This window comes from Perissodus microlepis, chromosome 5 (genome assembly GCF_051167445.1).
Source record: "Perissodus microlepis isolate ML-2025 ecotype Zambia chromosome 5, ASM5116744v1, whole genome shotgun sequence".
Taxonomy (NCBI): Eukaryota; Metazoa; Chordata; class Actinopteri; order Cichliformes; family Cichlidae; genus Perissodus; species Perissodus microlepis.
This window is the reverse complement of record NC_140465.1, coordinates 24,352,740-24,424,828: the sequence shown is the minus strand read 5'-3', so window position 1 is coordinate 24,424,828 and position 72,089 is coordinate 24,352,740.

The following is a 72,089-nucleotide window of genomic DNA, read 5'->3' as shown; positions in this document are numbered from 1 at the left end:
AACAGTATATGTAATAAAAAGCACATTAATCAAAGGTTAGACAAGAAAAAGAGTAATAGAATGTAGAACCACTGTATTTCTTTGATTAACTGAAGATTAAAACTTTCTTATTACTCCACACAGATAAAACCTTTTGGTCTCTTCGGTGGAAACTTGATGGAATTTTATGCTCTTTTTTCTCATTGTTCTTCTGTCATCCTCAAACCAGTCGCTACAGATGGTCGGCTGCCCCTCAGCTTGGTTCCTCTGGAGGTCTCTTCCTGTTAAAAAGGAGTTCTTCCTCCCCACTGTCAAGAAGTGTTGGTCGTAGTGCCCTGTCTCTCTACTACTGTAGGATCTTTACATTAGATATAAAGTGCTTTCAGCTGAATGGATGTCATGTTTCATGTACATCATTAAGACTGTTTATACAATGCATCAACTGTAATGCTATTCTTTAAAATGTATTTTTTTAAGGTTTCTACCAAGTTTTGCTTCAAATTCAAGAAAATATTTGACTGGTGATGTAGCACCAGAGGAAACAACCAGGTTTTTCATTAGTTACAAAATGTAGTTCTCTTGTTACCATACAAAGAAGACACTGCGCCTACCTTCTACATACTTCCTGCTCGTCTTCTGTCTGTACCCTCAGGCAACACAAGCACACAAATGTTTTTCCTTGTTTTATTTAACTGAAAACCCCCGTAGACTCCCTGGAGATGCCACATCAGTCACCTACAGTGGCCCTTAGGGGACAGCAGAAGTCAAAGCTCAAATAAAACAATAAAATGGGAAAAGGGATGAAATGCAACAGATTGTTGCTACAAATGTCAAAGCACATTGGGATTTTACTACTTTTACCTAACATAATAAATACATAAAATATCCTCTTTGCCATTTTTCCCAAGACTAACAATTTTATACTAGATTATCTTTGTTGTTCTTAGTTTTTCACTTCTACTATGCTGCACTGGACACACTTTTATTAAAGACGTAAGATTTCTCCTTCCTGATTTCCTTATTGATCAAAGTGTAATGATTAAGCTAGAAGAGAAAACAGGAAAAAGAAATATCTGCAAAAATCTTAGGATAAGTCAACCAGTAATAGTCCAAAATCGTTAAGCTTTTCGTTCTTTATGGAGTTAATTTCATGGCTGTCAGATACAGCTGCTCCTACTGAGTGACAGGACCTGTTGGTGCACGCCTGCTTCTGATTGGTCTGACTAGTGCCTGACGTTAAAACATATTCTCTATTAGTTTGACTAGATCGAGAACTTCCAAATGTAGTCTCAGTGCATGGCAAGTGTTGCTTGTTTTGCAAAGTAAGACATTAAATCAGAAGAAACGTGGAGGTAATTTGATGGGTTTTTCTCTCCTACCCTCTCCCCTTGTTCTGAGCTGTGGATATTTTTTAAACAGAGATGTCTGTTTAAAAAAACACTGACAACTGAAATGATCAGCACCTATAGTCCCACAAAAACGATTTACTTTAAAATATCCATTCAGAAAAATATACTTAAAGTGAAATAAAGGTTTGAACTGAAAGAAAGAACAAACCTCTTACAGTCATTCTAACCTCCAAAAACGATACAGACTCAGGTAATAATCAGAGATAACAAGATGATTGCAGTGGCCTCCTACTGCCTCCCTTCCTTCCTGTCTATAATGACCTTTCTTTTACTGAGGCTGCAACAAATCTTGAAACTTTTATGTAAGCCTGTCAAAAGGCTTTTGCCCTCATTTTTGTCATTCTCTACATGTCTGCATGCTTTCAGCAGCATCTGAATCAGCTGATGTGAGAACAATTTCGAAATTGCAGCTGTTCTAATTTCAACAATATTTACTTGCCATGCTAAGTAATTAATTTCATTTATAATGTTATCCCTGAACATTTGACTACATTTTGTGCAACACATGTGCAAACATGCATTTTAACTTCATTTCACTAGCTGGGCCCACGTCCTCATTTTAGGTTTGACAGCGTTTTAGTAGGTAAAAGTGAATGCTTTGACATGAATTGAGCTGCGGTTTGGGGTAGGCCTCGAAGGGGACTGGCGATGGCTCCCGGGCCTGGCAGATCCCCATGTACTAAATAGAAGTGAAGAAGTTAAAGAATTGAGAACAAGGAGGGAGGGAGGGTGGGGCACGTAAACGAGAATGATCAGCTTGCAGAACTGAGGGAACCTATATTGATGACAGCCGGAAGGAGCGTGTTTGGAGGCGTGGTCCTGCTCCTGAAATTCCGATACATAATCTCCAATATAAAAAAAGAAGTGCACATTGAGATGAACCATTAAATATGGCGTAAATAACCAGGAAGATGTCCATCCATCCATCCATCCATCCATCAACCCATCGATCCACTACAGCTTACTGATACAGGTCACTGAGGGAGCAAAGAAGAGAGGCAAAACTTCCCTCTCCCAAGCTCTTCTGGGATGATACAGATGTGTTCCCAAGGGGTCCAAGAGACAAGATTGTTTGATATAGGCAGCTTACCCTGGTATGTTCTCCTAAAGTAAATTGGTCCTGGGTGATTCAAAAAAGCCCATGAAAACAACATCTAGCCACCAAGGAACCCTGCTTAGAGCAGAAATACAGGCTTGGGGGGAAGAGGTCATTGGGAGGCATCAGGTGGCTGCATGAGTCACACTAATGGACCAGTTTTTGAAAACTCTGAATCCTGTCTAACCTGTTACAGACTGTCTTTATTAGCATTACTTTAAATGTATATTTTGTAAACATATCACTCTCTAATAGACCTAAACTTGTAGAACAAGTTTACTTAAGGGAAGCACATGAAAAGGAATGGAATTCTGAGAGAATTGTGGATACATTCTGTAACAAATTGTTTTCTTTTCCTTGGACCAGTGTTGATACTGCATCGCGGAAATAGCCTGTTTGCCAGACTTCTGCCCGATAGCAAAAAAAAAGCCTGTGTAACATATGGAGCCATTTTTCACAAAGAATCATAATCTCCCAAGAGATTCATTTAAGTAGAGTAAGAATAAAAGCCTGACAAACAGGTCTTCTTCTTTTAGATGCATCCATTCGGGGTTGCCTCAGCGGATCATCTACCTCCCTCTCACCCTATCCCTAACATCCTCTTCTGTCACACCAACCATCTGCATATCCTCCTTCGCCACATCCATGAATCTTCTCTGTGGCCATTCACTTTCCCCCCTGCTCAGCAGCTCAATATTCAATATCCTTTGCACAACATCTCTACTTTTCTTCTTCTGCACATGTCTAAACCCTGCACCTCTAACTTTAAGTTGAACTTCTTCAGGCCATTTCAACCTGAGCTCTCCCCCTGATGCACTCATTTCTAATCTTGTCCATTGTGGTCACTCCCTGTAAAAACCCTTTTTGCAGCTCTGCCACCTCCAGCTTGGTCTTCTGTCTCCTTGTCAGTGCAACTGTCACCATACCTTACATCACAGAAGGTCTCACTACCTTATTTCATCTCCACCCACTCCACCCCACCTGGACTTTCTTCTTCAATTCTCTTGTGCACTGTCCATTGCTTTGGATGGTTGATCTCAGGTATTTAAACTCATGTGGATGTGGATTGCACAACACTGGATATTATATTTCTTCATTTCCATTTAATACTTGTACAGCTGCTGTTATTGTGTATATATATATTTATATTTCTTCATACATTCTTATATATTTCTATACTGTATATTGTGTATTTTGTTGTATAGTTATTTTATTTTCAACTTTAATTTATATATTTTATCTTATTCTTTCCCAGTTAAATTTACCCTTCATTCTAATTTGTGTTGTACAGTTATTTCATTTTTAACTTTAATTTTTATATTTTATTTTATTTTATTTTATTCCTTCCTAGTTAAATTTACCCTTTTTAATTTTCATATTTATTTCCTATCTTATTCATAGCCTTTTCTTTTTTCTTTAGGTCACGAGCAGTTGTGTAAGCATTTCACTGCATATCGTACTGTGTATGACTGTGTATGTGACAAATAAAATTTGAATTTGAATTTGAATTCATGTACTCTCTACTTTTTGAATCTACACATTTCCCCTTGCCTCCCTCTCATTCACACACATCTATTATGTCGTGCTTCTACTGGCTTTTATTCCTTTTCTCTCCAAAGCATACCTCCACATTTCTAGGCTTTCTTCTACCTTCTACCTCAGCTCTACTCTCACTGCAGATTATGACATCATCTGCAAACATAATAATCCACAAAGACTCCTGCTTGACCTCATCTGTCAACCCAGTCATTACCACTGCAAGAAAGAAAGGGCTCAGAGCAGATCCCTGATGTTGTCCCACGCCTACCTTGAACCCATCTGTTACTCCTAACTCACCTCTGTCATGGTGTCCTCATTCATGTCCTGCACCACCACTGTTCTTCTCCTTCCATGTCTTTCTGCAGATCCACAAAAACACAGTCAAACTCCTTCTGACCTTTGCTATACTTCTCCACCAATTGCTTTTCCAGCATGATACCATTTTGCACCTCTTCTTGACTCAGCTTCAGCAAGTTTTTCCAAAGCTTCATAGTATGTCTCATTAACTTTATCCCTCTGTAGTTTCTACAGCTCTGCAAATTGCCTTTGTTCTTTAAAAGCATGTATCTCATGTAAAAAGTTCATTATTGTTCAAAACATTTCCAAAACAGGCGTAACACGAGTAATTCAAAATGCAGGAGACAGCTGTGCACGCATGTCCACTGATATGACAGAATGCATTCAGAGTTGAATTCAACTGGTCTAAAAGTAGTATGTCAGAGTTAGCAGGTCTAAGCTACTAAGATTACCTTAAAGACTTGTACTGTAAGATGATGTCAGGTTAAAATATGGAAGTGCAATAATTACAATTTCTGTTAATATTTCTTGAAATAGTAAAAAGTACTTGTTACACATGAAAAGCGTAACAAGTACTTTAGTAAAAAGTGGCCATGAGCTACAATCAAGACTCCAAAGCCTGACTCCTCTCTCGCCTCCACATACTTGCTCAATCACAGTGTGACATCAATGTTGGACTGTTGGTTTCGGAAACTCACAGCAAATGGCGGAAACAAACACCACAACAATGGAGCGATGGAAAGGTGTGGAGGAAGGGGCTTGCGACACTATCCAACCATCTGTGATACAGTGTGGAAAGATCATAAACCCTCAGACTTTAAAGTTGTTTTGTCTCTGAACGTCTTTGCAGCTTTTGGGAGGTTTGCAATTTGAAGACATTTTTAAATTAACCATCAGCCCTTTGCTGTGAAGTGTCAGTTGTCTAATTTTGGACTGAGAGGAAAACATAGTATTATTTACAGAAAACAGGAACACATCATAGAGACCCCCAGACCACAAAACACACATAAAAATACCACCTTCACAACTTTTATTGTAAAACCTGATGTGCTGATGGGAAATCAAATACAGAACTGAAAGTGGGCTTGCAGTGTGTGCATGTGTGTGAGGAAGTTTGCAGTGGGCTGGGTGAGTAAACACTAACGGATGGGGAGGTGGAAGATGTGTGACTGCTAACGGTTCTTTCACACTTAAAGTAGCAATAGCGGTTTCTTCATTCATGTCAATGAGATCATTGTGGGGCATCACCAGATACTACAGAGAAGAAAGGGATTATCCAGACCTTTTACTGCAATACAAGCTCATTTACTGCAGACAGCAGCTAGTCACACCACAACCCTGTAAATTCAGTTTACAGTAACATGTCGTACATTGAACAACATTAAAGACTTCCTTCTTAGACAGTGTATTGCCAAAACTAGAAATATTCTGTCTCAATAATGCTGAAAAACTAGTCCATGCATTTATTTATTATCTGGTATCTTAAAAGATCACAGAGAAGCCTTCCGATGACGCTCAGTGCTGGAGAATTCTTTAAAGCACGGTCTTTAAAAACACATCCCACCAAATTCCTGGACATCCCGGATGTTAGTTTTTTTTCTGGAGGTGTTTGTGAGCCCACGCTATGATTTCCATGACAGAATCAATTCAATTCTATTTTAATTCAGTTTTTATTTATATAGCTTACTACTGTAAGGTAAAGATCCTGCAATCATGCAGAGAAAATCCTAACAATCAAAACAATCAAACAGCCCTCTTTGAGCAAACACTTGGTAACAGTGGGAAGGAAAAACCCCCTTTTAGGAATAAACCTTCAGCAGAATCAGGCTCAGGGAGGGACAGCCATCTGCAAGGACAAAAGATGCACTGTAGAAAAGAACAACAGATTAATAATAACTAATGATTAAATGCAGAGTGATGAGTAAGCACATAGTGAGTGAAAAAGGTGCATTATGGCCTCCAGCAGCCTAGACCTAACCCAGCCTAGCCTAGCGTAACTAAGGGCCCTAGCTACAAGCTTTGTTAAAAAGGAAAGTTTTAAGCCTTGAAAGTAGAGAGGGTGTCTGTTTCCTGAATCCAAACTGGAGCTGGTTTCACAAAAGAGAGGTCTGAAAGCTGAAGACTCTGTCTCCTAATCTACTTCTAAATATCATAGGAATCACAAGCAAACCAGCAGCTGTAGAGTGAAGTACTCTATTGGGGGTGCTATGAGGTCTTCAGCCCTAAATATTCTATTAGTCTATATTATACTTGTATATGTGTAAAAGGACTATTTCTAACAAATTCTGCCTCTCTAAGATGCTCTTTTTGCATCCAGTCATGTTACTGATCCATTGGCAATTAAAATACCGTTTACTTTTCCAGCCTTTATTTTGTTCCGATCCCAACTTTTTTGAGAAGTGTTCCTGCCATCGAATTTAAAATGTGCAAATGTTCCTGAAAGGGACCATTTCCTGCTGTGTGCTACATGTGAAAAATGACAGCTCTTAAAAATCCTGACCTGATTCTCACTAAACTGTCCAAAGTGCATGTGTGAAAACAGTCTGTGTGTATTTAACCCCCCTCCAAATCAGCCAGCTTTTCTTTGCTCGTCTCCACTAGAAGATGAAAGGCATTTGTTGAATATCAAACAACCTGACACTTGACCAGACTAACACAACTACCTCCTCCTCCTCCTCTTTTTCACCTCAGTCACATTCCTAGAGAGACATTTAACCCCACTCCATCTACAGATGGTGTGAATCTGTGAAATTAAGCTGTAAACCTTAGTGATGATCCAGGGAAGTGTCCTGATGAGGACAGCAGTAATACCATAATCAATTTCATTTTCTTACTGTTTGCAAATAGTAGGATCTATAGGTTTAATTTAACTTTTTAAAAAAATGTTTTATTGGAGGCGAGTGTCCCTCTGCCCGTTAAAGTCTATACTTATAAACCTATGTGCTATTTTTTTTTCCAGAGTACCTATCTGGAATGGTTTGTCTGTTGTTAGGCAACTTCACACAATGATTTTTGATTCTCTTGCACACAGAGAAAATTTTAACTCCATTTGGAAATTGACCTCACCAATTCATTACGGTTAGTAAGGTATGCCGTGATTAGATCACCATGGTAAATTATTCAGAAGACATATCCTTGGCTGGAGCAAAATATATTAATAGTTTCTACCTATTTTTTTTTTTTTTACTAATTCTTTTAATTACAATATGTAACTACAGTATATAGACCAGATTCTGTGGTCTTACCTCAGGAAAAACATTAAAGGGAGTCTAAGTTGTGCAGTCAAAGTAAAATCAGCACAGGAATTTGCACATAGTCAGCTGGAACTCAGTCTACTTTGTGCAGAAGAGTGAAATGATGCATTGAAATGCCCCTTCTTAATATGCACTCATGCAATATCTGAAGCAGTGTTATCAAAGACAACTCATAACCACTGTTATGATACCCATTATCTTTCACTGGTCTTTTAGGTTTTATCAAGCCAACTAAGGCAAAAACACCTAGCTATGATGGGGTTTTTTTATCCCTCAGATAAATTCAGCTTCCGCTTTGGCAAAAACTTGTGAAAAATGGTGACACTGCTCTTAATCTGTAGTTTCATATATAAAAATTTGGCATTAGCTGGACTATGATAGCATTTTGTTGTTAGCATCCTCCAGTTAGCATGCTTCTCTTACTGTATGTCAGATACCAAAATGGCTCCAGTTCACCTTCGGACAGCAGCAGTCCATCTTCAGCAGTCTGAAAGGTGACAGATGACCGCACAGCTGCGGCACACACACACACACACACACACACACACACACACACACACACACAGCTGCAGACATTAAATCAAATTTTCAACGCAAACGGTCTGCAGATATTAACATATGTGTAAAACTGATAGATGCAAACAAATACTGACGTGTCAGGACAGAGTCAATGGATAATTGGATGGATGTTGGTTTGGCAGAATGTGATTTGTGAAGGAGAAGCAGAGGACAGGTGAGGGATCGTGTGTGATGGCGTGTTTGCACACAGTGTGACAACAGGTGTGTGTATGTGTTGAGTCAATCATCGCACATGCACACAGTGGGATCCTTTTTGCTTGACAGCAAGACGAATGAATGCGACAGATGCAGCCATAACTTTTACTTACAAAACACTGAGTGTGGATATAAGACACAAAGAAAGAAAGAAAGAAAGTTCGGGAGAGCAGAGGAGGGAATGAATGAATGGCTGGAGACAGGAAGAGAATGAGAAAAGATAAGATCAGTTTTTTGGTGAATGGGAGGAAAGGCATAGGCTTGCTTTTCAGGCACAAAAAAAGAAAAGTGAAAGCAATTTATGGCTAGATAAAACCAAGCTTTAGCATCAGACAGATTTAACTAGAAGCAGGCTCAGAGGCATACTTGGAGGAATTCAATTAAAAAAACAACAAAAATGGACACATCAGTTCTAAATCATGATTGTACCTCTGAATACTATCACTGCATAAAAGTTACATACATTTGTGAGATTTTGAGGATTACATGAATAGCATTTGAAGCACTCCAGTTCTGCACCAGCTTTAAAATATCCTGAGACACCAGAACAATTAGACTATCTGAGAAGCACTGCATGTAATGTTTTTACATCTCCTGTCTTTCTGCTCAGATCTCAGCGTTTAAAAAGCAATTACAGAAATTATTTTTAGATCAAAATTTGTAAGTGCAGGAGGAAAACCAGCATTTGGATTACCCTGAATACTACAACTTTGTAGAAAAAAAGCTGAAAACTTAAGAGTAAGAAAGAAAAATCAAAACTTTGCCTTTAGTCTATCAAAAAACTGCAGATATAAATATGTTTATCATTTTACAGACACTTAGTTTCGACCCCAAAAGATGAAACACTGAGCTGGCGTTTCAAGATTTATAAACTCTGGAGCAAGTTTTCTAAATGCAGAGTTTTTGGATGAGAAATATGTCATTTTATTTATGACTGAGAGCTAGAGAAAAACATTTCTTTTTACAGTTAACTGACTTACTTAATTTGCTTGCTAATGAGGACCTTCTCTTGCTGTACTGTAGCAACCAGTGGCTCACGCACACACACAAATCTCAAGCCAGAGGAATACCATGCTAACTCCTTCAAGCACAAGAGCTTGCCCTCTATCATGCTGCAGGCAGAGGTGGAGGGACTCATTTACACTCATTTAAAGCTATGTTTCTGTGTGCTGATGTTTGGACTGCATCATTAACAACAACATGGAAGAAAATATAATTATTAGAATTTCAATAATCAAGCTGGATAAATATTTAATCTAGTGTGAACACAGTGTTTATCTTAAGTTACTTCACTTTTTGGACTTAGGTCAGCCTTAGGGGGTCCAGGGATGGAGAACCAAGAGATTTGGGGGTGAAAGGGTGAGTAAGGTGTTGAGGGGATGGGAGGAGGGTCACCGGCTAATGATCTTAAATCCTTGACAGGTCAAAGGTTTTCATGAGGATCCACTTCCAGGACACAATGGAGTCCTGTTCTTCCTCCGAACTGAAGCAGTCTATTCATTTACAGAGCACTGACCTTTGACCCTCCCCTCCCCCTCCCCAAAAATCTCCTGTGGAGAAGCAGTTTCTGCTTCTGACTTTAATACATGATTGTTGTGGTAATTTTCCATTTAATGTTATGCTGCTTTTGTACAGCTCATCACACCAATGTGTGGAAAACTTTACGATCATAGGAGAAAGAGGCCTTTGTGGAAAGGGAACCTCATCAGCTATTCCAACACATTTTCCTTTCAAGTCCAATGATCCAGGCTCTCCTGACTGCCTAAACTAGAGATTTTAAATCTCTCCAATAAACAGAGATGAATGTTTTATTAATGACCATAGACTGACAGCTACTACTTTATATTTCTGTTTAACGTAAAAATATCTACTGGTTTATATAAAACTTTATTAATATTTGATTTACAGTTTCCTTGTTTTCTTTTTAAGTTTGGGTTAAATGATTAATGACATCCAGTAAAAAAAAGCCACTATTAATAAGCTCATGAAATCCTCCATCCTACAACATAAATTAAAAACTGAAAAAAAAAGTTTAACATTTACAGAAATCTTTGAGCGTTGTCGCTCAGCTGATAGAGTTTTACAATCTAGATGGCAAAAATCTGTGTGTCTGGAGGCCATCTACCCCCAAGCGTCTTATTTCCATGGAGCATTTCACTTCACAGTCCGATATCTTCCCATTTTACGGTTTCCATGTATGGAAGTTAATATTCTTTTCACTAAAATGGAATTTGTTTTGCAGTCATATCTCTGCCAGCCAGTGGGCAGAGCCCAACTCAATACATCTAAGCAGCTGACAGCAGAAAGGAAGTTACCACTCATAACCAACAGTGTGGCAATAATGTAGCACAATACTGATTTTTGTCTGTGAAGGTTCTCAGTCATCCAGGTCATCGTAGTCAAAGGAGCTTGCAAAGAAAAGCGTCTGGACTTCTTTAAGTTACTTGAAGACGTTTCACCTCTCATCCGAGAAGCTTCTTCAGTTCTAAGGTCAAATGGTGGAGAGTCCCAGATATAGACCTAGTGGGAGTATCCCCCCACAGAGGGACAAAAGGACCCCCTGATGATCCTCTAATCGCCTGAGCCAAGGTGTGAAACTGGGTGTGGGTCCCAATCAGCCAGAGTTTCGGGTGTGTTCATTGTGAAACCTGGCCCCACCTTATCATGCGAATTCCTGAGGTCAGATGGCCCAGGATGTGAGTGGGCGTTGAGGCGTCTGGGAAGGGATCTCAAAACTGGATTATAGATGGCAGAGAGTTGGTGTCGTAAACCACCGCCTCTGTTCAAAGATGGTCGCTCACAGTGGACATAGATGGCTTCTTTCACTCCTCTTTCAAACCATCTGTCCTCTCTGTCCAAAATGTGAACATTGGCATCCTCGAAAGAGTGTCCTTTATCCTTAAGATGCAGATGGACTGCTGAGTCTTGTCCTGTGGAGGTGGCTCTTCTGTGTTGTGCCATGCGCTTGTGAAGTGGCTGTTTGGTCTCTCCAATGTAGAGGTCTGGGCATTCCTCGCTGCACTGTACAGCATATACCACATTGTTAAGTCTGTGTTTTGGCGTTTTGTCTTTCGGGTGAACCAGTTTTTGTCTGAGCGTGTTGCTGGGTCTGAAATGCACCGGGATGTCATGCTTGGAGAAAACTCTCCTAAGTTTTTCTGATACACCGGCTACATAGGGGATGACAATGTTGTTGCGTCTGTCCTTCTTATCCTCCCTCGCTGGTGTCTGGTCTTCTTTTCTGTGCCTCTTTGCTGACTTTAAGAACGCCCATTTAGGATAGCCGCACGTTTTGAGTGCTTCCTTTACATGTGTGTGTTCCTTCTTTTTTCCTTCAGGCTTAGAGGGAACATGTTCTGCCCGGTGGTGTAGGGTCCTAATTACTCCAAGTTTGTGTTCCAAAGGGTGATGGGAGTCAAAGAGGAGGTACTGGTCCGTGTGTGTGGGCTTCCGGTAAACTTCGATGTTGAGTTTGCCGTTCTCTTCAATGTGCACAGCGCAGTCCAGGAAAGGCAAACAGTTGTCCTTTGTGTCTTCCCTGGTGAACTTGATGTTTTTATCCACAGCGTTAATGTGCGCAGTGAAGGATTCCACTTCTTGTGTCTTGATTTTGACCCAGGTGTCGTCCACATATCTGTACCAGTGGCTGGGTACTCTTCCTTTGAAAGAGCCAAGAGCTACTACTGATTTTTATTTTTCATATAAATCAAACATGTTATTTTTCTGAAATGCACAAACACAAAACCCATGTGAGGCAGATCTTGATGCAGGTGAAAGCTGATAGACTCACTAAAAACATCTAAAATCAGTTGGAGTTTGACTCTACTTTCACTTTCTGTTTTTTTGTGTTATTATCTCTAAACGTTTACCACAGTTAATCTACTTGTTCTAGCATACAGAATGTTACCTATATATGAGAAGTTACTAGCAGTGACAAGGTAAGTTTCCCTGTTTTGGCTGCACACCAAGCTTTTATTTTCCTGGGAGATTTCCTGACCAATTATATTAAGTGCCATTAATCTATAGCCACTGCATCATGAAATCAACATTTACAGCATACTGGTGTAGTAAAGCAATTGATTTGACCGTGGCTAAATTTATATATATAGAGAGAGAAAAAAATGCTTTTCCTGCACCACCCCCACATACTTCTCTGTCACTCCTGACTTCCTTATGCAGTACCACAGTTTCTCTCTTAACACCCTATCATACGTTTTCTCAGCAAAGACAGTCAAACTCCTTCTGACCTTCACTACACGTTTCATCTTTGCTTCTTAAAGCAAAGATCGCACTTTCTTAGCATGAAGCAGTACTGCTGCTTATTGATCATTACCTCTTTTCTATAACCTAGCCTTAACAACTCTTTCCCACAGGTTCATGGTATGGCTCATCAACTTTATCCCTCTGTAGTTACTACAGCTCTGCACATCACCTTTGAAAATTAGTCCCAGTACACTTCGCCATTCCTCAGCATCCTCTCATGCTTGAAGACTGTCCAAGAAAGTCCACTGCCCTCTCTCCTCGACACGTCCACAGCTATGTCATTTGGTCCAATCCCCTTTCCATTGTCCATCCTTTCAAACAGCTGTCCTTCCTACTTCCTAATCCTCTCCACTTCCTGCACGATCGTTGCTCAAGAGTTGGCAGTTTGTCTTGTAATCGGAAGGTTGCCGGTTCGAGCCCCGGCTCCGACAGTCTCGGTCGTTGTGTCCTTGGGCAAGACACTTCACCCGTTGCCTACTGGTGGTGGTCAGAGGGCCCGGTGGTGCCAGTGTCCGGCAGCCTCGCCTCTGTCAGTGCGCCCCAGGGCGGCTGTGGTTACAATGTAGCTTGCCATCACCAGTGTGTGAATGGGTGAATGAATGTAGTGTAAAGCGCTTTGGGGTCCTTAGGGACTAAGTGAAGTGCTATACAAATGCAGGCTATTTATCATTTTACCATTACTAACCTGTCTCTCTCATTTCCTTCATTCATTAGCTCCTCAAAATACTCCCTCAATTTCTCACCACACTTCCTTTACTTGATCTCACTGTCTACTTAACTGGGCATGTGTCTCCTTCCTTAGTGTCAAACTTCACACACAACTCACTAAGTATTTTCCTTTTCTTTTGCTACCTCTCTTTGCTGTACACTTACCCTCCTACCTATACCTCGTTTTCTCTGCCAACCTCCAACTTCTCCTTGTCCTCTTTCCTCTGCCCAGAAGATATAGGAAATACCTTCTTGGCAGTTTCCCTCAGCTCTACAGCTGTACTTTCCCAGTCTTCTCTACCATAGACAGATAGATATTTTCGCCATAGCAAGCAAAAGCATGTTTGGTTGTGGTTTTATTTGCTGTGTTTCACATTTCTTTTACTGCACATATTTTAATTCAGGAAGATTTCTGTTCTAGCCATTTAAAGTCATCCATATCTGGGTGGTCTCTTGTGTTTTGTGTTTGTCCACTTCTGAGTCAAGAAAAAGGTGTATTCTTCACCCTACATGTTAACCACAGTGATATTTTCATATCCATGTGCCACCCTCTAAGGGACAGTTCATGGGTGGAGTTGAAATTTTTTCAGTGAAGAAATGGGGAAATTGTTAATCATATGAAAACCACCAGATGTCCATAAAACAAATGAACAAAAACTGAATTTCCATGCCACACTTGATCTTCAGTTTCTGTATTAATATTAATATTTCCAGAGAACTGCAGAACATTTACAAAAAGTAACGCAAAAGAGTCAAAATCTTAGGTATTAAAAAAAGCAGTCTGTGGTAGTGAAAGTAGTCTTTTTTAAAATTCAGATTATAATGAAAATGTTTTCTTTCTCTGCCCCTGAGATTACAGAAATGACTGACAGTTTAAACTCATTGTATACTGTCTTTAAATTATAAGATTTTACTCATCGGGGCAAAATAAAAATAATTTGGTCCTCAGTAGGTCTTAAAATTCAATAACTGAACTTCAGAGGAACCCACTCTAACTTAACATAAACTGAGCCAAAATCTATGACAAACTAGGCTTCCACAGAAATCAAACGGGTAAGGGTATGCTAATCAAATGCACTCAGTTAACTGATCAGCAGCTGTGAGCACTGTTATAAAAGTAGAAGTTTTGGCAGTTTTCTAATCTAGAACGGGTGTTTGTCAACACAATGCGTGAACGTCACTGCAAAGTCACTCAAGGTCAGAGCATGCAGTGCTCAGAGAGAATGCAAAAATCCAAGAGCTGCATCATGGCAGGCTCTTCAGGCCCCAGATAGCATGTTAAATGGTAAAGTTCTTAGCAAGAAGCTGGGCAATTTTCAGGCATTGAGTCAACAATGGACTCCTCTGTGTAGCAAAGTATTCGAGAGTAAAATCTGTCTGACAGCTAAAGTTTTATTCTCACAGCTATTATATCTTGGGTTGTACTTAGTTTGTCACACTGCTTCTGTATTTGACCTTCAATCTCAGGTCCCCTACCAGAGACCTGGGAGCTTGAGGTCTTCGCAATTCCTAGGACTGCACTCTTCTGGACAGAGATCTTGGATGTTGCTCCTGGGAACATCTGCTGGAGCCACTTGCCTAGCTTGGGGGTCACTGCACCAAGTGCTCCAGTTACCACTGGGACCACTGTTACATCTTCTCGAGTTCTTCTCTCAGGCCTTGGTACTTCTCCAGCTTCTCGTGTTCCTTCTTCTTGATGTTACTATCACTCAGCATAGCTACATCTATCACTACGGCCATCTTCCTCTACACATATATATATCTATAGAGTAATTATATATTAGTGCCCTGGTATTTAAAATCCTTGAGCTAACAGAGGCTGTGCTTTCTTTTAACTATGATTGTGGATCCTTATTTGAATAAACAAGATGTCCTCCCTCTGCATAATATCTTATTCACATTCTGGTGTGTGGCTTTTGCTCTGAGAGGACAACATGTACTTTGAGGATGACTGTGTTGAACAGAAACTCTTTTCTCAAAACTGTAACTCCATCCATCCATCTGTGTGTATAAATTCAACATAACACTGTAAAATTACAGGGACAGCTTTGAGGACAGAGGAGATCATGTTTGTATGTGTCCTGCTGACTACCTATAAAATTAGAGGGCCCAACTGTGGGTTTTATAGAGTTGTAGTACGTGTGTGTGTGTGTGTGTGTGTGTGTGTGTGTGTGTGTGTGTGTGTGTGTGTGTGTGTCTAAATGTTCTCTAACAGCCTGTGAAATTACAGGGAGAATGATGGAGTAAGGATACAAACACACTGCGTGTGTGTGTGTGTGTGTGTGTGTTTAAGGGAAATAGAGAACCATTTCAGCCTAGATGCTAACATCTATAAGCAGTAAACCCTGACACTAATGTTAGTGTGAGTATGCAGTTAAAATAGTTATTCTGCTAACTGTTAGCATGCAAACTCAACAAACACTGACCTCTTTTAACACACAGGGAGGGAAACATGCTAAATCTGATTTGTAATGATGTTACTGTTGTTCATTTGCTACTCAAATTAATTTTGTTAACTTAATTAAAGAGAACAGTTCATTAATGCACAACAATTAAATCATGATGCTCTCACCAAGTATCAATTGAAATTTAAAGCAATCAGTTAACTTGGTCGAAACTACATGTTGATAAAAAAATTTTTTTTTATTTATTATCCATCCATCCATCTCTTCCACTTATCCTTATCAGCATCACAGGGGGACTGGGGTGTATCCCAGCTACCTTGGGATGACAGGCAGGGTACACCCTGAACAGGTTGCCATCATGTCGCAGGGCTAACACAGAGAGACAGACAACCATTCACACCCATGAGCAATGTAGAATCACCAATTCACCTAACGCCATTAATTGCGTGTCTCTGCATTGTGGGAGGAAGCCGGAGTACTTGGGGATAACCCACGCAAACACGGGGAGAACATGTAAACTCCACACAGACACACACAGACTCCACACACAGACTCCACACAGAGATAGTGGATTCAAACCCAGGACCTTCTTGCTGTGTGGTAACGTTGCCAACCAACATACCAATGTGCCCCCCATATATATTTGGTATCCTTATTTATAAATGCACATTTGAAGCGCATTTTGATTATTGATCAAATCTGCTCACTAAAGACTTTCATGGTATTCACACCTGGCAGTCATCTTGTCTGGTCAGGCAGATTACTTACAGAATTGCATCCAATATGAATTATCATGGAGTCATTTTCCAATAATAATGGCAAATAATAATCAGTTTACTTACTTTAAGGGATACCACAGAAACTGGCAGCTGCTGGTCAGCAACAAAACCCTTGGACTAACATTATGTACTACCCCCAAGTAGAGACTTAAAGTTTTCTAGACCCCATATAAGGTTTCTGTATGGGAAGACAAAGAAAGAAAGAAAAGTTTTTGGCTGCAGCCCAATAATGGAACAGAAAAACAGCAGTAGGACACGTGTCACTATATAAAAGAGATCCCAAAAGAAAAGAAAAGAAAAGAAAAGGAAAGACAAAACAAAACAAAGAAAACCCTTCAAACAAACAACAAAACAAATCTTAATTCAGTTTGCATTTAGTGTGTAGTATGCACACTCAGTTTACACCTGGTATTACATGCTATAAGGGAAAATGACCTTTAACTTAACCACATTTGGAAGTCATTCACTCTTCACTCTGTCACTCTTCTATTGTGAGTGAATTTTAAGAGGTGCAAATGCAATTAAAACAGCGTGACCACATCATCCTTTCGAGTTGAAAGGTCATCAAACTCTGCCTGTTCCAGCTAAATGAACTGTGACTTTTCTTGACATGCCAGCCAGCCCTGTCTTACTAATCTGGGCATTTAAATACTATTAATGGTTTTAAATATTGAAAGTGTTGAAAGAATATTGGTTCACTTAAAAGGGCAAAGTGGTACTCTTTACTTCATCCATATTGGGACAAAAACAGAATTATTGCTGTGGAGGTAATTTCCCCCAACAGTGAAATGATGCCCTACAGTTTATGAGTCACAAACACTTTCAAGTTCAAAGATGTCTTGTGTAAACAGGTTTTCCCACAGACTTTAACCAGACTTGCAACTGGCATGCAAATATTTATAATATAATATGCAAAACTTTCTCCCTGCTACTTTTCATATATTGTAACAAATCAGTGCAGCATGCAAGAACATTTTTCCTTTAAAAAATATAGACTATTAAATACTGACACAAACCAAGCTTTCATTCTCCAACTGCAGCATTTAAAAATCCCCATCAAATGGCTTCACAAACATATGGTCCTGGTTTAATAGACCACTTTGTGGGAAAACTTATATCCAGCGTAGATCCCACAAAAAAGATGGCACATTGTTTCCCCCCATATAGCATGTGCCATCTTTTTTTCTTTTTCCAAGAAGCAGCCATTTTTTCCTGGAATGTCGCCCATTCCTCTTGCCCCCCCCACCACTCACAGCTATGATCCTCGGCAGCATCGCATTTCCAATGTGTTTTTGGAAAAAGGTATAGAAAGGGAAGGGGGTGTCCTTAAAGCTGTGGCCTTTACAATCTGCAGGGGCCCAAACCGTTCAGAGGAACTCCCTCTCTGTTCTGTATTGTTGGGTCTGTTTTGAGGTCTGACCTTGAAAAAGCGTCCTGACTGGTAATCAGGAGTTTTTAAGATGATCAAACAGTCTCCATTATGATGGAGGACAATGGGGCTGACAGGAGAGGCAGGGGGGCTGAGCAAAAAGAGATGACAATGGGTTTCCTCTTTCTTTAAAACTCACTTGTTCTTTCTGTTCCCCTCATATAATTCAAAGGGTTTTTTTTCCTCTTCATGTTCACTACTGAGCTGTTTACCAAAAGGTCATAAAATGTCTCCAAAATCTTACAGTGTAAAAGTTTGTTGGGTTTTTTTTTTTTAGTAGAGTTTTTCTTAAAGTTTAAGAAATAATAAATATATTAATGACTGGTATGAAAAGTTGCTAATTTTCCAGTCCTTTAAAGTTTAAAGTTCTTGTCCCAATGCCACTTTTATTCACATAACAAAGCTCCTCTTAAAGTTGACAAAAGCAGGAAAAACCATTTATTATTCGTTATGATGGTCTTATCTTTAAAAGATATTTGAACAATTTGGAAAACAGAAGCAATGAATAAAGAGAAGCGAAAACAAAAGGAAATATCACAACACCTTTTGTCTCTTTGACATCAACTCTAGGGAGTTTTGTGGATTCGTACAAAGGATCGCATTCACAAATATTTTGAAACCACTGATGGGATATTTTTCATATTTGTCCTTAAATACTGTCCGTCAGACACGTTCACATTACTGGAAGAACTCTGTGTGGTTTAGGTGCTTGGATTTCAGTCAGCACACATGATGGTCCTTTATTAGCAGCAAAGTCACCAGACTAATAGATAAAACTGCAAAATGAATAAAATAGATAGTGTGGTTAGCACTGTTGGAGTTTGACTCCACTGTCCACTGGCTGGGGCCTTTCTGTTCTCCCTGTGTTCGCGTGTGTTCTCTCTGGGTACTCTGCCTTCCTTCAACGATCCAAAGACATGCAATTTGTAGGGTTAGGTTAATTGGTGATTCTAAATTGCACACAGATCTAAATTGTCATGTGTACCTCTGTTATACCTGCGACCGACTGGCAACCTGTCCACGGTGTACCTCGGCCTTGCCCTATGGTAGCTGGCATAGGCTCTAGTGCCCCCTCCCCCAATGCCATTAGGTAGAAGAAAATGGAAAAATAAAATAAATAATACATACCAGTATTTAAAAGTTAAGCCACAAAGGAGTAGAAAATGAAACAAAGAATGGATCTACCTGCATCTACAGCCCAAGATCATATTCAAATAAAAACTAACCGCAGTGGCTCTTACATTGTTTTTAAAAACTATACATTTTTAAAATACACCAAACCACACGGAAATGGCTCTAACTGAGAATTTAAACTTCCGCAGGATGCCATGCATCGTGGGAAAGGAACCAGAAAACTGTTGCAAACTGGAGCAAATAGGTTGTACTACTAAACACACCCCAGAACAAGGATGTATGTGTGGCTTTGTCATGTGGTTGCTTCGGTTAAAAATCACATTATTGGAGTAAACATGAACAGTTAGTGAAACTGCCTGTCAGACCACCTGTTGAACTCTAAAAAGTCAAGACTTCCAAGAAGCAAACACACAAACAGTACCAAGTCTTAACTCCTGCATGTTAAGTGTGCCACTGCATGTGAGAAAAGTATAAGGGGCGAGTTCAACCATTTCCCCTACAGCCAATGGCAGAGAGAAGAGCCCGTCTTCCATCCAATAGCATTCAACGAAGTCCTCAGCCAATGGGTGGCCGAGAACTCCACGTCTCCACGTGCAGATGAACAGATCCCAAACACTGAAAAAAAGAGAGATATTTGGAGCTGAAAAGCGGGGTGGGGGGTAAAAGAGGGCTACCAAAAAGACAAAATGTAAACTGGAGGAAAAGAACAATCACTCACATACACTTAGAATCACATTTTTGTATTTATTTAAGATAAGAACTTTATTCATCCCGAGGGAAATTCTTTTGTCATACACATGCTCAATGCAGCAAGAGAGACAGAGGGACAGAGGCATATAATATATAATATATATTAAATATTATGATTTTTTTTATTTCTATTGTGCCAACAACAACAACAACAACAACAATAATAATAATAATAATAATAATAATAATAATAATATAACAACAGCTGCCTCAAGTCACCTAATAATAAGTAAGTTTACAATAAGTTTAATGTAAATGTGGTAAAGAATTCAACTAAGCCACAACTAAAAGAACAAAAGTATCAGCTTAATTTTCTGTCTGATTTTATCATACAGAGTTGAAGAAATGGAAACACTTTCAGTCACATTCTTCTATCAAATGTCTCTCTCGCTCTCTCTCTCTCTCTCACACACACACACACACACACACACACACACACACACACACACACACACACACACCCCATGGGTCTGAATCTGTAAAAATCTCTAATGTGGATCAAACTCTAATGTGTGAATCAGCAGGCTCTCAGCTGTTATTTTTCACACTGTACAGGAAGTCATTTCCCCTCAGAAGTTTTTGTTGTTTGTTTGTTAAGGCAAACACATCTGTGTCATGTTCTTTTTTCATCTAGCAGCTGCACAACTTCTAAATGTTCTGACAGCAAACTGTGACTCGATTTAGCTGCATGAAGATCTGGACCACATTTGTAATGACAGTGTTGATGCATGTGTGCACACATGGAATGAAAGAAACACTAATGAATCTGGGCTTCTATTTCTACAGAACTGGGAGGCTAAAATAAACATGGAATATGTTGCACTTCTTGATTCGTCCATAATAGACGTTAAATAGATTAAGGGTACAGTCAATTGTTATTTTTTGAGTTTATTCAAAAAGAAAAAAGAATATTGCACTCTCATAAACATGTTGCTGTTTCACCTTGAGCAGAGTGAAATGAACATTGCTGTTTCACCCAACTGTGTTTATGTGGGTAGAAACCAGTCCCATACGTAGTACAACGAAGGCTGAGGAGAAGAAAACTTTTAATTAGTGTCTGCTCTTTCAGACTCATGATCAGAAGGATCATACCTATGTCTCATCATAATAAGAAGTTCCTGGATCTGGAAACAGTGTCCTCTTTCTCCTGAACTGAAGTAAGGAGTCTAACACAGAGAAATGTGTATAAACATGCCTATTTACTCCCAGTATTGTCAAAATTACGTTTTGTCAGCAGAACATGCAACCCTCCCCCTCCCTTCTCTGGTGAGCTAAACAACAACAAAAGCTGGTTATAAGCTAACACTCTGAAAGCTAATGCTAGGTTTGAGTGTCCTAAAAAATCACACTTTCCCTATGATGAACACTTTCATTAGCTTCTCACATTGTATGAAAATGTATTCACCAAGTTTCCAAACTGAACAATGTTAGATGCACTTTTAAGAACGTTTCACTAATGCCAGCTAATAGCATCTAATAGCAAAGCTTACCCAGGGATGTCCTTGCCAACTCATGTCAGTATTGCTGACACTAGACAGAAGCAAACTTCACTGGTTCATTGATATGCAGACTCCATTGACAAAACTTTACAGTTTCTTTGAGAGTAAATAGATGTGGATACCAGCAGAGACAAACCGCAGACTAAGAGCCTATACACACTACAGCAGAGTGCAAGAGTTAGTTCTGCAGCAGCAAGCGTAGCTAAGATTATGCACTTGAGATGGGAGGAGTAAGAAAAAATAATTCAGTTGGCTGCAATCTGCAATCGAGAGACATCTAATAGTAAGATTTCACACACTGTAACTAGTATGGTTAGACATACCTGTTTGACACATGTTAGACCTACATCAACGAAATGAATGTAATATCATAGACTACATTGCACTAACAAACAGTCCGTTGCCACACAGACAAATACTATACTGAATAGTTCACTGTGTCTGTGTGTTGGGACTGGCAACCTGTCCAGGGTGTGACCCGCCTCTCGCCCTAAGACAGCTGGATTCGCTCAATGGATTGATGGATGGAAGTTAAAACAGTGCTTTACTCTAGCTTAGCTTGTTACCTAGTAAAGACTCTTCGATGATGAGGAAGAAGACAGAGAATCATTCACCTCTAGATTAATGTGTTGTGAACACATTATAATAGCACCTATGCAGAAATAAATATAGAGACCAAATGTGGTTTGTTACAGTATCACCAATCACCAATGTGGGTGTAAACTCCTTAGTGGTTGCACCTACTTCTAATACATTCTTGTCTCAAACTTTCCTCAACAAGGGGGAAGCTACGTCACACACAAGTTCCTTAAAGGGAAAGTTAACCATTTGTAAACTTAAAGGAGGGCTGTTACATGGATAAACACATTTGGGCTCTTTGATTTATGCTTTGACGAGGGGAGCCCTGATGTAGAGTTTTCTTTCAAACACAAGCTGGTCTTTTTAACTGTCTGTTTTATCTCAAATCAAATAACCTGCATGTGTGTATATTTTTATATGTCCATTTATACATTTCCTACATCAACCATCACATTTTGCAAAGTTTCTCAGTAAGAATTGCACTCCCAGTTTATCACAACTAATAATAATATTACATAGAAAAAAAAAAGAAAATAATTCACACCTGCAAGCCATTCAACCTTCCAAGGCTTTGTGAAACTGTGCTTTCTCATACTGAAACCACACATTCGCGATTAGACACACAGTTTGTGGCTTCTTGTAAGAGAATGAATGCCCATTCACTCTGAGAGTATATTTATAAGTTCTGTGCACATCATTTATACAGAAACTAAACCGTTTCTCTTGATTATTACCTGTAGACCTCAGACTTTCCAAATATTCAAACTGGACCCGAACTGGGTGGCAGATCTGTTACTGGAAGGTCTGTACACAGTGAACTGAGCAGCAACACCAACACTTTAGAAAAAACAGATGATTCGTAGTATATGATATTTTCTTGAGAACATCAAGATGTTGTCTCTTAGTTTGTTTTTATTTCCATTTGATATTTATTGGTGAGGCATGGCACAAAATTTGGTTCAGTTTTGTCCTACCTTGCAATGGTAAACAATCGTTAGAAAGTTCCTGGTTTCAGATCTGGATTCAGATCAATCCCTAACAGTTAAGCATTTATAAGAAGGGCTGAGCCACAGGTAAAACTTTAATTTAAATCCACCTATAATGTTTTGCATCATCCTGCTAACCAAAGGACAAACCAAATCAGTCAGATAATCTTGTTTGTGGAGGTAAAAGAAGGATGTTCTGCTACGCCTACTTCTGTTTCCTCTCATGCCTCTGCCCCAATTCTAGGTCTATGCACAATCTCATTTCCATGAGAAACCTTCTAACCTAAGCATCTCTATGGCGAGAAATTCAAAAATCTCAATGCATTAAAGGGGCACTACACCCATGAAAGTCCGTTTTTTAGTCATAGGGAGCCTTTGAAATGACAAAGTGTGTTCTGTAGTTCTGGAGAAGATCTGTGGAAATGACTCTTGACATCACAGTTTCGGGTTTGGAAACTACACAATATAGATGCAGAGTAAGTGCTGCAAAGCAGGTAGGTGTAGAGTTTAAAATGTGGGTGTTTACCAAGTAGGCCAGATCTAAAAAAAAAAAAAAAAAGATGCTATCAACTTGCATTATAGGAAATGAGAGTCCCCAAAAAAAAGAAAAATTCACTAATTATGAAGTTACTAGCTATATTAGTTAAAATTGTGTTTACTTCATGTTCAAGAGTTCTGATACACTCCATGAAATAACTGTTGTCAAAGTTAGAATCATTCTTCTGTTACATGTTACCCATGAACATTATATGGGTGGCTTTTGCAGGCCTCTGGCTCTTGTTCGCTTCACACATACATGTATGTTAATTTGTCCTGTAATTGGTTTTATTTTCATTATGTCAGTGTATAATGCAAGAAGGCAAAAACAGTTCATCATAGACACCAAATACATGAATAAGAATTCATATGTTTATTGTTCTTCTTTGCGAACTATATATTTATTGCATAAGACAAAGTGATCAATTACAGTGTCATTGTTTGAGGAAGACTTATTTGCAGATATGCACGAGTCCATGTCACCGTTCTGGGTGATTTGACCAAGCTTTTTGAGTTTTGTGACTTCTTTGTATTATAATGTTTTCCATTATTTAGTATGGAACGAGTCCTGTGTTTGTTCTCTTTAGTACTATTTCTGTTTCCATGGTTTCCTGTCGCTGTATCATCCTTGTGTCTCCTGTCAGAGTCTGTCGTGTTCTCTGCGTGTGTTTCTTCGGTTATGTCTCGTCTCCCCTTCCTGTTTACATTTCACTCGTGTTTCGTTCTCTCTCCCCTGTTTGTCATGTACGTTCATGTGTGTTCTCCTTAGCCTTCATGTCCTCTGTATTTGTTCCTTAGTAATGTCTGTGTTTCGTCTCCCATTTCTACTTCCCTGTCACCATTGGATTTCATTAAGTTCGTTAAGTTCGGTCGTCCCTCTTGTGCGTCTCATTTTGGGTCCACACCACTATTCACCAGCCACTCGGCAGTCCATATCGTCCATATCCTTTTACAGCTTCAGAGTAAACAGACGTGGACACCTCTCACCCAACATATTGACAGCTGAGGTAAACAGCAAACTGACAGCCTACACTCAATGCAGATGAACGAGGGTTTGCTATGGTTCAGGGGCTAAAAATGTCAAATACAACAAAACATTTAATTCACACCTACTAGTTGACACTTATCCATTTATATACATGAGCTTTCATCTCTGCTCTGTTACACCATACAAGACTGTTGTTTAGAGCATTCTGATGTCTGACCTTTTGACTCATTTACACATTGACCTCATTTATTGAAACTTTGGTCAGGTTTAATATTAGCATTCACCACTATAACATAGTTGTACATTTTAGTTAAAAAACTGTTACTTGATTTTATTTGTAATCCCCCCTCATCCTCAGACACTCATTAAAGCTCTTGGAAACCTGTGTCATGTGTGCCTGCTGATAGAATAACAGGGAAATTACTTGTGGCTGCTTGCTGGGCTTTAAATGTCATCTACCCAAAACAGAAGACTGAAAGACTCTTCAAATGGAAGCAAATGGAGCCAAACGCCTAAAGAAACCCACTTCAAAAACAATTTGACCTTAGCTGTAGAGCACCAGTCACACTCCCATAAACAGTGAGGGGTTTAACACTTTCCTCAGTGGTCTTTTGGCAGACCTAAGTTATCGATTCTTCATTTTCTCCATTTTTAGTGGCAAAGCAGGGAGCTGAAACTGAAAAAACCCAAGCCCGTCCCAGACTGACAGTGTGGTTTTCTTCACTCTGTCTGTGAGTCACTGAATGAGCCTCACAAGCTGGAAAATACAGCAGGGGAACTTTCTCTGTGCTAAGAGTGTACATATACTGTATGTAATGGTGGTTAAGCATATAGAAACAGACGTGGGGTATGTGTTTGTGTATGTGTGGTTTATGCTTCACTGAGTTTCACTTGTCTGCAATGGAAGCCCCTCCAACGTCAGAACTTAACCGGACTGTGAAGTTTCCACCATATCAAACAGAAAACTAAACACACTGACACAAATACATTCTTGATCAATAGATCAGTTTTAGATCAGCGGTTTTGCATTTTCACTTTTCAGAACACTTCTCTGAATACTTGCTGCTGTGCAGAAAGAAAAGCCATTGGTCTAGGAAGCCTTTAGTGGGCGGGGCTAAAAAAAAACAACTGAACGATTGATCATCAAAAATTCTTTGCTTGATTCCTGTCAAGGTCATGCATTTTCTAGTGAACTGTACTACAAGCAAAAATAGCATCTTGAATGTTTATGCAAATAAAGTTTAGAGGAAAAAGTCCACTCAGGGTTTCTGAATGGAGTTTTAATGTCAACATACACAGTATACATTAAAAATCATTGTTATGAACAGATGTTCTTAAATAATTTGGAATTTGACAAAGTACGTGCACATTACATTTACATGTGTCGTCCAAGGTAGCCTGGTTTCCTGCATAGTCAGTGTTTGTTGTTGAGTTTGCATTCTCCAAAATGAGTGTGTGTTTTAGAATAAGCCTTGCAGCATGGTGATCGTCTCATTTCCATGAGATATTACTGCAAAAACTCAACAATACAGAACTTGAAAAAAGCTTGAAGAGACTTTCTGGACAAACAAAACTTTGATAATTCTTTGCTTCCAGTTCTTTTACTCCTATAACAGGAGGGATGCAAAGGTTTTGTCTGAATGGCGATACCTATCATGTAGGAGAATAATGCGATGAGTACCTGCAGCCTCAGCACTGGTAATAAATGCTGATGTGATTGTGGTGACATCAGTGTTCATGAACAACACAACCAATGTGGTAACCATTATGGGTCCTTTATACAGACACTGTACTGGTCTGTTATGGAGCACAATCTGAGCAAGAGGGCAAAGCTGTTGATTTAGTGGTTAATTTCATTTCATACGCTCACTGATAGTAAGAATACAAAGGCAGATACAGGTGGTAGAAATGTGGACATGCATCCAAACAGTATCTGGCTCAGCTCTGGAGATAGGATGGGGGGGATTAATAAAATGAGCTACTGGTCCTCAGTAAGGCTTCAGGAATATCCAGATGAGAGGAGACCCTCGGGCAGACCTGGGACACACTGCAGATGTTATATTTCTCAGCTTACTTGGTAATGCCTTGGGAATCCCCCAAAAGAGCTGGAGGTTGTGGGGGGGGGGAAGTGGGGGTTCTGCCCTTTTGACCCAAAACTGTATAAATGATGGAAGACGGGTGGATTTTGTGCTTTATTTAATATTTTATAAGAAATAGAATTATAAGATGTTATTTAACACACAGAAATCCTGGGGCTTTGTAACTGTTAATCCAGTCCAGGAATATTCATATGGTATCTGGAAAATGTATACATGCTCCAACAATGAAGGTTCCTTCTGTGGTCTGCTGTGCACACTGTTCATGAAGGTGTAGGGGCACATAAACAAAGCACAGAGTGGGTGGAATTATTCCGAGCGCAACATGGAGCTCCTTATGGTCGCTCTAATCTGGGCATAAAAACCACAACTGATTACATTAACAGATCTTTGCTACAAAAAAAGTGCAAAATATTCATATAATGTGCTGATAAACCCAACTGATGACTATATGGCATTAAGGCTGACACAGAGTTGATAATACTCACCTCTGTAACTGTTGGCTGAAAAGCTGTTTTATGCTGACAGATGCACAATGAGAACAGTTCCTGAGATGGAAACATAGTTCTATTGTCACCAGATTTGATTTCAAGCAGCATTGAGGCAGATTATCCTGTTTAGCATTATTGTAAAAAAAAAAAAAAAAGAAAAAAAAAGAAAGAAAGAAAAGAAAGAAAAGAAAGAAAAGAAAGCGCTTCACTTTCTACTGTAAGCAAGCAGATGGCTTTTTTGCTCTAACAACAGAAACAGCTGGTGGTTTGAATAGAGTTTAGAGGATTTATTTATAAAACAAAACAAAACAAAAAAACAAACAAAAAAAATGCTTAAATCCACTTTAAAGACATCCTTCCTGTGTTTCTTTGTTTTACACAGATGTAGCTTTGGCTTATGTGTCGTACAACTGCTTTTGTTGTGGATTTGTTTTTTAATAGTTTTTTGACAGATGGTTCGCTGCATCAATACGACACAAATTCATGTGTAGCACGCACACACAAACACACAGAGATGTCTTCACCACACATTCAACCACATATTCTCATAGTCATATGACTCAACACACAGAGACATGCGCACACAAACTTTTTCATTTTCTTCTCAAACACCTCCTTGGCCAGTAAACACCTCCATTTCTTGGTTATTTTTGTTGTCAGATTAAACATTTTGTATTATTATTAACATCCTTCTGCGTAACCAGAAACACGTTAACAGGAAATACTTTTTAAAAGGTTTACATCAACATCCTGGGAAACTGAACTTCTTGAACACTTCCTTATTCATGGGGCACAACATTAGCAGACTATTACTGATTAAACCTGACCAGAAATGTACAGCAATGTCAAGTTAAAGTCAGCGTGTATTCATTAAAGAAACCAAAATAGACATACTATTTATTAATGAAATACACTTGTAGAATTTGCCATCCTTAGTGTTTGGACGCTCTGGACCCGAGATGATACTCCTTTCTTGTGGAACTAACTCTACAAACATTACTATAAGTGCCTCAAGCCTTTAACGTCTTTTAGAGTGTAACTTTTATATCCAGCAACAATTACTCTGGGATGCATTGTGTTTTTAATCATTTAGTGTCTGGAAAGCCTGTTCCACATAAAACATATTACTGGGCGAAAAAATCTCAACTCAGAGGTATAGTTTTGGTCGCACTGACATTCTTCTTCAGTAAATGGAGCTTTATATATTATATTTGTGCATGTCAAATTTAATATTGTTTAATTATTAGTGCATGAATGACATTTGCTAGGTGCCATCTGGTTTTTAGTTAATAAAGTGAAAAACATAAGTGAAATGTTAGTCATGTGTTTTCTGTGAGTCACCTGTCCTGCTAGTAACTTTTTGACTCTGGTAGAGTTTCTCTTTGTCACCAATTCTTAATTGAACTTATGTTAATTTTTAATGGACAGAATTTGTAAACACAGCCAAGTTATGGAGAGTGGACACATGGGTGGTTTCAGTATCTCATCTCTCCTTTTTGCAGATTATCTCATTCTGTTTGTTTCATCAACACCCTGGAGCACTGGGGGCACTGGGGCAAGCAGGGGTTTTTCAGCCAAGGGTGAAGCAGCTGGGAGGACAACATAGTTCTTAACTTGAGTTGTGTTCCAGTAGTAGGAGTGCAAGTATCTGAACTTTCAATGCAACAGACCCAAGTATGCCTGCTTGGATGTCACTTCACGTGCCAATGGTAAAATCATCACACAACCACATGTATTTATGCTCACTGTTAAGGCACCGTTAGCCGCAACTGTATTCTCCTACACAATAGGTGTGGGCACTCAGATAATACCGCTACATCAGTGCATATATAGGAAAAGATGAGTTGACAACAGGAAGCAAAAGGTGTTTTTTTTCCCCCAAAAGTTTCATCTTTTCAAACTGTTTCGGCATCATCATCTGTATAATCTGTGAATCTCTGACCTTGTGTACTGACATAGCGTTTGATTTGTCCATTTAATCATTAGTTATTATTCATCTCTGGCTCTCTTCCACAGCATGTCTTTGTATTGTCTTCCTGCCCTCATCCCCAGCTGGTCATGGCAGACGGCCGCCCTTGTCCTGCTTCTGGAGGAAGTTTCTTCCTGTTAAAAGAGTGGTTTTCCTTTCCATTGTCGTCAAAGTCCTTGCTCATAGGGAGGTCATCTGATTGTTGGAGTGTTCAGTATTTTCTCTGTTGGGTCTTTACCTATTACTATAAAAGTGCCTTGAGGCAACTGCTGTTGTGATTTGGCACTATATAAATAAAACTGATATAAATTGAATGGGGGAGGGGCTCAGAGTAAAGCATCAAATCTATCTGTGAATCCTGGCTTGAAAGAAGCCAGTTGAGGTGGTTTGTAATATGTTTGTATGTTCAGATCAAAAAGTTTAATTTTAATATAAAGGAATTTTCTTATTCCAGGATATAATATGATGCTGCCTTAGACACGAGCACCTCCCTGTTATTATATTTGGTATCCACAGCTTTACTAGCTGCAAGAGACAAAAACATTAGTAGGTTAAAGCTGTGGTGGGGACATATGTTGTAGGTTGGTTAGCCACAAGACTGGTTCACGTCAAGTATGGACCTCTGTGGTTTGTACTTTGTTTTGTTTTTCTTTTTTCCAAAAGCTGTTTTGTTTTCCCCTGACTTTTTACTTTTGGTTTCTGTCACAAAGTTGTCTTTCTGTTAAGTAAATTCTTCATTTATTCAGTCATTTATAATTTTTTTACACTGTCCGAAGTTTTGCTTCAAGTTCACCAAGTCTCTCCTGTTTTGGCTTTTACATGTGTTTGCTAACAGCCCAGTACATATACCACTTGCTTTGTACTCACCAGTTAACAAATCATCCTGTTGAATTCAAGCTTTCCAGTACTCCTTATGACCTTTTTTGTGATTTCTGTTTGCATTCATTTCTGCAGTAATTCCCTGCAGTTATGACCTTTTGCCTGGTTTTTGGACATGTCCTTTGTTGCCTGCCCTTTGCTGGATTTATGTGCCTCGCCGACTGTCTGTGTATGACCCCTATCTGGATAAATGATTTGGATTTTACTTTTCCGGACTCCCGCACATCCTGCTTTTAGGTCTTCATCCTCTGTAATTGTCAAACTTCACTGCCACCGGTTAGGTATAAGCACTTCCACTAGGTTTGGAAGAGATTGTGGTTTGAGTATAAACAGACCTTTTCAGTAACCCCTGCACACCATAAAATGCCACCCTCCAGTGGGACAAACTCTGATGATAACTTGAGCATAAATGATCAATCCCAATGGCTTTGACCAAACTGGATATTTTACTCCCTGATAATAAAATCCGCCGTAGAATTAGCACCTTGAAGAATGAGGCCAGTGGCTTAAAAATGCAACTTCAGAGTCTAAATAAAGTCAGAATGCAGTGGATGAAATGTACAAGTATGTTTGTCATTACGCAGCACTCATTAATTTTTAGAGGTTAAAAGAAGGCCACATGATTAGCTGAACAATGGGGAAATCTTCAACATTTGAACTAAAACATAAAATATTTCCAATTGACTAAAAAACAAACCTATTAACAGTGAAACTCCATTTGTACCATTATCATACAGTTCATTTTTTCCACTGATATCTGATGTATAGCAAAAGTGTCTTATCTCATATAGGAGTTCACTAAAACTTTTGGTGCTATTTATGGAAATATAGTCTACCTTCACTACAGAGCAATCAAAGGTTAATCTCTGGGTTCAGACAGATTAACAGTAAACAACACTGATCATACGGGGATCTTTTGTGCCTGTAATGATACACAACCACAAGTACTCAAGAGACTCTCTTCTGCAAAACACCCACATCCTCATCTGCATGTTTTTCATGGGTTCAAGTTTGGGGTTTTTTGAGGTAACATTTCCCCCTGGAAAATAACTGGGCGAGTCAGGTGATTTTTTTTTTCATTACCCTGTTTTTGGGCTGATTCACAGTCATGGCTTCGTCAAATTCACACCCGAGGTTTCTGGTTCAACTGAAGTTACGTATTTCATATGAAACGAGAAACCCAAAGAAGGAGTTTCTTCTGGTTTCAAGGAAGGGATTATTACTTAAACCTCTCAAGGGACCAACAAATCGAAAATCAAAATCTACAAAGAGCTACTTCTCATTTTATTTTTAATCATAGTTTCAAAATCATTAAACCATAAACCATGTGGTTTTGTTTTTAATATAAACTAATGACCTGAGCACTACTGGAGTTTGTCACTACTAGACAAATGACAAATCCATCACAAAAAAAAGAAGAAAACTCATGCACACTAAGAGCAAGCCAAACTTTGATAGTGATTTTAAACACCGGCAGAAAGTATGAGAAAGAAACACCGGAAACCGCAAACAATCTGTTTGAGTAAGTCAGGTTATGGGCTGCGTAAATAGAAAGAAGGATAAATACATACATAAGCAGCTGTTAGCACTGTCCACTCACAGCAAGATAATTCTAAGTTCAAGGTTGCTCGTCGGCTTTCCTCCAGCAGTCCAAAGAAATGTATGTAAGCATAACTGGTGATTGTTGACAGGCTGTAGGTGTGGATTTGTACATGACTGGTCACTATCTATGGACTGGACTTTATATAAAGAAGGGCTTCTCGCAAATTCAAATTTTGTCAGTCAAATATTCTTCGGGGGGGTGGCGGGGGGTAAAAAATAAGCTTCTAGCTTGATTTCAACTCACTTTAAAGAATGTGCAAAAGTATAAAAAGAATAAAATTAAAACAAGATTCTTCTTTTGCCTGTTAAGAGGTAACTGAGCTCCTCTATGTGCACCTTACCAGTTTAACAAAAAGTACTGCAAGCATCTCACAGTACTTTTTGTTACAGAATAACAAGCTACTTCCTTCTTTGAGAGTTTGAATTTCATCTTTTAATGTTTTATAAAGTGCAGGTGTTTGCTCTGACTTGGATTAATAGTTAGTAACCTTCATGTTTTTTTTGAACCAGCTGCAGTGATGACGGGAAGGATGAGGGACCGTCATCAGGATCACAGTTACACTGAAAGATATGCAAATATCAAAAAAACCTTACAAATTTACTTAATCACAGTCAGCACACAATTCACAGCAGCTGCATCTCACACACTCATCTCACATACTGATCCTTTAAAGGGAAAGGGAAATACCTTGGCTTCCGATTTCTAATTTGTTTATCAGTTCAGGATGAGCACAGCGCTTGTCGTTATGTTGATAAACAAATGCGCAGCGTAAGTCAAATATCCGAGATGGTGCTGACTGATATTGAAAGCATTATGCTGATTGTGAAGAAAATGTTTCAGGGCAGAGTGATGGAGTCGGCTTCTGAAGCAGAGTAGCCACAGACTACAAAGGAGTGCCCATGCTGACTCTCAACCACTGAAGAGCCCATTATGGTCACCAGATTGGTCGTGCTGAATACGAACAGTGACATCACTACAGCCTCATCACCATTTATATCAGTGCTGAGGGCGCTACACTACACTTTCCTGAGCGACAGGCATTGCCACTTAGGCAAAGTGTGATGGCAAGCCACACATGGTAAGCTCCACACCTCACCACCAGTTGATCCACTTTAGTTTACTTTGCAGTCACTACTTTAATATATTCTTGTTCAATATTGTTTCTTTATTAAATTTATTTATTTTTCCATCACACCTTCCAATGTTTAAATGGCGTGCACATATATTAACACTGCAAGGTCAAAGTTCTGTTTTATGTTATATTAATACATCTTTCTTTGTTTGAGTTACCTGGGGTTTGGCTTCTCCTCCTGTCTGGCAAAAGGTGTGGCAAAGGGCTGGGAGAGCTGAAGTACCACTGACAGCCTAATTGGATAAAACCACATGCTTCGTTGCCTGGGGGGTGTTTCATGTTTGTTTAATTGTTTTGTATTAGTTGGTTATATGGCAGCCATTTTGGTTCCACCCATGTGTGTCATTTGGTTTAGCTAAACCAGTATTTAAGTTAAGAGGTTTAGTTAATTGTTATTCTGAGTTTAGTTTATTGAGTTGACCTCTTTTGTTGGTCTGCCTGTTTAAGTTTTTTTGGCTTTCTTAAATATATTTTCATATTTTGGGGTCAATAAAACCCCTTTTTTGAATTAAGCACCTGTGTCCTTTATGCTTCACTGCTTGGTCCCTGACACAAAGCATTTGCAGTGATGGTGGTATAGCTGTAGAAGATTTCAAAAGAGGAAACAAGACCATAACGGTTTTTATTCGTGTGTTTTGTTTTTCAGACACATTTGTTTTTCTACATAAAGTATCTTCAAGCTGTTACAGCATCTCACTCTGAGCCCATGTACTGATGTATACAAAGCCAAAGTTGAAATTTCAGGATAATATTCAATATAAAAATGAAATGTTCAAATTAAAGCCCTCTATGATATTGCATATATGTATTGCATATTGATGTTTAACCCTCATAACATTAAGAGGATCTATGTTGTATCACAAGACCCAATAAGATAGCTGATCAAGTTGCTTCACTAACTCATCTGCACAAGGAATTTGGTAGAGGTTAGCCTATACAGCTGTGGCAGTTGTTTGACCTGAAACGACAACTGTAATCTCCACTTTTTGACTTTATTCTCAAAATTATTATATTATTATTAATACTAATAATCTTTTTATATGTCACTGAAATATCAGTGAAAGAAACCCAAACATTAAACCCAGCCACGATGGTCATGACACCCATGTGACATGCATAATAAACCAAAACTACACCGGAACGTGGTTTGTGCTTGCGAATGTGACGTGACTTTTGGTGTGTGCTGCCGTTTACAAAGATTACAACAGCAGGTACCGTGGGTCCTTCAGACCACCAGCAATGTGAAACTCAGTGTCACAGTGGGGTCAAGGAGTAACTGAAGGTGGCTACTTTTATCATGAGAAATGAGACACCATGATTACTGTTCACTGTCTGCAGTTGACTGGCCAGTGGAGAAGGACGTTACATATACTGTGAGTCACTACACAAGCTGTAAAACATAGAGCTACTATAGGCTGCGGACGGATGAAGCACCTCTAAGTTGTGATGGAAAAACAAATCAGACACTTTCAGGATGTGTTGCAGGTAAGAGCTGTGGTCAGAAGGAAGGCTATCAACCTTTACCATCCTGTGCATGATCACCTGGTTTGAACAAACTGATGTAGACTTCTGGTTTCCAAGTACACTCAATAATGAATATATAATAAATAAGCTTTTATTAACTCAGCGGTTCTCAAACAGGGCAATCACAAAATATATGGTGTAAAACTAAATAATATCAATGTTTAGGGACAATAAGTAAGAATTTGTTGATCACACTGACCTTTATTTCACCAGGAGTGAACTTTGATTAGATTTTTATAGTATTTATCTCCTTAAAAAGTTCGAGGTGCTTCTTTTTAGGGAACCGTTGTAGGAACTGAACAGGTAACTGAAAAAATGTGTGCATTTCCCTTCATTGTTGTATATGTTCGTGTCCTCGGGTTACATTTTAACAGACTCTCTAACAATTGAGAACATTTCCTGGTGTAGCTAGGTTTGTAATTGGATGACTCATTCCGGTACATCAGAAGCAGTTTGTTTAACTGACACTGATATCACTATCTTCACAAGCTTTACAATTAAATGCACTTTTACTTTTAGTTTCCCTCCTCACCAGTACCAAGTGAAGCACTTTAACACATATACTACTGCATTTGAGCTATATGATTAAATAAATAAACAATTACAATATGACATTACATTGACAAAATACACAATAACAATTTGTGCATTTTGTCAGTGAGCAGGTTTTCAGACTCCTTTCCAATAAATGGCTTTTTGCACATCAGGAAGAAGTTAACCGAGTAGAATCTGTAAAACGGGATAACCAGGAGAATGAGAAGAAGAAGAAACTATTCAGTTATTTTAAAATGGTATTAAGATCATGATACGAACAAAACGTTTGAACTTGCTGATCTGGGTTCACTTGGAGAAAAGGTTGTCTGTATTTAAAGTCTTTGCTCTTCATTCAGTGGGCTAACCATAAATAGGTCTACTACCTGAAAGGAAACCAGAGTTCTCTTTAGTTTCTTTTTACTGTGGGTCTGAAAGCAGCCTCTAAAGGTCTTTGTGTGCGTGAGTCATTAAGCGTCTCAGAATGAACAGAGAGTCGATTGGCCAAGTCAGAAAGTGACTGTGTGGCCGTGAACTGTGTTTAATCATTGACGATGCTAGAACCAGAGAACATTAATTCTGAAAGTCATGGTGGTCTCTATTTGAGCTTTCACACAGCCTGCCATTCTGTTTCACTTGTCAGCCAATCAGATTCCTCTCCGGGTACAGGCCAGGTGATTGATTGGTCCATAATTTGAATTGAAACAAAGCTGATTGTTAGCAAGTTATTACCAGCTATGACAGTGAGGCTCTGCGTGTGTGTGTGTGTGTGTGTGTGTGTGTGTGTGTGTGTGTGTGTGTGTGTGTGTGTGTGTGTGTGTGTGTGTGTGTGTGTGTGTGTGTGTGTGTGTGTGTGTGTGCAGACAGCTACTGTAGATGAAACTACCAAATAGGTAGTTTAGAGTCATTTTGCAGATGTTTGGTATGTCTGTAGAGAAATTGTGTCAAAAAGAAATTGAATGGTGCAAGATATGTTTTTCTTGCTATGCTTTCTGCTCATCCCGTAACTGGTGACTAGTTCCAGACAGCAGTTTTTTCAAGATGGACGATAACGCGGTATGCAGGGATCACAGGGAATACTTTATGAAATCAGAAATAAATACATAGAGTATGATTTTTCAGGCTCATTGTCTGCTCCTTCTCCCTCATACAGATTTATTACATGAAAAGAGTACGGTGGCCCTGAGAGGCCAAACAGACTGCAACTTAAGGAAACACCAGCAAAAACAAAAACGCTGCAAAAGCACACAAAACACAATGGAAATAGGAAAAACGACCACGGAAATAGGAAACAACAGATTTCCAAAAGCACAAGGGAAGTGTTTCTGGGGAGACATTAACCTGACGGACCAGCTGCAGGAACCCAAAACATGGTAGATGTATTTTATCATGATTCATATAATACTGATGACGGATTTTTAGGCTAATACTTAGGTTAACACACTTACCTCTCATCTTTTCTTTCCTCACAAAACCGATAGATCCTCCACTTCTTGTAAGTGTCTCCCAGCGTAATTCTTAGCATTTTTTGGTTTCTGCAACTGGTCCGTCAGGTTATTATCTCCCCAGAAACACTTCCCCTGTGCTTTTGGAAATCTGTTTTTTTCCTGTTTCTGTTTTTGTTTTTCCTATTTCTGTTTTTGTTTTTCCTATTTCCTATTTGTGTGCTTTTGGAGCATTTTTCTTATTGCTGGTGTTTTCTTAAGTTGCAGTTCGTTTGGCCTCTCAGGGCCACCGTAAAAGAGGCTGCACAGGTGCCTGAAAATGGTTTTGTGCTGAGTAACTTTACTTACAGTGCAGATGTAAATATTCATTTTACCTTCTAGATGAAGGTTATCTAGCCTGAAAAGGTTCGAATGAATTCTGATAAAACCTCGAAAGGTGGGGTCATGTTAACAACCTATTAAAAATTTGACTGTCCATCAAGGTCTTTAAGGTCAACTTAATGATTTATTGGTCACAAATTGACAAAAATCCTGATTTTTTACAATTGTGGTGTGTATTGTGAACTGTGAGATTAGCAGCACTTGAGTTCAGCTGCTTATTTGGAAAGGTATTTGCAGACAGTGTTGGGAAGGTTACTTTTAAAATGTATTCCATTACAGAATACAGAATACATGCCCCAAAATGTATTCTGTAACGTATTCCGTTACGTTACTCAATGACAGTAACGTATTCTGAATACTTTGGAATACTTAATATATTATCATGCTTTTTACAACAACGTGAATGTACTATTGCTGTGTGATTTATTACTATTACTGAAGGTCCGCGACTCCGAACTGTAGTAAAGGGACCTCTGACTAATACGGCGGGGTCCCTGTCGGCTCGTAGCCGAAAAATAGCTTTACTTTGTTGTGTGGGTCAACTTTTCTTGCGAGAGACAGAGAGAGGCGTTGAAAGACTGCTGCAACGGAACTTATTGTTTTCGGAGGAAAACACGAACACAGTGTACAGTCGAGTCTTAATAGCTTACTTACAGCTGGGCTCGTCAGGCTCTCTTCTTGGCTACAGTGGTTATTATTATATTTACATGCTTCCAGCTCCCGTTTTTGCTCGATGACAACTCGTACCTTTCCACTCCCCTTTTTCTCCCTCCTCGCGCTCACAGACCCATAACGTGTATGGCAGTCCATTCTCCCTGCAACACGGACTACACTGCCCATGATGCTACATTCTTTAGAGCTATGCTTGTAGCATTCTGCCTGTTAGCTTAGCACAACACCAACAACAACGAAAAGGCGCTCTCTCACCCAGGAAACACACAGTCGCAGAGAGAGAGAGAGCGTCGCCCTGTAACCATGGCAACCGTAACGCTGCCGCCTGGAACAAGAGAACGTAGCTGTCAAACAAAACCCAAACAGTCCTGACCCGCGACAAAATGAAACAGGAAAGTACCGCAGTGTAATCCATTTATTTCAACAAAGTAACTGTATTCTGAATACCACCTTTTTAAACGGTAACTGTAACGGAATACAGTTACTCATATTTTGTATTTTAAATACGTAACGGCGGTACATGTATTCCGTTACTCCCCAACACTGTTTGCAGAAGGGGCATATTTTGTGTCCCCTATAGAAACATCCTATGTTCACAAAACTTTGCAAGTTTAAAAATAAAAAAAAAAGATGAAGGCCCAAAGACAAGTGTGGTTCCACTCATGAGGTCTGAGGAAATATATACGGAGCATATATCTGCATATATCCAATCTGAGGCTTGTAAATTCTTTGTAAATATGTTTGGCTCCAAATTCTTCCTCTTCTGATTTTGGGTTTAAATTCAGTGAGAAGATATTTCATGTTTTAACTAGTTTATTTCAGAAAAAGTCATACAACAATAACCACTGGGACAGAGAACAGTGGAAGATAACGTCACCCCTGCTATTCCTTTTCATCTCTTTCCACTCACATTTTCACATCCTTTGAACCCTTTTTAGCGATTTTTTTCTTCATAGGCGTTTCCTTTTCTGTCACGTGTTGATACTGTGACGGAGTTGGATTTTTTATGTGCAATATTGCAGGCGTGTAAATCCCCTGTACTGCGTATGGCTCAGTTGTTCCACAAACAAAATTAAGTTACATTTAAGAAAAAGTAAAAGCTGAAGGCTAAATTCTCTGTCAAAAGGCAAACTATTTGCATATTGTAGTAAAACAGCACATTTCATTTTTGTCTGTTAGAATTAACAATTTTAAACAAACTAAGAGCATACAACTTATTTATTTTGCGCAGTTCTCATGGAAAATATGTTTAACACTAATTTAGTCTTCTTCAAAGGAATATGAAAAAAAAAACTGTTTTGCTTTCATACAAAACATTTCAATCTTTAAAAAATATATAATTAAGGTGTACAGTAAATTACTAACTCTGATTTGGTTTAATTGTTTTATGTAAGTAAATACAAAATCGGACATGTTAAAAAGGTTTTTGAGCTAAAGCAGACAATGAACATGATGAGTTATTTTGGGTTATAATCTAGAAAGTGAGTTTCTAGAGTTCTGTAAGTAAGTTTTTTTTCTTACACTATTATTATTTCCATCACTATATAATTCTGGATTTTTACTTTTTTCCTGGATATCATTGTGAGACATACATAACATAGCAAGATGAAGTGTTTTTCAACCCTTTTGGCAGCATTTTAAACAATGTGGTCTTTAACTTTTCAAAGCCAGATGTGACCATATGGGGACAAGAGGTGGAAGTTAGCAGCTAATTGAATTTCCTTTGTGAATTTCCCAACAGTGGGGAATAATAAATGCTATCTTATCTTAACCCTCCAACACTGACATAAGTTTTATAACACTATCACTCTCTCTTTTTTTACGATTTGTCTGTTTATGCTTGGATCATTTAATTCATTGTGCGTTCCAGAGGACGTCAGATGTCAAAATTTTCATCTAAAACACCTCCTCATCTCACATATCCAACGCGGAAACTCTGAGCAGCTCTACCACGCCCAGGTTAGCGATCCAAGAAGGCTTCAGCCAACATAAACAGTATTAAAATTATGAAACTTTTCTGTCACTGTTGTGTGTTTGAGGCTCTATCCATAAAAGCACTGTAGCAGTGTTTTGAAACATTGAAAAAACAAACAAAAAAAACATTGTACTGTATTGCTACTGAAGCACGAATTGTTGCATTTTGCTCAGAAGGAAATAGAATCCTATGTTTTCTTGCTTTTCCAATTTTCTAGCTGGAATCCATTCAACTTGGGAAGGACATCACTTCAGAGTTCTGACTTTCTGACTCAGTAATAAGCTAACTCTTTGTTCCACCTTCTCCAAAAGGGTTCCAGTTTTCACCAATGTCTTTGATATTCTGTCAGTACATTAACTATAAACCAATCTGTATTATTTGTCTGATAATTCCATTAAAAATGCCCAGGACAGCATTGACCATAATCCACTTCACAAATTTAACAAATTAGCACAAATTAGCAGAAGGTGTAGCCCAGCGAACAGCTACCAGCTATAGCAGCCTGGAGCCATCTGTGAAAGGATTAATTAGGGTGGTGAAAGGAGGCTTATGTGTCAAATGGAAAGTTACCCACATCACAACCTGGTTTCACGGCACTCTGTTATTATATAGTCACGACTTTTAATCTATTGATTCGTGTTGCTGGACATAAATTTAAAATGTTGTGTTTCTCAACATGAATTACCCCAGACCATTATTTTTTAAGCAAAAAAAAAAAAAAAGCAAGAAAACAGTGGAGGCGGAGGGATGGTAAGTCCTGAATGTCATGCTTCATATATGTAAATACAGTTTTTCATAGATTTATAAATATGTTATTAATTACAAATATTTTTCATGGTTATCTTTAGGTATTAAAATACTATTTTGTTAGTTTTATAAAATCATAACTGTTGATGTAAAATGCAACCTGGTTGTCATGTTGACACCTACTGGCTTTCTCTAACAAAAAAAAAAGATGCAACATATGAAATATGATTATGAGGACAACCTGAGGGCATACTGGAGCAGCGTGGTTAACGATGCAAGCTGAAGGGATTTCTCTGTGGTGAAGGTGTGAAGTGAGCGATGACTGGAACATAGCTAAGAGATAGAGGGTGGGGTCAACAAAGGCAGAACAGCCTAACGGGAGCCGAGGTGAAGTCATACTGAGAAAGTTTGTTGATCTTTTAGGTCACCAGAGTGAAAAGACTCCTCCAAGTATTTCCATCACTTTCCATCAAATTGTACTTTCCACTTTAACTTTGGCTGTCTGTTTCAGTTTTGAAAATGATCATTTACATTCACTAACTACATGAGATAGGTTAAGAAAAAGAGGCCATGCAATAAATCATATTTTTTTATCATGCTTTATCACGCATCAGTCGGTTTGCACAAACTACAAATAAATGGCTTCGAGGGATGAAAGAAACGAATATTTCTATCATAGAAAAAATGTAACAGCCAGTTTGTAAAGCTAAACTACTACTGAGAGAACTTTGTGTTGTTAAACTTCTAACACTGGATTGATTGAGTGATTCCTTCTGATTTGTCAGTGTTTCTGTATCAGTTTACTGACAACAGGTATGCAAAACAGAAGTGTTAACGGAAAGTTCTAATCTAATTGTGAACTGGTGTAAGCTCAAAGAAGGGACTGTGTAAACAGAGCCTACAAAGCCTCCACAGCGCCTGCCTCCCGTCAATGCTGGCAGTAGATAAGCAACAGCAGAGATAAGCTCTGCCCTGACAGGAATGTTCTAACGTTTCGGTTGCCTCATACTTCAGGTGGCCGCCTCGGGTCAGCTTCCACTCACATGCAAATGCCATTCAAATACTAATCTTTCAGTGACAGGGAATTTGAATGCCAAACCATCTTGAGCAATTCCCAGGAATTTCGGCGTGTGTCTTTTTTGGTAGCCACTGAAGATATGTTGATTGAGGTGGGGGGTTGATACAACCCACACAGGCCAGGGTTCACACATGCTTTTGTTGAATGATGGCTGAAAAATTTTCCACGTGAAAGCGAGTAGACAAATTCCACATGAAGGTTCCTGAAAGCACTGTGAAGTGCTAAGTAGCAAGATGCATATTACAGCAGTGGCTCAGACGTCTTCTTGCAAGACACCCTTAAAATAGTCGAAAAAGTCATGCCACCGACCCCACAATTTGAGAACAGTAAGGATGCTGCCTATACTTAGGCTACGCCCACACTAATGTGTTTTCATTTGAAAATGCATCGTTTTCTCGCCGTTTTGGCCTCCTGTCCACACTGAGACAGCGTTTTTCCTTTTGAAAACGCTCTCGAAAACACATACATTTCAAAACGGTGCTGTCCCATCGCAGTGTGGACACTCGAAAACGCAGACTTTCTAAAACGATGATGCATTTTAGTCATGTGATGCAGTCATGTGACCAATTAAACAAAGATAGCGGAGTGTATTATACAGCAGTTGTTTTGATTGCTCTCAATTTTGACAGCCCTAAAAAAGATTAATATCAGTTTGTACATGCTCCAGATAGCTTTTCTTCAAATTCTTAAATTCTCACTCGCTTTTGCGCATGCGCAGGACTGGAACGTAGCATTTTCGGCCATTTCAATGTGGATGCACAACTCTGTGAAAACTACTGAAAACACTAGTGTGGACGTGGAGCGTTTTCAGACGAAAACACCGTTTTCAAATCTATCTGGGCTAGTGTGGACGTAGCCTCACAATACCTTTAAATACCAAAATTTAAATTGTTATTGTAGGTAGCATAAGTAGTATATGTACAGAGGCTGCACATATCTACAAGGTCTCTAATCTATCCAAACATGCTAATGTGACCAAGTGGTCGGCGGGGTTATAAAAGAAATAATAAGATGACAACGCCACCTGGGGGGAATTCTAGCCCCCAGGAAATATGAACTTTAGAAATGAAATGTAATTAAAAAGAACGTTTGCACAGGTTCAGGGATGCACACTGAGGCCGGCTCAATGTATTAACACCATTTTATTTATTAAAAAAAAATAAAAACAAAACAACAAAGACAGCGCACTAAATGTCTAAAATAGTGTCCCAAATTACAACAAAAGTGTGGAAAACGACCCGCCACCAAAGGTCCCACGGCCGCTGGTAGATCCTCAGTTCACTGAAATAAAAGCACAAGATATACACGTTAAACAGGATAAAACAAAAAAGCATGGGACATAAAAAGGCTCTCTATATACTAAAAAAAAGAAATTAAAAGGAAAACGGAGACCTGCAATAAAACACACCCACATACACACCACAGAGCACAGATTGGAAATACTCGTGCTCTGCGAGCCAGCCCACAGCTGGTGCTGGTTCCGATTGTCCGTAGCCCTACTCAGTCTTGCGCAGCTCTCCACAACTGGGAAAGGGAGAGGCGGGTACCAGTTTTTGTAACACCAGCCCAATATGCAGCTGAAGATCGCCCCGACCAGCCGCGAAAGCTGGAGTAAAACGATAGTCCAAAAAGGGGCTTAGCGTGAGACCCAAAGCCCCCAGGGGCGAGGCGAGGCCAGCAGCAGGAACAAAACTGGACGGCCAACAGATCAGAACACAAGATAAAACAGGGCAAGACAAGACAGCAGCTAGGCAGGCGTCTCGACTCTTTGCTTAAAATCAGGCAGTTGGTCCCTGAGAGGGTGCGGCAGCAATCAAACCCCCAAGACTGGAGGCGCTGTACTGTACGGTGAACGCAACTCACGCGTCTCTCCACCACAGCTGGAGTAAAGAAAAGAGAAACAGCCGCGCTGTAGCAGTCACACAATCCGATTGTATCGGTAAATTAACCAATAGGCCAGCATTTACTGCTGTATCGCACCAGAAGCTCGGGAGGAATGATCCAACAAAAAAAACCGGCTTCCCTTTATACAGGTAAATACCACCCTGTAATCAATATGCAGGTGGGTTCCTAATTAACCCAATCACATGATACAAGGAGCGAGTGCAGCGGAAAGAGAGCGAGGGTGGTAGAGCGAGTGAGAGAGAGAAAGAAAGAAGGGCGAGTAGCCCATCCGGCTACATCTACCCCCCTTTTTTTGCATTGGCGCCCCGACAATGACTCAAGAAACCTAACACCATGGCCTGAATATGGCAAGCTGAGCATTGGCGACCGGTACAGACTCAACAGGACGTGGCAAGTGATGTACATTCGAGTGCTGACCAGCTGTCGAACGTGCTGTTCTCCGCAAGTGTGGCCCACTCACCTCAGACTGTTCAACAGAGCCTGAGGGAGCAGAGGTCGAGGGTGCTACAATCACACTGGGAGTAGACCTGAGCTCCACCGATGGAACTCTAGAGGCATCGGGAAGTGACACCACAGGTGCTACAGGGTGTGAGGGTACCTCAGGGACAAAGAGCCACAACTCGTCGTCACTCAGAGAGGTCTGCTCTGAGTCAGCAGGCACAGGTGGGGGTGGAACCTGTGGACCAGATGTAGGAGGCCCTAGGCTGACCTGTGCCTTCAACATGTCACGATGGACATGTCGAACCTTCTCCAAGTCTCCCACGGGGGCGATGGTATAAACAGCCCCGTTCTCTTGGGGTGCCCTCAACACCTGATAGACCACAGAGCTCCAAAGGTCCTGGATCTTGTGCCGGCCCCGGGCGCTGTGATCTCGAAGATACACCAGCTGACCGACCTTTAAAGGAACAGGGTGGACTCTCTGGTCATGCCGCTCCTTGCGACGGTCAGCGGCCAGCGACAACCGTGCCCGAGCTCCCTCAAAAGCCACCATTAACCTGGCTTGGTGCTCGGCCACCCAGTCCTGTACCTCTCCAGGCACTGGGTCCTGAACGCGGCCTAGAAGGAAATCAATAGGCAGCCTAGGATCCCTGCCAAACATCAAGAAAAACGGTGACTCTCCAGTGCCCTGATGCGGCGTGCTATTATAGCAAAAGAGCACATGCGGTAAGCATGCAGCCCAGTCGCGTTTCCGAGATGATGGCAGGGTCCAGAGGAGGTTATGGAGGGTTCGGTTAAACCGTTCGCACTGCCCATTACCCGCTGGGTGGTAAGGGGTTGTACGGGACTTGGCTACCCGATACAACTCGCATAGCTGTTGCATCACCAAACTCTCAAAGTTTCTACCCTGGTCAGAGTGGAGGCGGCTAGGAACGCCAAACTTAAAAAACCACTCTGTTAACAGGGCCTGGGCCACAGTAGAGGCCCGCTGGTCCCGGGTAGGGACTGCAACAGTGTATTTGCTAAAAACGTCAGTCATAACCAAGACGTTTTCAACTCCACTACGGGAAGGTTCCAACACCGTGAAGTCTATGGCCAGGATTTCATTTGGCCTAGACGCCAACAGGTGACCCATATAACTATGAGACCCAAACTCTGAGTCCTTTGCGACCTGACAGCGTTCACAACGCTGAACCCATTGCTTGATGTCAGAGGACATCCCGGGCCAATAGCAACGCTGCCTGACCAGTTCAGTGGTACGCTCAATACCTTGGTGCCCATGGTCCTGGTGCAGCTGCCTCAAGGTCTCAGGCTTCAGAGCCTCTGGGAGAACAAGTTGGAGGGCTTCCTCACCTCCACCTGGACGCAAAATACGGCGATAAAGGATGCCATCCTTCTCCACCAGACGATCCCACTGATGCAGCAGAACCATGGCTGGTTTGGGGACCTGACTCCTTTCCTCCGAAGAGGGCGGGGTGTGCCTCCTCCAGTATACCAAGAAATCCTTGAGGAGGGGGTCAGCCTCCTGCAAAGCACGAATATCCCCCAGGGAGTGAGATGGAAAGGCCCCAATCTCCAACTGAGTAACGGAGGGCAAAATGGCTGGACACTGAGCCTGCTGAAGTGAAGTTGGGACACGAGTCCCAGGCAACACACCCTCGGCCAAGCTGGAGCTCGTCTCATACTGTCGAGAGAGAGCATCAGCATTCCTATTACTGCGGCCTGAGCGATACTTTATCTCAAAATCGAATGCCGCCAGCTGGGAGGCCCACCTCTGCTCGGTGGCACCCAGCTTAGCTGAAGAGAGGTAACTGAGTGGATTGTTATCGGTGTAAACCACACACTTCTGCCCCAGCAGGTACTCCCGGAACTTCTCGGCCATGGCCCACTTGAGCGCAAGAAACTCCAGCTTCATGGAGCTGTAATTGTCCATATTGCGCTCATGTGGCCAAAGACCTCGACTAGCATAAGCCACTGGCCTAACAGCACCTTCTACATCTTGGGAGAGAACTGCACCCAAACCACTGTGGCTGGCGTCAATCTCCAAGATAAATGGGTGCGTAAAGTCAGCATATGCTAGCACAGGTGCAGACACAAGCTTTGCTTTCAGGGCCTCAAAGCTCTCCTCACGCTGAGGGGTCCAAATAGCACTCAAACTCTGTCCTGAGCCCTTCTTTGTCTTGGTGCCAGCCGATTTAGCCACCACTTGATGCAGGGGAGCCGCCAACGTGGCAAACCCCTCCACAAAGCGCCGGTAATAGCTGGCGAAACCCAAAAAGGATCGCAACTCTGACACGGAACAAGGACACTGCCACTTGGCTACTGCGTCAACCTTGACTGGATCGGTAGAGACACCCTCACAGGAGATTACATGGCCCAAGTAGTTAACCTTCTGCTGGAAAAAGGCACACTTTTCTAACTTAGCCTTGAGCCCCTGTTGCTGCGGCCTTGCCATCACCATCTCTAGCTGTTGCAGGTGCTGAGAGACAGACGAGGAGAACATAATGATGTCGTCTAGGTACAGCAGTAACGACTGGCACTGCTGATCCCTGAACATCCTCTGCATTAGGCGCTGGAAGGTACCAGGAGCATTGCACAGCCCAAACGGCATACGATTCCACTCGAACAGGCCAAACGGCGTGCAAAAAGCGGTCTTGGGCTTATCCTGCTCAGAAACTGGCACCTGGTTGTACCCGCTGGCCAGGTCGATGGTAGAAAACCAGCGTGCGCCAGCAAGGGCATCCAGACTTTCCTCGATGCGAGGTAAGGGGAAGGCGTCCTTCCTTGTTTTGCTATTCAGCAAACGATAGTCAACGCACAGATGGAGGCTTCCATCCTTCTTGCGGACCAACACGATGGGAGAGGCATAAGGACTGCTACTCTCCCTAATTACCTGGGCCTCCAGTAGCTGGTTGATATGGGCCCTGACAGCCTCATAATCAGAAGGAGGAATTCGCCTGTACCTCTGCCGGACAGGTGCGTCATCGAGCAGAGGTATGTCGTGCGAAATGAGGTTTGTGCAGCCCAAGTCTCCCTCATAAGTGGAGAAAACAGAGCGGTACTTCTGCAAAAGTAACCGTACCTCATGTTGCTCTGACTCAGCGAGAGCAGACAGGTCAATCGTATCCACCATCTCTTGAGCAGGGCTGCTGGTTGTATGGGAGGAAACGGCAACGGGAAAAGAGTGTTCCTCGCTAACACCAGCAGGGAGGCTAACAACAGTAGCTTTGCTTATCAATCCCAAACGGGTCCGCGGGTGGAGAACAGCTTCAGCTGTCCCCACATTGGTGACTGGGATGTAGGCAACGCCCTTATCCACCTGGACCAAACATGGAGAGGCCAGCAACCCAACTGGCAACCCGGACTCAGAAGGCTCAAAAAGCACAGCCTGACCTGACAACTGCTGAAAACAGGTGGTAGCCACCAGCTGCATGACGCCACCAGGTATCCGCACAGCCCGCGGGCCCTGTACCTTAACGGTACCGACCGGGTCCTCTTGGGCTTGGGCTGCAGACTGGTGACACTGATGTAAGGCCTCAAAAACTGGTCTCGATGCCTGTGACACAGAAGGAGAATTAAACAAGGAGCCACCGAAAGCCCCAAACAGTTCTTGATAACAGCGGCGGATTACATTCATTCCTAAGATGCCAGGGACAGAGGGCGTAGCCCCAGGAGGGTCCTTCACTATAAGGATCCCACAAGAGGGCATTTCCTTGCCACACAGGAGTACACTGAGCTCCAAATAGCCAATGTAAGGGATGGCAAGCCCATTGGCAGCCCGAAGCTGTAACCAATGGCATGACTGAAGGCGTTCTTGTCCCCAAGGGGCAAAATGTGCCAAAAAGAAACTTTCTGTGATGGTGGAAACTATGGACCCAGTATCCACCAAACAAGGGACAGTTACCCCACTAATCAGCACATCCATCTTTGGACACGATGAAATTAGCCTGCCAATCCTATCTTTCTGTGAGCCAGTGAACTCCCCACCTGAACTGTGACTCTGCAGCTCAGAGGGCTTTAGTTTTCCGACTGGGTAGCGGGAAGATGATTGCCAACTGCGGTATAGGGAGGGCCTGAATCAGAACCTGCTCTGGTGCGGTGTAAAGCCCGCTCCCCAGTGCACTCCCTAGCAAAGTGTCCTGGCTGCTGACACCGGCGACAAATCACCGAGCCAGCCCGTGAAGGCCGAACACTTCTTCGGGGGTTCTGTAAAGAAACCACTGTCTCAGTGAGCTGATTTAACTGCTCTTGTTGGCGCTTTAGGAGTTCCTTTAGCTCACGCCACTCGGACTCGGGTGTACCAACAGGAGCGAACCTAGGGCTAGTGTGCACTCCACACTGGAAACCATATGCCGATGGGTGAGAATAGCCACGGTCGCGAACACCGCCTGAAAACCCTTCTCTTTCCCATCTAATTGCTTCCCCGCGCACCTCTAACAAGGTGGCAGTAGGCATACGGCGAACGTATTGTTTAAGCTCTCTGCGGAGAGCACTGTCAACAACATGTTCTACAAACTGGTCTCGGCGCAACACCTCTGCGTTACGCATACCATCAGGTGCACTTTGTTTTACTTGCTCCATCAGAGCCATTAGCGCTAAGGAAAACTCCTGCAAAGTCTCTCCCTCCCGCTGTCTCCTCGAAAAGAAAGCCTGCAGCAGAGTGACATAGGACTGCGCATTGCCATACAGTTCCTTTAAAATGGTCAACACCCGAGCAGGATCCCCTCGCTCTAAATTAGGGCGAAATTTGATCTCCTCCCTTGCTTCTCCCTCTAAATGGTCAAAAATAAAGAAAGCTTGATCAGCAACAGACAGGTGCCGGGCACGCATGCATGCTTGAACCTCTTCGACCCATTCAGCTATATTGATGCCCGTTCTGCCATTGAACATGGGACATTTACGGTCCCTAGGCACCACCACCAAACGCTCTGTAACGGCGGCCTGGCTACCAACATTTGGTATGCAACCAGCTGGTGCGAAGGAGGACGACGCGGCACCACCACCAGACTCGAGCACAGCGCCCCCATCCCGGCGCAATTGCTCATTATCTGCCTTTAACTGCGCTACCAAGTCTCTAAGTTGCTGCAATTCTTCCTCCATAATAAATTTTGACCAAAAAAAAGGAAAATTAAATCAACAAGGTGCTAAAATCCTATTACTCTTCTTCCTACCTGGATACTGCTGTCTTGTCTATAATCACACTCTAAAACAAATAGAGCCTTCAAACAGGTGAACTGTGATCTTTGCAAAAAAAATAAAACAATTTACAAGACCAAACATCTACCTCAAATGTGCATCCTGTCGACCAACGCCAAGTATGTGACCAAGTGGTCGGCGGGGTTATAAAAGAAATAATAAGATGACAACGCCACCTGGGGGGAATTCTAGCCCCCAGGAAATATGAACTTTAGAAATGAAATGTAATTAAAAAGAACGTTTGCACAGGTTCAGGGATGCACACTGAGGCCGGCTCAATGTATTAACACCATTTTATTTATTAAAAAAAAATAAAAACAAAACAACAAAGACAGCGCACTAAATGTCTAAAATAGTGTCCCAAATTACAACAAAAGTGTGGAAAACGACCCGCCACCAAAGGTCCCACGGCCGCTGGTAGATCCTCAGTTCACTGAAATAAAAGCACAAGATATACACGTTAAACAGGATAAAACAAAAAAGCATGGGACATAAAAAGGCTCTCTATATACTAAAAAAAAGAAATTAAAAGGAAAACGGAGACCTGCAATAAAACACACCCACATACACACCACAGAGCACAGATTGGAAATACTCGTGCTCTGCGAGCCAGCCCACAGCTGGTGCTGGTTCCGATTGTCCGTAGCCCTACTCAGTCTTGCGCAGCTCTCCACAACTGGGAAAGGGAGAGGCGGTACCAGTTTTTGTAACACCAGCCCAATATGCAGCTGAAGATCGCCCCGACCAGCCGCGAAAGCTGGAGTAAAACGATAGTCCAAAAAGGGGCTTAGCGTGAGACCCAAAGCCCCCAGGGGCGAGGCGAGGCCAGCAGCAGGAACAAAACTGGACGGTCAACAGATCAGAACACAAGATAAAACAGGGCAAGACAAGACAGCAGCTAGGCAGGCGTCTCGACTCTTTGCTTAAAATCAGGCAGTTGGTCCCTGAGAGGGTCACACAATCAGTAAATTAACCAATAGGCCAGCATTTACTGCTGTATCGCACCAGAAGCTCGGGAGGAATGATCCAACAAAAAAACCCGGCTTCCCTTTATACAGGTAAATACCACCCTGTAATCAATATGCAGGTGGGTTCCTAATTAACCCAATCACATGATACAAGGAGCGAGTGCAGCGGAAAGAGAGCGAGGGTGGTAGAGCGAGCGAGAGAGAGAAAGAAAGAAGGGCGAGTAGCCCATCCGGCTACACTAACGTAGAAGAGCGTAGAAGTAAGATGTCGACTAGTGCGGCTGCTGAGCGTTATCCGGGCTCGCTGATAGAAAGGCAATTAGAATCAAGTGATAACTCTTTAACTAAAGAAAATATGCAAACAATGCTAATGTGCTTTTTTAGGCTAAGGTAGGAAATGCTTCTGAGCTCTAAAGCCTTAATTGTATTTTGTGTTATTGTTTTGTTGTACATTCAGTACCGTTGCACGTTTTTGCACCAGCGCACTTATTGTCAAATGTAATGTTCTGGTTGTTCAAACTGTTCATTCAGAAAAAATAAACGTATAAATCTGTCCAGGAAAATTAAGAAGTCGATGTGAATGGCTGCATTAACAGAAACATTTTTAATGCATGAAATATTCATACAGATTTTACGTGTCCAGTGTGCGAAGGCCTTAACCCTACTGGTGTTGGTATGGACTACTAAATGATACAGGAATCAAATTATTGTATCAGCAAAATAAAAAAATTAAACACAAAAGACCTTCAAAGCTTCAAAGCACCAACAAACACACAGAAATGCACAGAAGTTGTTCGAGAAGCTCCTGCTCAGTGTTTTTATGTTTCAGCTGTGCATTTAGTGCCCTCATGATCTCTCCTACTGAACCTTTACTTTTCACGCTGTCTTGTATTTTGGATCAGATACACGCTGAAGACACATTTACAGGAATGCAAATCTTATTTAAATGATTTCAGCAAGAATATGAAAGTGGTTATTTTAAAGCGCAGGCGAAGTTACAGCCTGTGTTCAATGGTGATGCACTGAAGAAAAACAAACATAAACATGTGGAGGTGGAAAGGTCACTATGGTGGAAAATTTCTTGTTTTTCAGTTTGATCACCAGCCTTTTAAGAAAGCACCTTCAGCAGAGCGGCTCAGTTGTGATTTCCAGAGACGTTCAAGCTGTTGACGGGAAGGACAGGGTGGGTGTGAAGTCATGGTGGTGCAAAAGCAAAAACGGCTCACAATTCAATTTGACCTGATGACACACTCCCAATTTTGAAAGAGAATTCACACTCATCTGTTTGTTGTTTCTTGCTTGTAGCTTGTAAGCATGTGGCTGCAGCTCTTTCAAGGAGGTGGAAGACAGCCTTGAAACGATCTGTTACAGCTCAAAAGCATGAGCAACTCTACAAGCCACTTTGGAACCCACCTCCTCTCCATCTCCTCTGTTGTTTCTGACTAGGTTATTGTCAGTTCCATCATTACTTATGATGCCTGCTCCATTCAATGAGGAGGTCTTGCTTCTTCCCTCTCTGCATATAGGCTGTACATGAAAAGATGGGGAGGTCCCAGAACAACGCCATACTCCCAAATATTACAGATGGAATAATAGTCCTACATTTAATACAGTGGTCCTCAAAGAAAGAAAGAAAACCATTAATGGTCATTCAAAATTTTATTTGTTGAAAGTCTGTATTGAGGCTCATTCTAAGTTTTTGTGTAATTGTAATATATTCAGTTGTTTAAACAAGAACACAGTATCAGGGTCATTTGTGTGATTAATAGGATCAGCAGTTTCTGGACCTGCCAGGAGTCATAAATCAAAATATTGAACAAAATAACCTGCTGGCGCATGTGGATATAACGTATCTGACAAGCTACCATATATGGACGTAAGGGAAGTGCCTATACCCAGTTTCATTGTAATTCATTCATTCTTTGTTAAATAATTTCATGTCTGAACAAAAAATTGCAGCAATATTGCCATCCCTAAAGCCCCACTATGGCATGAAACCTGATCAGTGGCTTTTACTGCCAAATGTAAGAACTGTAGGAGTTTGCACTTGTAGCTGCATGTCAGCTGCCTGTGGTTCAGACAGTAACATAGTGTGCTGACACACAGGGCCATGAAAAGGATCATACAGTCCTTCCAGGAAAGCATACCACATACATGTGTCTGAGGTCTAACCTTTCCAGGCAATGTGACTATGTGAAGATGGGTGAGAGAGTTGGCTTGTATATAAGTACCTCTAAAACCAAAGAATTGAGATTGCAAGACGTCCGTAATCCGCTCTTCATCTTTCTTCAAGGCTATATTCCTTCTTATTTGAATTTCTGATTAAACTGAAGTTGACTTCCACTATTTCTGCTCAAGAGTTGTCTACCATATTGGACATGATATAGCAACTGTTTAGTAAGAAAGAAATGTGTCTCCTGACTGGGTGACAGTGGATCTGGAGGTTTCTGGGTCTCGCTGGGTAAAAACTGTTGCAAAAAAGGCGCTGAACCAAAAACCTCCTAGTGATTGCTTTGTAGTTTTTTTGTGTTTGTCTGCAATGACTTGCTGACTATTAGCATAAAAATGGAGAAGGTTCACTGTCAAAGTGAAAGATTTGCCTCACTGCTGTGAGAAAACGTGTGACACAAACCAATTCCGGTTTGTGTCACACATTTCGCACTTTCACTACAGCTCAGAGAGCAGCTGGGCAGTGTTTGTAGATAACTTCCATTCAGACTATGACTGCAGCAACATATTAGCAACAAAGCATTCACAAGGTGGTTTTTATCAACTGGTTGGGGAGTATACATTTTTCCCTTTAGACAAGTGGTTACCAGATTTTCACAGATTCGTCGTTTGGCCTGTTTGACTGGGGCCTTATTCATTTGATTATACATTTTCACCATGAGTGTCAGACGGCCAAAGTGGTGGACAAGTTAATGTCTATGTTAAAGTCTATGGGTAAGCTCTAGTGCTCCCTTGATCTGTGGCCTCAGTGAAACACTCTAAAAGAATTTATCAAAAAAACTGCTTGTTTCAGGTCTTACTGACTACAACACAATATTCATTTAATAAATTATGGTTCCCAAATGAGCCAAAATAGACGATAAGTCAGACAGGTTGCAACCACGTAAGGGTACAGTGTTCCTCAGTCAATATGATTATTAGGTAAAGAGTGATCGCAGACTTTGTGAAGAACAGTTGATGAAACATGTCCCAAGTTTTGGAGCAAGACAAGTAAACTCTATGTTTTGTTCTTTATTGTTTCAGTTACATTGATAGTAAACGCCTTTTGTTGAATGAGTGTTACGGGGCAAACAAAGGGAGCGGGAGATGGGTAAGTAACAGACAGTTAAAAAAAGACTCGAGTTGTTGTATTTGTAGAGTGTTGCTAACAGGTGTTGACAGCATATGATCAAAGACCACAAGTTTAAAGATCAAAGCATCTGGACAGACGTTTATGATACTGTGAGAGGAATTTACAACTCTGGAAGTGATCACATTGATTATCGTTCTGTCTCCTATCTTATTTTGACATAATCAATAGGAATGAGCCCTTGGCCATTTTGACTGGCCAACAGCAACTGATAAGACATAGTATGGTTGATGTCTTCAGTGTTTTCTTATCCTGGTTTTTCAGTCTAAATGATTTTTATCTTTCCAAAATGTTCCTTAGGCATTGTTTGAGTGCTCCTCGTGACATACAGTGACACAATGAAGCACTCATCGTGTCACTGTATTAGTTGAGGGCTGATAGAATATCTTATCCTCGGGCAGTTTTTGCAGCATGGATACTGAAAGATGTTTTCAACTTGTTGTCGCTTGTCCACAGTTTATCTCCTCCTCTGCAGCCAAAGATGTTACGTGAGTTATCAGGATCTCGTGCTGGTAGAACCGGGTTTTCTTGACACTTTCACAGCTGACTAAATTTGTATAGTAATTTAGTATTAAGAAATAACAGCAGAGTATCTAGTCTCCACTCTAAACTCCTCAGAATGTTCCTTATTGAATGTAACCCTAAATAAAAGTTAAGATTTGATCAATATGTGCATCCATTTTTGAGAAAAGATACACAAAAAAGCAATTCCCTGGATTACCCACTGACATGCTTACACATTCAACTCATGCTGTGCCAAAAGTTCACACATGGGGTTTCTGTTTAGTTGGGCTCGCAGCCAGAGGACACACGCATGCTGTACACAGTGAACTATTGCCTAACAGGCTCCAACAGGAAAGCCTCTGAGTTCAGCACTAAGAAATATGAACCGTCAACCCCAGAAGGAATGAATGGGCTGTTTCAGATAAAAATTTGGATGAGCACAGCAGTGCAAGACTGCTGCCCAATAGAAGATTTTTAGGAATAAGAGCAGGAAAAGACAGAAACAAAACAAAATAAAATATTTATTATGTAGACTAAGGATGGAGTGAATGGAGATTACAAATATTAATATCAGAAAATGTCAAAAACATGTTTCCTAGAACTGATTTACCCTGGAATTAATAAACCACCCTTCACAGGGTGTGTGTGCCTCATTAGCGGAACTACAAGCTTCAGTTCCTCTATGACAAAACACTGATGTCAGTCAGTGCACAGTGGTCAAAGTTCAAAGGTTAGAAAGGGTATACAAAGTCTGTGTAACCTCACTGTGGCCTTTTTTAAGGAAGGCCGAGAACCTTGGTGTGTGAAAAAACCTGGCAAGGACCGAGTCTCTAACAGTATCATTCTACAGTGATATATCCTAACAAGTCCTCAAATCTGATCAGCCATAGCCACTAACAACAATCCACCAGTGTGTTTGTCTGTTTAGCTGCCTGCTCTGGTTTGTTTAACATAGCTTTATTTGTAGGGCACTTTTTAAAGTAAAATACACTCTGAAAAGAACTAAACTGGATTCCTCCAACACTCTCAATCAACAGAGACTTCTCACATCACAGGCAATATATAAATTCAAATTATCCCATTTTGTTTTCTGTGATGTTAGTTTGCCCTGAGACAGTGTTAAGCCCCTTTTCCATTGGTACCTACTTGGATTGACTCTCCACAGCTCACCACAATTTCCAGTGTTTTCCATTAGGCCCTTTTTAGTACCTGCTTGGCCGGGGTTCCAAGCGATCCAACCAGGTACTAAAATGTATACCTGCCGCTCAGTCTGTGGCTTTTCGTCAGACTCTGGGAACACGGCGTTGTTTTTGTAGCCTTTTCTCTCGTTGCCAGGTTTCAAAAATGGTGGTTTTGATTTTTATGAACGATTCGCTCTTAAGGCTCATTAAGTGACACCACTGACCAGCCAATCGGTGGCATGTGCTCTGAAGACGTCACATTCTTGCCTCAACGTCCATATTTGTTGTAGCATTTGTGTCACATTTTAATTACAACACAGGACGTTTGGATGCATTGCTATGACAATGACCAGGCACATTAGGTGGTACTCGATTGTAATGGAAAACCAGTTGATCTGAGTCAAGTGGAAAGCTGTGGCAAGTCGATCCAAGTAGGTACTAATGGAAAGGGGGCTTAAATTTAGGCATTATCGAGTGATTTTGGTTGAGAACAAGATCAAAGTTCGGGTTAAGATAAGCCTCTGCACAATATTAATGCACTCACTGAAGAGAATGTGTCACACGTTAAGGTAATGAGTGCAGAAGTGCTAAGAACTGCAGTTCTCCTAAAGACCACTTGGTGTTCCCTTTAAAAGTGAGTCAGTCACCAGTGATTTTCACATTAAAATGGCCAGTTTTACAGCAGAAACATGCAGCCTGGTGTAAAACATGTTCTTTATCTCTTCTTCTTTTTGTCTTTCAGTTGGTCCCTTTTTGAGTCACCACAGCAGATCACCTGCCTCCATCTCACACCAACCCTCTCTGTTTCTTCCTTCACTATGTCCATAAACCTTTTCTGTAGTCTTTCTCTTTTCCTTCTGTCTGGAAGTTCCATCTTCATCCTTTGCCCCATATATATTCACTACTCCTCTTCTGCACAAGTCCAGATCATCTCAACATTGCTTCTTTAAATTTGTCTCCAAACTGCTCAACCTGAGCTGTACCTCTGATGGACTCATTCTAATCCTGTTCCTCCCAACAAAAACAAAATCTGCACCTCCTGTCTTTTTGTCAGTGGCACAATCTTCAAACCATCATCACTCCGTATTATCGAACTAATTTATGTCATATCGTTAGTTCATGTATTGTAACTTATTAGGGACAGATACCAGATGGAGATATCAGAGAAAGACACAGTACTCAAAGAACAGAAATCTGTAAGTGAATTCTCTGAAAGATGATTTTTGTTATTCTATTTAGTATTCTATTACTTGTTCTAATTAAATTTAGAAACCAATAAGTTGGGAACAGAGCAAGAATAACAACCTGCAGCTAGCACTTCAAAAGCACACACGTGCTATCCAAACAAACCGTGACGTCCACTGAGGTAAAAACAGGCATGAGCTCCTTGATATACAAAACAAACAAACCCAGAGTAAAGACACAGAGATCAGCATCCACTGTGTTCACGAGCAGAGTGCATGATCAACTGGATCCATCCGATACAGAAACACTTTCCCTGCGAGTCCTGAGGGGTTTTACTGTAATCAGTAGTCTGTTTCATGTGTGCTCATTTAATTTCCATCAGGTAGTCATGTTTATAATGTGTGATTTCTATAAAATATATAAAATATCCTCAAAGAAGCGCTGACATGCTAATGCGGATGATGAGTTCTTGAAATAATTAAAATGATAACTACTTGTTTGTTTTGTGTTTCACACATGTACATGTTTAAATTACACAGTTTACACGGAGATTGTGAACTTGACCTTTGACACACTTAGAAAAAAAAACACCTCACTGTTTAAGTTGTGTTGTAAACACTTTTATCTGTTTTCATCACAGCAGCCTTTTTTTCTGCCTGTTCCTCACTTTGGATGCGAAACAATCGAAACAGCTCAAACTGTGAAGGTCAAAAACATCTGTTGTTGAAATGCAGATGTTGCCTTTGCAATTTATAAGCCAGAATGCTGAATTGTAAAATTCAGGATATTCACATCTTGTACTGGTTAATAGTCATGTTGATGTTCTAATGTAGCTACATGCTTGTGCTGATAGTGTCTCTAAACCATGAGACTAGAAGGGTTAGGGATCATTGTCCTTGGCTGTCAGTCTTTGTCAGCTATCTCAGCCAGTTCCATGTATGAAGCCAACTGGGCTTTATACACTGCCATTAATGTTAAAACGTTTAACAGGGATGGGCCAGTGTCCAGTGGTGGTGTGGCAGGTACAAACAGTGGAGCTTTTTTCTTTTTCTGAACTCGCTGACTCTTTCCCCGTATGCAGCTTGCATTCCAATGATTGCACTTTGTAAATAATCACGACTGATGTAATTGTGTCTTTATTTGAACTCTCTCAGGCAGAGGAAGTCTGAGAGCGTGTCTCTCTCAACATCCTTAGTGAACGTTCTCAACTTGTTTCTCCCTTTCCTTGACCACGTTTTCTTCATCATGTTTGGGTGGCTTTTCATGTCCAGTATGAAATGCACTTTTTTCATCCGCCTGGGATCTTCCAGTTGCTTCTGCATGTAAATCAGCCCAGGGAAGTTTTCACGTTCTACACAAGCATCTAAGCCTGTGGACTGCCACTGGATTTTGTTAAGCAGCGCTATACCTGAATACGCACTCCTTCACACAGTCTGGTGAGAGCGTTTGCACGCACAGTATTTCTTGGTGCAAGATGTAATGAAACATAAACAGTTTTCAGTTCATTAACTTCTGCTATAAAACCCTCTTCCTCCCATATTTGGCCATGATTTCTTTCCATCTGAGTTCACAAACATACACATACAATGCTATTTGTTCAATATTGTTCAGGTACATTGACTCATCACGGGCAGCTGACTATGCTGGAGCTGAACTGATATTCTGCATTTGCTAACTAGTGATGTTTGTTGCCAATTTTAAGGTCTTGTATTTGATTGTATTTTTGGAGAGAGGCATATTATTATTAGCTTTTTAATTATCTCAGTTTTGTTTTTGAAATCTAAGATTAGAAGCTCTGATGTTATAATAAATTTAATTCAATTTTAATTAGATTTACAACAACAGTCGCCTCAAGGCACCTTAAACTGTAAGGCAAATAGGTGATAATAAAGACCCTAAAACACAGCACTCTTTCTATTGACCATCTGTGAATGGCTTCTTGCCACTTGCTGTTACCTGAACTGCCTCAAAACTAGCAGCAGCCCTGGAGTTTGAAGATTTGATCCAGTTCTTAGAGCGACTTTTGCACTGCACTGCTTTCAGTTTTAAACAGTCTTTCACATGATCTTGTTTGCGTTGGTTTTACCCAGGTTTTTTCACTTTATGTCTCCTTGCTTGTATTCTGTCATTCAATCAGAATCAAAATCAGAATACTTTATTAATCCTAAAGGAAATTATGTGGGTTATAGTTGCTACAAGACAGAAAGATTACAGAGGTGGAATATATATGATTGACATTTGACTCTAACCTGTGAACAGTGTCATTTTCTATTTTACTGTAGAGAGTGTTCAAAAAGGTGTAACTATTGCAGTCTTTACAATGTATTAGATGTTGTACCCGGAGATGGCCACGGGCAGGGATGACTTCCTGTGTCATTCAGTGGTGCTTTTTGGTAAACTCAGTCTCTTGCTGAACATGCTCCTGTGACTAGCCAGCACGTCATGGAGTGGGTGGGAGTTATTTTGTCCTATGTTTTTTGTTATATGATTATTTTAGATAAACAGACATTTTTAAATGTGCTATAGAAATAAACTTGACTAGGGAGCAGGCAGGAGAAGTGGGGGCGTGCAGTGGAGAGAAGAGGAATGAAAGTCAGTAGCAGCGTGAGAGAATATATGAGTGTGGATGAGAGGTGGAAGGTGAGCATGCAAAGAGTGGCAATAGTGGAGGTGGATGGGTTTAAATGGCTGGGGTCAGCCATACAAAGCAACAGACAGTGTGCAAGGAAGGTGAATAAGAAAGTGCAGGCTGGGTGGAGTGGGTGGAGATGAGTGTCAGGAGTGATTTGTGACAGAATGATAGCAGCAAGAGTGAAAGGGAAGATTTACAAGGTGGTATTAAGACCTACTATGATATATGATCTGCCACTAACAAAATGACAGAAGTTCGAGCTAGAAGTGGCTGAAACAGCTGAGACTTTCATTGGAAGTGACAACATTAGAAATGAAATGAGATCAGAAAGTCATTAGAGATAGGCAAAAGAGTCGCTGTGGGTTTGCAACCTCTGGTATAAATGAAAACTCTTGAACGTCAAAGAACTGAAGCAACGCTGTAAAGAGTGGCCGAAAACTCCTCTACCGATTCCTCCATCACAACAATGGGAAAACCGATCAAGCCAAATGATAATAACTTCAAGTTATTGCTGCTAAAAGTGGTTCTACAAAAGCTGTTCATTCATAGGGTGTACTCAGGTTTTTAGACTGCATCTGTGACCGGATCAGTTTATGATACATTCTTGTTAAACTGAAATTTTGTGTGGATAGACCAAAATATCTTGCAGCTTTTTGAGTTATCCCAAAAAACAATCAAACAAGCTGAAACAACTGCTTGAACCTCCTTGGCAATAACAACCTAAATGTATTTGAATATAATGTTTTATTGTTTTTGCTGAATGTGAGCAAATGCCTGAAACCAAAAGTTTCAACAGACCTTAAAACCAGAGGAGTAGGTTGTTACAGCAGGCTGTAATCATGTGTTCACTGTTGCTTTTTTTATACTGTCACGATGTCCACTGACTTTGGAGCATGTGCTGTATTGTAAATCCCCTCTTTCTACTCTTTTCTTCTCCCCTGTCTCTCGCACACACACAGAAAGTCAAGCACCGCAGGGACGTACTTAACAAGTAAAAACAGGAAGTTGCTCACATCCCACCACACATTCCACACACCCTTGCGCACACAAGCCCCCTAAAGCACACACATAATGGAAAGAACAATCGAGGGATGGACAGAAAAAAGGAAACTCTAAACCGCTGCTTTAACGCTCATTGCTGAGGAATGAATGGAATACCACTCGTGTCCCTCTAAGCTTTCCTGCAATTGGCTGAGACAAATTGTGTGGGTGGCAAGGAATTCCGTGATTGGCTGCAAAGGAACGCCGGGACCGTTTAAATTGGACTAGGTTCAAGTTGCTGTGTAATTTAATATTGAAGTGACTAACAGACCTCTTCCTCTTCTCAGCGATTTGAAAAAAAAAAAAAAAAACTCCATTTACTTACGGGAAGGTTGGCAAACCAGACACACCCTCTTGATTTTTTTCCCTTTTTTTCATTCATTGATTTGAAGCAGAATGCCTTACAACATACTGAGTCACCGGATGTTGGCAAAATAAATGCCAGCATTTAACCACAATACAAGGAAGGTACAAACATCCATTGATGTGGAAGTTATTATGAAAGATGAGGGCAGAAAGAAAATGTAAGCACACAAGTAAACAAGTTTTGTCTAAGAATACAAGGGTCACTAACACTTCCTTTCATCAAACATTAATTCCTGGGAAAAATGATCCTAGACTGATTAATGAATGAGACAAATGTTTGGCCAAAAGCAACGAAGGAAAGGACAAATAAGGAAAAGAGGAAATAGGCAAAATGGGAGAAAGAAAGGAAAAATGAAAATGAGCCAGGACCGGAAAATTGAATCCACAGGAAAGAAGAGGGGAAAGAAGAAAGAAAGGGAAAATGGAAGGAAAGAAACCAAAAGAGAAATATGAAGAGAAGAATAAAGGAAAGAAAGGCCAGGGAGGTGTCAAAAAGAGAAAAGAAGAGGGCAACACAGAGAAATATTATAATAGAGGAAATGGGGTTGGCTATGAATACAAGCTCAGCGACAATTGTGGGACTTTTAAAGCAATAGACTAAGGAAAGGATATAAAGTTATAGCATTGAGGATAATTATAGAACACTGGAGTCTGAAAAACAGGAACGTGAGCATGCAGGAGAGGAATATCATGATGGGCTGACTGCCATGAAAATGTGCTCAAAGAGGATATGAAGGAAGACTTTCTCTTTTTCTGGGAAATAGAATTAATAATTATGCAATACTGGTTGTAGTGGGAGCAGGTATGGTTGTGACTGTAAAACACGAGTTGAATAAAAACTCAATGACTGATAATTTTAAAATAAAATCCAACCTCATGTGTAACGATACATTTAAAACAAATATTTCATCTTCTCCTCTTTGGTCTTCATCTGAAAAAAAAATCCAAAATTAAAACACATAATATATAGTAGAAATTAATTTATTGCCACTTGACACGTGCACAGCTTTGAGTTGCATCATTAATAGCACTCGACCTTCTGACTTCAACTCTCCTTGGCCCCAAAACACACACACACACACAAAACAGGCCGTGACCCCGTCCCATCAAAGGTTACCGAGGGTCATCGATGATGAGGACCAAATAGGATTTAAGACATTTTCACATCTCTAGTTCAGTTCGTTTGATCTGAAGAAAAGAATCGGGCACTTTATTCTTTTTAGGTTCAACACACAGATGAGCAGGTGTGTCGCTCACTGGTTTGTTTGTTTTTTATGTCATCCTGAATCATCCGGACACACATGACAAAATCTGATTCAGGTGACTGACGGCAGATCAGTTTGCAAAAATGAAATGAGTGATGATTACTGACAATCACTTCAGGCAATGTCATAGCTAAATATAACCTTTTCTTTGTTAAATATAATTTTGACTCCAATTTGCTAAGCTGTTATTTAATTTTTTTTAAATTCGGCTCTTGTGGCTGATTTTTATACCTTTTGTTAAAGGACACAAAGCTTGTTTTGAAGCCAATGGACTGCCATACCCGTTATGTGTCTGTGAGCGCAAGGGAGGGAGAAAAAGGACAGTGGAAAAGTATGAGCTGTCATCGAGCAGAAACAGGAGCTGGAAGCATGTAAATAGAATAATAACCACTGCAGCCATAAAGAGTGTCTGACGAGCCCAGTTGTAAGTAAGCTCTTAAGACTCGACTGTCCACTGTGTTCGTATTTTCCTCTCTCTGTCTCTCGCTAGCAAAGTTGACCCAGACAACAAAGTAAAGCTAGTTTTCGGCTACGAGCCCGACACGGAACCGACGTATTAGCCAGAGGTCCCTTTACTACGGTTCGGGGACGCGGACCTGCTTTATATATACGCCCGGAAAAGTTTTCTACATGAGATCGCTGCGAAAAGTGCAGCCTTGCCTAATGTCCACCCTACTGTTACTCATTTTATATTAAGATTTAAAAATCTAGTTGGCATTGGTATGGCGAGTAGCCTTCAGTAACAGTAATAAATCACACAGCAATAGGACATTCATGTAGTCCTCCATGCTCTGCTGAAACTCTGCATCAAGGTGTGATGAAGGTTGTCGGGGTGACTTTCAGGGTCCAGGAACCCCTGATGATATGCTTTGCCCTGTTCAAGAACAGAAAACCAGGAGCTCCCATGAAGGAAATCTAGCATGTCCTGATCTCTGGGAATTGGGTGCCTGTCTGGTACTGACTTCCTGTTGAGCTCGCTGTAATCACAGCACAATCTCAATTCCCCTGACTTTTTCCAACGCAGATGCCTGAAGATGAGTAGGTTGACCTGGACTCTGAAATACACCCACAGTTCAGCAGATCTGAAAGATAGTCTTTTGCTTCTTGCTGCAGAGGTTTTTGGCACAGATATGTAGGTCTTTGGAACAGGCAAAGGCGTAAGACATAATGTTGACATCCCACATGTTGGTATTAGCCATTGAGACTGGGAGACGAGCCCAGTCCCTCTTGGATGACAAGACCCTCAGGTGATGGTGATGATTCATCATTTGGGACAAACAACAGACTTTGTCCTGAAAACTGGGCTCCAATGTGCGCACGGACACATGTGGTAGTAATCTGTTCAGAAGCCAGACATAGTGTCCACTTGAGTCCGGTGTCTATAATAGTTTTAGTACTGATTTGGTAGTGTTTACTGATACTGAGAAGATTTGTCTGATATTTTGAATCTTGTGTGATCTTGGTTGCTGCTTGCCCCATTTACCACCAACTTCCTTTATTACATTAAATCCAATAATGGGCTGTTATGCAACACTGGGATCACTGGATACTAGCATTAGAACTAGAAGACAATTTTCAGGGTGACAGTCCAAGTAAAGCTCTGTCTCTATCCACTCATCACATGGGATTTCACTACCATTAACTGCTAAAGGTACTAGTGTTCCCAAAAGCTCAGTAAGTGGCGTGACAGTCTGTCTACATCCTCGAGAAAGATGGCCCTCCTGACCACAGCGGTACCAGTATCTACACAGGTCACCAAGCTGTCGCGGCCTAGCTGCACATTTGGCACATTCTCTCTTATACATCTTGCTGGTAGAAAGGACCGACTGTCCCTTCTTGCCCTTAACCTTGTTGCTTCTAAAGTCTACAGTGTTGGGAAGGTTACTTTTAAAATGTATTCCACTACAGATTACAGAATACATTACAAAATGTATTCTGTAATGTATTCTGTTACTTACTAAATGAGAGTAATGTATTCTGAATACTTTGGATTACTTAAGGAGCCTCCGGTATGTAATCTGCCAGCCATATTTGGACAACAACCTAGTCCAGTCTCCTTCATTTGATTCTCATGTTAAACACATCAGAGCTGTATACAGAGATAACAAAGACATGGTGTCAAACTCACACTGGTGTCTACAGAAGTGTGACGTCTTCAAGAAGAAAGTGCATTTCCTCAGTTGGATGTGGCAGTGGCTGCTCAGATAAATGAGTGACCGGCAAAGTAATCCATTACAAAAGTAATGAAGGGCCAGTGATGTTAATGGAAGCTGTCATTAACGCAGAACTGCTGCTGTGTTTCAGGCAAGAGCAGTATACAAGCTCTATATACATTTGTGTAAAGTTGTTACGTCCTTAAACAAACCTTTTTGGAGTGTAATTCCTGTTTATAAGGTGCTTAATGTGACCAAGTAAGGAAGACATTCAGGTTAGCCGTGATGAGTAATGTGCTAGCTGAACATTAGTCCTACATTGGACTTTGTAACCCTGCTTTTCCACCAGAAAGACGATAAAAGTAATCAGGTGGTTTCAGTGAAAGTTATAAGAAATGTTTTGGTAAACTGGACTGTACATCCTGTGTTGTGTATTGTTTATTGATTTAATGCCTGTCAGTTACCCCGATTACTCAAGGGTAATTACAGATAATCACTTAGAAAAGTAACGCAGGCCAGTCATGGTAATGCAAGCCGACGGTAACACAGTAACCGCTGATTAGACGTTGACATTAAAATCACAAAGGTTTTTCCTACAAATGCATATTCTCCTGGCTGTGTCACATGAATCTGTGACAGCTTTTTTTATAAAGCAGTTAATCTTTATTTTCTTATTTCATGTAAACAGGTCTTCATGAACACAATCTGAACCTTGTATGTAAGAAAACAAACAGAAAATTCCACTTTTAGATGAAGAATCAAGGACTCCGATGAGATTATTATCAGCAAACCTACGAAATGTTATAACAGAAAACAGAAGCGAGTTCTCACACCCTTACGGAAAAAATGGTCTCATAATGAAATCCCACAAGCACACAACAAGATAAAGAGCTTTTTTTTTAATTATTAGACAGAAAGTAGTTTGAACCTTTGAACTGATGATTAAAATGTGTTAGAAATGTCTTTATTTGCATGCAAAAATCCAAAAGCACAAAAAATAAAAATATTACGTTGAATACTAGACCTGGATGAATTTAGTTTGCAAACTTGTACTCAGTGGACTTAAAGAAGAGAAGAGAAGAAAAGAAAAAAAAGCTTAATCTTCAACACCAGTGTTCCCAGCCTGAAGCAAGTCCTACCATTCACTCACACACAAAGAAACTGAGAGATGCACTGCTTTGTTCATCTTCTAAAGCAGTGACTGTGTGTGTGTGTGTGTGTGTGTGTGTGTGTGTGTGCGTGCGTGTGTGTGTGTGTGTGTGTGTGTGTGTGTGTGTGTGTGTGTGTGTGTGTGTGTGTGTGTGCGCATGTGTGTGTGTTCAATTGTGCTTATGTGAGCAGATCTTTAACTCTCCGCTGACCTTTGACTTTCCATGTCTGTGTCTCGGTCTGTAAACGCAGTCTGTGATTTTCCTCCAACAACGTGGCCCGCATCGGTTCTATCGCAGCCGTATCAAGACTTCTTTCTTGACCATGGTTACTTGGTGTGTAGTACAAACATTCAAAACATACAATGGCATCTCATCTGACCAACAAGTGCTTAGGCTGAGCTTCTAACCAGGGCCCTGCTAGAAAGTCTAGCTATGTCAGTATCATTTACCTTTAACTCTCTATTATTTGATTATTATCTACTGATGTATGCCTTATTTTATTTCATTGATACATCAGTTGTCTTCCTAATTTATTCATGGAGTATGAATTTTTACCTTAAAGTCTTCTTTTTCTTGGTGTCTATATGTTTGATTAATTTTATATGTATATTAAATGCTTCTGTAAAACACTTTTTAACACTGAATTTGCTAAGTATTATTAAATAGTTTTTATCATTATTATTTCTCTTAATAAACATATTATAAGATACTTTAATTAAGCAAAAACTGTGTTCAGAAAAGGCACTAACAGCCACTTTTCGCCATATAACTACAGTATAATAACAAATATTATAAAACTATATATGGTTTATATGGTACTTTTCATTTCACTTTTTCATCCTTCAAAAACTGAGAAAATATGATTCTTCTCTTTTTCAGAGGATTTTAAATTCAGATTAGTTTCAAATTCCCGTCTACGCTCAACATAAAGTCACATTAAGCCGATATCATTTCAAACTTGTGTTAAACTGTTAGCCCAACAGTGACTCGTAACCAAACACCTATAACAGTTTAATCTATAAGACCTCTGGATATTAAAATACACTACATTGATGCAATTTAAACAAATTTAAACACACAAGTAAGCATTTTCTCCTGTTGGCCTTTGTTACTTTACCTTCTAGCAGCCATTCCCCAGAAGCCAGTGACTCTCTTTTTTAACTGTAATACATGGGACTCAAACCATCTCTCTATAAAACACAGATAGAGAAAGACCCCTAAATCATTGCACCCCAAATATACATGTAGCATTTCTTCAGTAGCTTTCATAAAGCTGCCATGATGAGACAAATAACAGCGTTCGTCTCAGCAGATTCGCGCAAAGTGAACTGAATACTTTCTGCGAGAGTGGACACCCAACATAACTCAGCTGACCTCTGTAACTCCAACTGCTTTTGATCATGAACCAGACACGCCCCCGGACTTCGTAGCCATCCCACTGCTCTGTGTCCCTCATTCATTCTCTTTGCTTTTTCTCACACTCATTCATACACTCATCCTGTGTTTCTGTCAGACTAAACAGTGGAATAACAACCAGTGAACGTGGCGTTCGTCTGCAGGGCGAGTGTTTACACAGTGTCCCCTCTCCCACTCTGCGATCACTCTCTCTTTCGTGCACGCTCATTGTCGTTTTATCTCTTTATGTTTTTCCAAGACTGCTGTTCTTGCTGTTTTTCCACTCAGGCTGTAATGACACAGTATGGACGTTAATGGACTGTGCACATGTGTTTTGAGGAAAGAAGAAAGGCATCATATAGCACCTCAAACACATAGTGATAAGGTCCCCCAGCCTAACACTGACATCATTGAAGTCCAGTTCAAACAGCTAAAACATTTATCTTAACGAAAAAGATGAAATAAAATATTTTGAAGCATTTTAAAGTTATACATTCAAACCTGTTAGATTGCATCAGCGCATCGACTGACTTCCTTCTGCCCTCGTTTTTTTAATGTTGCAGATTAATTGTCAGATTATAGTCTGCAGTTTTCAGATTGTCTCTCAGATAAGGCCCGATTTAGCCTTCTGCAGGGGAATCTTGGTAAAGCCTACGATGTAACACACGTAAGTGTTTGACATCAGTGCTGACATTTATGCCTGTGTTGGTACATTATGTGTTAATTACCATGTGGTTGTGTCTCGGGGTTTTATAAGCAGTGTCAGCCATGATTGAATCAGCTAACATCCTTTTAGCTAACTTTTTCCCTCCTGGGTCACCACTCTTTGGTGTGGTCAAACATTTGTCCCTCAGGTTTTTCTACTCCTTCACACATCCGTTCTGATAGTTTCAGCAGTCTATATCCAGGAATTTGCTGACATTTGTGAGTCCTTATTTTGATGCTGTTGTTCATTTTGTTGCTTATCATCCTCTACCTGATAAATTAAAAAGCAGACTGAAATTTATAAAAAGAATCAATGATTGTGAATAGTTGTGGACTGCATTGACCAGCTACAGCGTATTTCCTGCTGAAGTTACCATAATTTGTCTCACTTCCTTTCACTTAACAGATGCAGGGTTGGACATTTTTAAAAAATTAAACATTTTCATGAACATGAATATACAGAACTTTTTCCAGGATTTTACTGCTGGCTTCACCTGGATGACATTGACCACAACGAAGGTGCTATCTCCTTGCAGCTGCTTTGCTCACTAGCAGATTGCCGCAGTCAACCTTAGTTCGAATAGAGCATGTCGGCTTGTAGGCAAACACTCACTAACTAAGCGCTAAACCATAGTGAAACTGGAAACAGGGAATGGTCATCTTCAAAGTAAAACTTTACAGCTGAAAACTTAAATGTTTCGAAAGATCCATCCATTCGCTTCCGCTGGAGCCTATCCCAGCTGTCATAGGGCGAGAGGCGGGGTACACCCTGGACAGGTTGCCGGTCTGTCACAGGGCTAACACACAGGGACAGACAACCATTTGCACTCACATTCACTCCCGCATTCACACCTATGGGCAATTTAGATTAATCAATTAACCTATTCCCAATAAGTGCATGTCTTTGGACGGTGGGAGGAAGCTGGAGTACTGGGAGAGAACCCACGCAGACACGGGGAGAACATGCAAACTCCACACAGAAAGACCCCGGCTGGTGGAACTGAACTCAGGACCTTCATGCTGTGCGGCAACAGTGCTAACCACCGTGCCACCGTGCTGCATTGCATCTTTCGAAAGATGCAACTTTTAATTTGAAGACAAACCTTCTGGTTTGATCTAATTGTTTTAAGTTTCCCTACCACTCAGTAGGTAAGTAAGTGTTTGCAGAGACGTTGGGATCTTCCACTCGAACTATGGGCGACCCCAGCAACCTGCTAGCAAGCAAAGCAACTGCAAGGTTTAAGAGCAAAAAAAAAGACAGTTTGGCTCTGTCTTTTGCAGACTGCTTGCAATCAAAGCCTGCTCAAACATGATTGGTGAACAGAGCTTGGACTACAAGCACGGCATATTCTTGCCCTTTGCCTACAAATTCAGTTTCCAGAGATTAAACAGTCAAGACCTCAGCTTCATGTGAGGGTAATTTTGACTCATGTCAAGAGCTTAAAGATGAAAAGAACTGTGTAGCAGGAAGCACTTCCACTTGCGTTTAGTTAGTCAGCCTAACCGCTGTGTGCATGTGTTTTAAACTACTCTGACACGTTTGCCTTTCTTACATGAAGCACACAGCAGGTGGTAGCTCTCACAAGTGGAAATACTCTGTTTGGTTTAGGGAAGGAGATTTAGAGTTTGGAGGAGGGAGTACACATGGCACAAACTGACTCACCAGGCAATAAGATGCGCGATTGAGCTTGGCAGCCTATACCACTATGTCATCAACGTGCAATGTAGGGCGGAAACGCTATTGTGGCGGAGGGGGTGGTTTGTGGCTCAGCTGCAGGGGAGGGGTGGAGCAGCGGATTCAGGGCGTTGTGTCAGGGGAGGCTGGTTGTCACAGACAGCAAGCATCTTCTAATCAGGCCCTCCCTGTTTCAGTAGCCGCCAGGCTCGGAGGAAGACAGCCGATCGGAGCGGCTGATAGGAACGGAGCTGGCAGCGGGGATCGAAATGACAGAGGACAGACACTGGAAAGTGTAAAATAAAATAAAAGTTGCACAGAACAGCCATATCTGGGTCGTGCCAGGTCCTTTTACAGCTATATCATGAGGCCAGATACTAAAACAGCTATTTTTAAATGTTGCACTTTGTAGCATTCAAGTTATATATAAAACTACTTTTTAAAAAAAGGGTCTGGTGTGAGTGCCAACATTGCAGCACAACTTGATAAAGACCACGTTGAAGACCACGTTCAGTCTGCCAAATGCTAGAAAATGTATAAGCCTCCAAAGTGTGGGCACGTTCTTCATTCCAGTGGTGGAAAAAGTATATTTAAAAACGACTACATTTTTTTCTAGCCATTTTCTACTTGTACTCTGTTACAACTCAAAGAAAAATAATGCAAATTCTGTTTGATTACAATATATCTGACAGCTTTATTTGTTACTGTGCAAATCATCAGACAGAACGCTCCATGGATTCTGCTTCAAAGCAGGGCCTCTGTGCTCATATGCATCAGACATTAGGGAGCAAGCAGGTTAAAGACCCTTTAATGACTTCACAGGACATCAGAACATGCAGCTCACTCGAGCAGTGCATGTGTGAAAACAGTGTTGATATTTTTCTTTTTTTGTTTCATTTTGTGATTTCTGTGGAACTGAGAAAAAAAGCTATAACAGTTTTGTTTTGTTTTTTTCTCACTGATTTCCTGTTGTTACGGAAGCCCCACCTTTTATCAAGAACATGCTCACCCCAAATAAAACCACACATCCTCTCCAACGTTGCCTTTTATGTTTTTATTTCATCCTTTTTGATTTATTTTTGTCTTTATCGCCTGCACTCTCTTTGTGCCATTTTCATGCTCTGGCAGCTGAATGTGGAGCCGGTCTGTTGTCTAGTTTAAGGGGCATGTGTGATTTTTCATGCTGTGGATATCGGATGTGAAATATCTCCCTCTCGTCCTGAGACCCTCTGCTCATTAAATCAAGTCTGTGAAAGCTCCTGGGGGGTGGTGTCGGGGCAGGGGGCTGGGTAGGGGGGCACCTGTGAGCCATTTGTGGATCTGACCCCTAATTTTGAGAAACCCCCCGCAGTAACGCAAGACTTCTGGGAAAGAGAAAAGTTGAGCTGTGCTTTGAATGTAGGAGGCCTTCAGTAGCTGATAATGACATGTCTGCTGAGTGTTCAGCAGTAAACAAAAAAAAAGGGTCTTTAAAAGCCATACAAGAGAGTGAACTAAAATGATCACATGGTTTAAAGGTAATCCTTAAGACTGTGATACAATGGGTACCCCAGAATACTCACTGAACTGATTCGGTTTTGTCACCTGTGAACAATGAACACATTTCAACTTTTAAACCATCATAAACTGGAAAATTTCCATAACTTCAGATCAATAAGTGAAGCTTCTGTGTCATGATCTAAACCTCCAAAGGTGCAAAAAAAATGCATCTTTGATGATTATTCTTAGGCTTTGTTTATTTTGCCTGTTGAGCAATTCTGTGGTAAATGTGGTAAAACTTATTGTTATTTATTTGTTAGTAGCTAAATGTAAATCCATTCATCTCCAAGGAGAACAGATATGCTGCATCGGATTTAGCTACTAGCTCACACACCTGCTTTCTTTGTCTAAAGTAATACAATATTATTCAGTAACTATTATTGCAGGGCAGAGTGGTGCAGTGGTTAGCAATGTTGGCTTACTATTGCCTTCATTTCATTATTTTGCTGGGGTCTTTCTGTTTGGGGTTTCTTCTTCTGTGCACGTTCCTCCTGTGTCTGCATGAAGAAAATAGATTTTCGATGAAATAGATATTCATCTCCCCCAATAAATGGAAAAAAAAATGGATAGATGGAACAATATCTTTAATTATAAACTAATATGGTAATTAGTAATAATTAGTACAAATCCAAGGTATGCAAAAAGCATACATAAAACACATTCACATATATGGTTACATTTAACATCCCAGTTGACCCCATTTTCCATTTTGCGAAGAGATGTTACTCAGAAATCTATTTCTTTTTTTTTTATCTGATTGGTTTTTGGTTTTTTTGTTTTGTTTTGCTCTCTGTTTTTCTGGTGATATTCTTCTTATTGGTGTTGTTGCTGTTGTTATTATTATAACTTTAGGACTTTTTGGTAAGTTTGAATACAGCAGATCCACATCAGTAACATCTGCTCTTCTCTCATCCTAATTTCTCATTATTTCTTCTTCATATCTTTCATTGACCTCATGATGGTTTCCAGTGAAGTCAACCTAAAGTTAGGAAAAGCCTGGACTGTGACAGTCACTGAGTCTGTGTGCACTGAAAAGTGTTACTTGTTCTTCCTGCATCACAAATGAAGGAAGGCTGCTATAACCAACAACAATACATGCTACAGTACATGCAGTAAATACAAACCAGTTCTTATTTGCATTTTTCTGAGTTTCATAACTTGAAACTACACAAGCATAAATTCAACATTGAACATAGCATTATGGTAAAATGGGATTACTTGTGTGCACGTGTGTGTGTGTGTGTGTGTGTGTGTGTGTGTGCTATCTTGACCCTTCAAGCACATAATTCCCTCTTTGGAGTTTTCCATTGCAGTCCTGAAGAAATTCCCACGCCTTCTTAGAAATGACTGAATGGAATTCCTCAAGCAGCTTTTCTCATTCTCCTTTCCTTTTTTTTTTTTGTTGTTGTGACTGCAAGAAGGCTGCAGGCCTCCATTCATTCTCTATGCTTGCCTTTCATCTCCCTCTTTATTCTTTTATGCCCTGCTCCTGCTCTCATAACCTGTGCACAACTTGTCTCACTTTCTCTATTCTTCTTTCTATGATTTTTTTTTCTCTTCATTTTCCTTTTCTATATTTCTTTCTGCTATTATGGTAACTGCAGTGAGAGTGAACCACTTTAAAGCCCTGCTCTCTTCCTGTAAGATTTCAAGGCATGTTTTCTTCTTGTTGCCATGTTTTGACTTTGACAGGAACTTGCTGCAGCCATGGAAACGGAGCAACCTCACTTCACCTGTTTGTGTATATGTGTGTGACCGCAGACCACAGACATACACTAATATCCACATCTGCAGATCTTTTCAGGTTGTTCTGTGATGTTTGTGTGCTGCCAAAAGACAGCAAGCTGCAGGGAAGCTTCCTGTCTGAAAGGAAGAGGCCAGAGTTGATTTTGTACTTCTAGGAAACCAAAGTAGTTTTATCACATCACAGACAACCGGAAAGAGCTGTAGTATGAGGCTGTAGGAGGAGCTGCTGAGCATGACTTTATTCATTTGTGCATTTATTTAATTTTAAATTTTAATGTTGTGTTTTGCGTTTGCTTCTCGTTGTGTTTCTTTGTTTCAGTCATCACTTTTCGTTGATGCATGCATGCAGAGAAGTGACATTGTTATGCAATAATAAGGAAGTGACATGTGGTATATTTTTAAATAGATTTAGATAGATTTGAAACCAAACAGTGCTGTTGCTAGCCTCGAACAACAAGCAAAAAAACACACTGCAGATTCTGACTTCAATACTAAGATCCAGCTCACCCCTGTTATAATAATTCAAAGTTAACTATACTCTTTAAATAGTTTGATTCTAACATTTGATTCTAACTTCAAGCTATTTTTGGTTATCAGAATTATCTCTACTTTGTGAGTGTGTGTGCATGTGCACAAGTACTAAAGCATGCATGCATGAGGCATCGCAAACAATGTAAGAGTTGCTGCTTCATATGAATTAAATACATGAAATGCAATGCCTTGCATGTGCTAAAGAAGAGTTGTAAAGACATTACATG